General features: G+C 38.8%; 5 protein-coding genes and 1 long non-coding RNA gene across 8 annotated transcripts; 5 read left to right on the forward strand and 1 right to left on the reverse strand.

The window, feature by feature from the left end:
- The first annotated feature begins 16,997 nt into the window (after nt 1-16,997).
- Nucleotides 16,998-22,700, forward strand: LOC135758780 (glioma pathogenesis-related protein 1-like). The gene is made up of 3 exons (XM_065273432.1): nt 16,998-17,183; nt 22,216-22,464; nt 22,578-22,700. The coding sequence occupies exons 1-3, from the start codon at nt 17,004-17,006 to the stop codon at nt 22,698-22,700; spliced, it is 552 nt and encodes a 183-aa protein (XP_065129504.1). The 5' UTR covers nt 16,998-17,003.
- Nucleotides 17,913-19,908, forward strand: LOC135727068 (uncharacterized). The gene is made up of 4 exons (XR_012337756.1): nt 17,913-18,141; nt 19,495-19,544; nt 19,641-19,697; nt 19,847-19,908. It is a non-coding gene; the product is annotated as an uncharacterized lncRNA (long non-coding RNA).
- Nucleotides 22,701-26,900: 4,200 nt separating the features above from the next.
- Nucleotides 26,901-36,958, forward strand: LOC135758738 (GLIPR1-like protein 1). Of its 2 annotated transcripts, XM_065273368.2 has the most exons (7): nt 26,901-27,154; nt 32,327-32,575; nt 32,716-32,834; nt 33,382-33,467; nt 33,545-33,571; nt 36,120-36,146; nt 36,332-36,958. In XM_065273368.2, the coding sequence occupies exons 1-7, from the start codon at nt 26,978-26,980 to the stop codon at nt 36,466-36,468; spliced, it is 822 nt and encodes a 273-aa protein (XP_065129440.1). In that variant the 5' UTR covers nt 26,901-26,977; the 3' UTR covers nt 36,469-36,958. The 2 variants fall into 2 exon arrangements, with proteins under 2 accessions (XP_065129440.1, XP_065129441.1); XM_065273369.2 differs by lacking the exon at nt 36,120-36,146.
- Nucleotides 36,959-40,552: 3,594 nt separating this feature from the next.
- Nucleotides 40,553-45,199, forward strand: LOC135758739 (GLIPR1-like protein 1). Its single transcript, XM_065273370.2, has 6 exons — nt 40,553-41,521; nt 43,945-44,193; nt 44,307-44,425; nt 44,636-44,721; nt 44,797-44,823; nt 45,002-45,199. Exons 1-6 carry the CDS (start codon nt 41,342-41,344, stop codon nt 45,154-45,156), a joined length of 816 nt encoding a protein of 271 aa, XP_065129442.1. The 5' UTR covers nt 40,553-41,341; the 3' UTR covers nt 45,157-45,199.
- Nucleotides 45,200-45,345: 146 nt separating this feature from the next.
- krr1 (KRR1 small subunit processome component homolog) lies at nt 45,346-48,557 on the reverse strand. 2 transcript variants are annotated; one of them, XM_065273366.2, is made up of 10 exons: nt 48,452-48,557; nt 47,871-48,043; nt 47,627-47,761; nt 47,237-47,362; nt 46,980-47,063; nt 46,803-46,859; nt 46,493-46,663; nt 46,316-46,393; nt 46,112-46,208; nt 45,346-45,922 (listed from the first exon to the last, which is right to left on the reverse strand). In XM_065273366.2, exons 1-10 carry the CDS (start codon nt 48,519-48,521, stop codon nt 45,783-45,785), a joined length of 1,131 nt encoding a protein of 376 aa, XP_065129438.1. In that variant the 5' UTR covers nt 48,522-48,557; the 3' UTR covers nt 45,346-45,782. The 2 variants fall into 2 exon arrangements, with proteins under 2 accessions (XP_065129438.1, XP_065129437.1); XM_065273365.1 differs by having other exon boundaries at nt 47,871-48,046.
- Nucleotides 48,558-49,503: 946 nt separating this feature from the next.
- On the forward strand, nt 49,504-55,900 carry LOC135758744 (crystal protein). The gene is made up of 8 exons (XM_065273377.1): nt 49,504-49,997; nt 50,087-50,288; nt 50,367-50,500; nt 50,632-50,759; nt 50,846-50,958; nt 51,036-51,176; nt 51,267-51,439; nt 54,225-55,900. The coding sequence occupies exons 1-8, from the start codon at nt 49,587-49,589 to the stop codon at nt 54,678-54,680; spliced, it is 1,758 nt and encodes a 585-aa protein (XP_065129449.1). The 5' UTR covers nt 49,504-49,586; the 3' UTR covers nt 54,681-55,900.
- The last annotated feature ends 16,189 nt before the right edge of the window (nt 55,901-72,089 follow it).

Genomic DNA, 72,089 nt, shown 5'->3' on the forward strand with positions numbered 1-72,089 from the left:
ATGATAAAACAACAAAACTTGGGTTGGTGCCTTCATCTGCATTTGACCCTCAGGTGACATGCATTCAACCCCTTTGATCTCTTCAACTGAAATTCCCTCAACCAAATTTTTGTGCCTTTATCTACAGTTGACCCTCAGGTTGAACTGGTTACGGACATGCAATTCTTTGCATTTTCCTAATCTCTTCATCACAAAGGCTTTTGCACTGTTAGCCTTCTGGCTCACATCACTGGGTATCTGTTGAATATATATGATAATATGTATAAATGTTGTTCTGAGATTGCAATTTTACATTAATGTGTGGTTTCATTTTAAAGGTCATGGTGCGATGGGTAAAAAGGTCTCATTTCTTTTATTCTAAGATAAAGTGTATCAAAGTTAAGAACTACACTCCTGTGAGAGGTGTGTCTTCCTAAGGAAGATCTAGTTTACAGATGGCTAACAACTCCCATTTGGTGCTCCAGGTCACAAGATATGGGACTTTATGATTCTTTGTCTCAAGCTGTGTATAAAACGTGGCCTGGCAAAATATTCTGGGAGGCATTCTGTAACCAGAAGCTCCCACACTCTGTGTGTGTTAAAACATAACGGAAGAAATCTTTAACAAGAATCTTTCTAGACCACTTTGTGTGTCTTTAATTGCCAGGTATGATTTTACTTTGTGACTGTTTATTTTCTATGCTGATCTTTTTGAATAACCAAATGATTGATTTAAGTGTACGGTGACCTGCCTGGCAAAATAAATTGTTCATCTTTAATCATTTTAAATCTTGTCATGTCTTTTATTATATTATCAGTGTTTAAAATAAATATACTGAAGGGGGCATAGATTATGAGAATTGCCTATTGAAAATATTACTGAAACCTCTAACTTTAAGTTAGAAGGAGAATGCCTCTATGCCCAGCTGTAGTGACCTGCCTTAGCACCCTCAGAATTACATCTTATTCTAAATACATATAATAATGATACACATGAATTGTGATCAGCATAAGAATATTTTTGGTATTTTATAAAATTGGACTCAGATTATAATTTAACTGTAGAGGTCAAAGAAGACATTTGAAATCAGATAAATGGAATTATTCTTCAAGAAGCACTAAAGGAAAACAAGAACACAAAATCCCTTTGCCAGGCCATTGGATACCTTCGTTGGGCCGATGGGTGGTACCTTACATACTGAATAATCAATAGAAGCCCATAGTTTGTAATTTATTTTCATGAATAAATAAATTGTCCCAAATTGTTACATCACTGTAAAAACATTTTTGCTGCCTTACATTTTTCCGTTAATGCACTGAAACTATGATAGAGTAATATGAAACCATTAAACTTATTTATCTGCTTTATACTTAATCTTATGAAGCCTTATGATTAACCATGTCATTGTATACACTACTCAAAGAAAAGTGTTTCCTGTTTACTCAAATGCTGGTTGTTGTTCTTTAAAGTTTTTTCCAGATAGGGTGCTGAGGCAAATGCACTGAAAAAAAATATTTTTTTAAGGTAGGTGGTTGCAATCAATTTATTTAAGCTACAACTAAACAAAAGTTTTTTGTTTTGTTTTGCCTTTCTAATTTTGTTTAAATGTAGCTTAAATAAATTGATTGCAACCACTTACCTTAAAAAACGTAAATTGTGAATTGAATGAATCATTTTTTTCAGTGTGAATAAAAATCTATTTCAAGTAATCTTTCAATATCAAGACAGTAGGCTTACAAATTAATAGAAAAAGATTTTGTTCAGAATAGCCACCCTAAAATTTGTAAGCAAATTAAAAATATTTATAATCCTAATATTATTCTAAAAAAAATATGAAAATAATGCAGGACATTTCCATAAAAAATAACGAGTTCCTGAGTGGTTTAATTTGTTTAACATTCATGTCTTAAATAAGCTAATATTAGTTTTCTCACGTTTATCAAGATTACTTGCTCATACTTTCCAAACTGAATGCTAAATGTGTTTCAGTTTACCGCTGCCATAAATGACACATTTTGGAATACAAGGTCTATTTATTGCCTTTTTCTAGTAAACATTAATACTGGCTGTGAATAATGCTAACAATAAAATTTTTGAATGTGCCATTGGGAATTTTGCCATCCATTCATAATCCTGAGTTTATTTTCTGTAAACAACGCCATCAATAGACACACACACACACACACACACACACACACACACACACACACACACACACACACACACACACACACACACACACACACACATTCTGGTTTCCATGTTTTGGGGGGACATTCCATAGACGTTATGCATTTTATACTGTACAAACTGTATATTCTATTCCCCTTACCTGCCCCATTCCCTAACCCCAACCATCACAAAAACCTTTCTTGTACCTTAGATTTTCAATAAACATCATCTTGTTTGATTTATAAGCTTGTTTCCTCATGGGGACATCAAAATGTCCCCACAAGGTCACAAAAACACTGGTATTCCTATCTTTGTGGGGACAATTGGTCCCCACAACATGATAATTACCAGGTACACACACACATTAATTGCACGCACGCATGCACACACACACTGGTGTTGGGGACATTCCATGGATGCAAATCTTACCCTGGAGGGCCGGAGCACTACAGAGTTTAGGTCCAACCCTAATCAAACTTTCCCACCTGTGATTTTCTAGTGATCATGAATACCTTGCTTAGCTTGCTCAGGTGTTTGATCAGGGTTGGAGCTACTGTAAACTCTGCAGTGCTCCGGCCCTCCAGGGTAAGATTTGGTGAACCCTGCCATAGACGTAATGCATTTTATACTGTACAAACTGTATATTCCATTCCCTTCCCCTAATCCAAACCGCAACCATCACAGAAAACTTTATTGTACCTTAGAAAAAAACAACATTCTGTTTGAATTTTAAACTTGTTTTCTCATGGGGACCTCAAAATGTCCCCACGAGGTCACAAATTTACTATTATTCCTATCTTTGTGGGGACAATTGGTTATGGCTACAACAAATATTTTATGGCTACAACACGTAGGCTATAGTATGGAAAAATGTAATGTTGGAACTGGATTTGAGCAAACGTCAAGCCATAATCATTCATATATTTTAAGCTTTTTAACATTAAGATAATTCTAAACAGATTTCTGTAGTTCAAACAACGCAGAATTGTAGCAGAGAACGTCAGTTATAACGGCCCACGTATTAAAAACTAGTCGGGTTATAATAGTTATAATAATTATAACAGGTTATAATAATTATGCTACAGTTAATGTGTCGGGCCGGGCTCGAACATAACGTAGGCTACACAGGCTCGGGTAGGGTCAGGCTTGATTTTTTGGGGCCATTGCATTGTGACTGTGACTGATCACGCAAACTGAGCATTTGTTCGTTTTCATATTGGGGCTTCTGGAAAATGCACGGAGTTGCCTTAATTTATTTAGAAAGTGAATAAATGAGTGAAACAGAGAAGTATCGTCATGTAAACCATTGATTTCAACAATGTAACTGCATTCTAAATACCAACTATTTAAATTGTAAGTGTATTCCATTACTCCCCAACATTGCTATGGGGTGCTGTTGAGTCTTAATTTGGCCATGACTTTCTCTGTGTTTCAGCAAATCGAATGATTTTGGTGACAAATCTTATTTTTACACATTTTGGTAACACTTTATTTTACAACCCGCAAAGTACCGCGTAATTAAACCGAATTTACAGCGTACCCTTTGTAACAACAGAGTACCTCTACAGTACGTACTTGTAGTTATAAGGGAACAATATTTTAAGTTTGGGGTAATAAGGGGGTAAGAATATATGGAAAATTATTCTCTAAGTATTTCATAACTACAGGGTACCTATTGTAATATTACGTGGTATGTATGACTTACGTCTATGGGTAATATGGTCTATGTGTAATATGTTTTTTTTTCATATTTGCTACTTAACTTACCTGATAAAGTGTTTTGTATAGCCTACAGTTGATGTCTACAAGCCACGTCGGCAAATAAAATATAACACACAATAAAAATAATAGCAACTTGTACCTCTTTGATCTGTATATGTATACAGGAGTTACCAGGTAACTCTTATATTTGCGGGCTGTAAATTGAAGTGGGGCATATTCCCTGCTTGTTCTGTGTATGTACCAGGTAACTCACATATTTGCGGGCTGTAAATTAAAGTGGGGCTTATTCCCTGCTTGTTCTGTGTATGTACCAGGTAACTCACATATTTGCGGGCTGTAAATTAAAGTGGGGCTTATTCCCCGAGTGTTCTGTGTATGTACCAGGTAACTCTTATATTTGCGGGCTGTAAACTAAAGTGGTGCTTTGTTCACCTCTTGTTATAAATGTTATAGGGTAAATACCATAAACATACAGAATATTGTATTTTTATTTTAAAACAACTTATTTCAAAACATCTTTAAAACACTATAATTAAGCCAACACTTAATGTTTATTATCACATAACTTTTATTTAAAATAAAAAGTCATGACAATTTTTCATTGTTTTTGCGGCTTGGCTTCCTCTGTTGGTGTTCTTGTCCACTCGGATGATGAGTTGATGTCGTCTCACAAATGCTGTTCTGCATTACATATAAAAAACATAAATGAAAGCCTTCAGTAAATGTTTCTTCACTGTGCCTTGACAGAAACAGAGTTTTCTGAGCCAGTTACGTTAATAACTTTAGGCTAACTTATGTGCTAGCTAACCTGCTACCGTTAGCTAGCAACTTTCTTGAAAAACATTGTTTGAAATGCGTGAGTCATGTATTAACAAAACCAGTCACCTTATCCAGCATGCGGATCCTGCTAACATCACTCGCAGCCGTACTCCACAGTGTAGAACGTTTTTAAAACCTCTTAAAGAAATTTTACCTCAGGATCGCGTTCCAGCAAACCTCCTGCAGACGACCGCGCGCTCTACACCTGCGCAGTAGTCTACGCATGTAGTCGTCTTTTGCTTTAGCGGGAGCTGATATCTGCTGTTGTTTCATTCTGGTTTGCCAATGCATAAATTATATTTGGCTAAAATACTTGTGTTTACAGTAAATAAATTGCAAAGCACCACTTCAAATATGTCTGCAAATGTAGGAGTTTTCTGGTAAATAGGGAATAAGTTGCTATTTTTATTGTACTTACCTTAAAAAAAAGATAACCACATTAAATCAGCTGGACTTTTGTTATTAAAAGCAAGTAATATAGGCTACTAAAATAAAAGTGATAGCCTATGCTGTTATATTTATTTGCCGATGTGGCTCGTAGACATTGACTGTATACAACATTCAGTAGTCAATATGAAAAATTCACAATAAAAAATAAATAAAACATAATTTCCCCATAGACTTGACTAAGTAATACATACCACGTAATATTACAATAGGTACCCTGTTGTTATAAAATACTTAGAGTATAAATAATTTAAAATTCCTTATATTCTTACCCCCTTATTACCCCAAACTTAAAATATTATTCCCTTATACCTACAGGTTACCTACCCTGTTGTTACAAATAGGTACGCTGTAAATTCGGTTTAATTACGCGGTACTTTGCGGGTCGTAAAATAAAGTGTTACCCTATTTTCTCTTAAACTTGTTCATATTTTTGTACACTGCTACTGTGACAAGCATAACATGTCAACACCGTCATCTTTGTAAAAAAATATTAGATTAGATTATGAAATAAATGTTTCATTTTTAAGAAGAGGTCTGAAGTAGCTAGCAACAGAGGGGATGGCTACTGTGAACAACTCATCTATTTTTTTTTAATCTATAGCCTATTAGGTTTTTGTCACCACCAACAGATGTCACCACAATTTTCTGTCTTTTCTGTCAGGTTTTATGTATTTTAGGAAGTTATGATTTGAAATTTGTTCCCCACAGTTTCCAAATTCCCAGGAATCACTGAACTATAAAAATATATACAAATAGCCTAGGTCTTGTAAAAAAAGAAAGATAAGGAAAGCAGCATAAGGCACATGATAGATAGAGTGCAAACCAGTAAAGAAAACGAGCTTATTCGACTAATTAAAGTGTCAAAAATCTCAGAAAGCAGTTCTTTATTTTGACCGAAGTGGTGGTTGGATAAGGTCGGTTATTGTTACCCTCCTCAAGTCTGGTAAGCCTGAGGGAGTAAGTTGAATGTACCACACTGGCCAGCACTGTAAAGTAATAAACAATGTTTAATTGACTCTGACTCGCCCGGTTCATCACCTAGAAGCAATAGCGTTCAGCGCCCTCTACAGGCAGCAATTATAAACAGCAACAAAGCATTATTTTTGTACCCAATGAACAGATGAATGAAAATGATGAATTTACACCAATTTATATCAGGAAAATGAACTGAAGAATGAAAATGATGAATTTACATCAATTTATATTAATAACATGAACTGAAGAATGAAAATGAGGAATTCACATCAATTTATGTTAGTAAAATGCTTTTAACCCATAAATGCCACATGACATTTAAATTTTAAAGGGGGGTGTCTTTTTTCCTTCCTTATACACATATACACATGCATTTTATTTTAAAACACATTCATTTTTTCCAACCCACTACACTAACTGTTTAATTAGGTAGAGAACAGACCAGTGCTGTACAAAGTGTCTGGTGCATTCCTAGTGTGTTGGTGGGAGCTGAGGGGTAGGGACTGAGGTTCAGAGTTCAGTGGTGCATGGGTGCATCGAAACACTTCCAACATGACGTCTCATGCAAACTCATTTTTCCATAACACAAACAAAGATTACAAGTGAAAAAACACTCACTTTGGAGCGTTTCTCAGACCACAAATGATATTTTCAACCACCACATCATCAAGCTGTAATGATGCAGCAGAGAGGTTTGATCCAAATGCAGTACACTCTAAAAAAACAAACGGTGCTATATAGCACCAAAACAATTGCTTTGGATCGTAACGATAGAAGAACCATTTTAGTGCCATATAGCACCGGTGAAGAACCAGTGAAGCACCAGTGAAGCACCAGTGAAGCACCAGTGAAGCACCAGTGTAGAACCATATAGGGGCCATATAGCACCACATATGGTTCTACATAGCACTATATGGTTCTACATAGGTGCTTCACTGGTGCTTCACTGGTGCTTCACTGGTTCTTCACCGGTGCTATATGGCACTAAAAATGGTTCTTCTATCGTTACGATCCAAAGCAACTGTTTTGGTGCTATATAGCACCGTTTGTTTTTTAGAGTGTAGTTTGTTGAAAATAAGGGAACTAAGGAAACCAACAGAAGACCACACAACAGTAAGGTGACCAGATTAAAAAGTCTTAAATGGCCAAATTATCATTTTAGTCTCATTTGTTATTATCTATTAATTAAAAACAGGCAAAACCTTTTCTAATTCAATTAATTGGACAATGTTGTTAAATCTAATTCTTTATTTATATACAGTGCAAAGATATGACATTAAGTGTCAGCAAAGTTACTTCAGTCATTTCCCTTCATTAGAGAACATTTTATGCATTTAATGACTTATGCGATGAATAAGTTGTTATTTTGGTCTCCGGCCATGAGACTTCTGCCAGGGTTCTCGCTCCCTTGAGAATCACACCCAGGACTTTTTGGACCTATCACCACATACCCAATTCCCAGATAAGTCGCTCATTGTTTTCTATCAATGCAGTTTAAACAACCCACTTAAATCAGTTCTGTCTCAATATGATCCTCGGGGGAGTTTTGGGGACTTTGTAGAGCTAGCCCTGACTTTAAGCTTGTCTCTGGTGTCTTTACGGGCAGCTGGTGTCCCAAGTGTGGCGGTTTCTAGTCCTGTAATCCCTGTCGGAACCGAGGTATACACACACAAACATGCACATACATGTATACTATTGGATGTTTAAGCAAATACTTCTGTCTGGAAACAGTTAAAGGTTTCTAATAAAAGCTTGATTTGCAAGTGTGGTCCAGGGCCTTTATATTAAATGCTTGGGGTAAATTAGTGCTGCTGTTGAATAAAGCTTCAGGTGTTTTGTTAATTACTGCAAGTTACATCAAAAATTTGCGGCGCACCTGCTTGCTCCATGGTAGCTGCAGTCACCTAGCTCCACCCCTGCATTGACACTTTATTTTATACTGAAATGCCTTCTGTTCATACTAAAATGACTTCCTTTTAAACTGAAAGTTTATATGTATATGCGAGTATTTAATGGGTGTTTACTCACTTGCCTCAGGATCAGTGTTCATGACTCCACCATAAGAAAGAGACTGTGGGAAAAATGGCCCAGAGTTCGAAAGACAAAAACCACTACTGAGCAAAAAGTACATAAAGGCTCGTCTCAGTTTTGCCAGTTAACATCTTGATGATCCCCAAGACTTTTTGGGAAAATAATCTGCGGACTGACGAGAAAAAGTTGAACTTTTTTGAAAGGTGTCTGTCCCATTTTGTCTGAGGTAAAAGTAACACAGCATTTCAGAAAAGACCATCATACCAACAGTAAAATATGGTGGTGGTAGTGTGATGGTCTGGGGCTGTTTTGCTGCTTCAGGACCTGGAAGACTTGCTGTGATAAATGGAACCATGAATTCTGCTGTCTACCAAAAAATCCTAAAGGACAATGTCTGGCCATCTGTTCGTGAACTCAAGCCTGAGTGAACTTGGGTTCTGCAGCAGGACAATGATTCAAAACACACCAGTAAGTCCACCTCTGAATGGCTGAAGAAAAACAAAATTAAGACTTTGGAGTGACCTAATCAAAGTCCTGACTTCAGTCCTATTAAGATGCTGTGGCATTACCTTAAAAAGGGGGTTCATCAGGAGTGAGTCAGCTCATGTCATTTGAGCTCACTGATTCATGTGATTATTTACTCTTAGAAAGGATGTGTTAATTTTTTACACATCTTTGTGCGTTAAGCTTTTAACACATTATGTGTAATTTTAACACATTATGTGTCATTTTGTGTTGATTTTGTGTTGAAATATAACACTGTTAAGTTAACTAGAAGCACGAGACGGAACACATGTGTCACATATCAAAACAACAACTTTACTTCCTGTTCGTTCATCATACACAAGTGTCCGGGTAACACCCAGACCGTAAACATGTATTCCTTTTACGGAACATCTCCCCTCTTAAATAAAGAAGCCCCTTTTTTTTTCAACTCTATGCTAAAGCAATAAGTAATAACTCAAAAAATTATATACTTCTTATTTCAGAACTTTTCCTTTAACTGTTTCAACTTCTTAATCATTATTATCTTTCTTTATTTTCTACAAGTCCATCCTCTTAGGTGGCTGTGACACTCTTCCTGAGCGGGTCACATAAGAATGTCTTTCAGTTTGTTCTGCAACAGATATAGAACTCCTGTTACTCTCAGACTCCTTTTCCAATGCTGGCACTTGTTCTGACTGAGAAATCGGGCGTAGATGAGCCCTGTTTCTGCGAATCACACCATCTTCTGTGCCAATCAGATAAGATCTTGGGGCTGATGACTGAGACACCACAGATCCCTGCCTTTTCTCCAAAGGCAACCACACATTCTGTCCTGGCTGCAAAACCGGTAAGGGCCGGGCTCTGTGACGACTGTTGTAGTACTTTTGTTGTTTTCTCCTTTCTTTTGTTTCATAGCACTTGAACCCTCTTATTCCTGGCCAGCCTGGAGACAACTTTTTCGGGAGCTGAGGTAAACTGGTGCGAATTTGCCTTCCCATAAGCAATTGTGCAGGTGAATATCCGTTCCCCAAAGGCGTGGAACGATACGTCAGGAGTGCTCTTTCCTTATCTCCCCCTCATTTCCACAGACTTTTAACAGTACCCACTGCACGCTCCGCTTCTCCATTTGCTTGTGGAAACAATGGGCTACTTGTCACATGATGAAATCCATAGTCAGTTGCAAAATCCCGAAAGAGAACTGAACTGTACTGGGGTCCATTGTCCGACACTACAATCTCAGGAATGCCATGTCGACAAAACACCTCCTTCATAGCGGATATGACTGTGTTTGATGTAGATACTTTAAGTCTTGCGACCTCAATGTACCGAGAAAAATAGTCAACGGCAAGCAGATAGTTCTCTTTCTCCCAGAAGAAAAGATCAGTACCAATACGTTGCCAAGGTCGTTCTGGAATGGGCGTTGGCAGCAATGGCTCTTTCGACGCGTTCCTGTGTTGAGCACAGACACTACACCGTTCCACCAGCTGGCTAATATGTACTGAAATACCTGGCCACCACACCGATTGACATGCTCTGGCCCTGCACTTAACAATCCCTTGGTGACCCTCATGAAGAATTTTCAGCATCTCTTGCCACATGGATCTGGGTATGACAATCCTTTGTCCTTTCAAAAGGAGGTCTCCAGTTATGGAAAAATGCCCTCGTTCTTGCCAATAACCCTAACAGATAGGGAGAAAGGCGTTCGCAAGCCCAGGTCGCTGCTAATGCTTCCTTCTCGATCTGTGCGTAGTGTTTTTCTGCTTCTGACAACCCTCGAGAAATGTAGACCACCGGCTTCCATAATCCATTCTCAGGTTGTTTCTGGGTCAGCACTCCTCCTAAACCAAATGACGAAGCATCTGCTGACAGTCTTGTCTCATATTTTGGAGAATACTGGGCTAACACTGGTGTTGAGCTGAGCTCTTTCTTTAGTTTCTGAAAGGCCTCACACTGAGGTGTGTCCCAACACCATTCATTCTTTTCTGACAACAGATATTTTAATGGACATGTGAATGAAGCCAGATGGGGCACAAATTTTCCCAGATAATTTGCCATGCCCATGACCCTCCTAACATCAGCTACACAGCTGGGCTCAGGCATATCCATTATTGCTCTCACCTTGCTCGGATCAGGTGCGATGCCATCTGAAGTAACGCTGTGTCCAACAAACATTATCTTGTCCTTGGCAAAAACACATTTCTCATTCAGTGTTAGGCCTTTTTCTTCAAGTCTGCTCAGAACCTGATGCAACCTTTCGTTATGTTGCTGTACGTTTTCCCCATACACCACAATATCATCTGCGTGACAGACAACTCCTGCACACCCCTCCAACATCTGCGTCATCCGGCGCTGGAAATGTTCCGGGGCCAAGGAAATTCCAAATGGTAAGCGGTTAAACGCGTACCGACCAAATGGCGTGATGAATGTGGTCAGGAGCGAACTTTCCTTTGTCAGGGGAATTTGCCAAAATCCTGACGTGGCATCAAGCTTCGTAAACACTTTAGCCCCTGTTAACATGCCCAGTGTATGATCGACTGCTGGTAAGATATGCCTCTCACGACGCACCCACTTGTTCAGGTGAGTTAAATCCACGCACAGTCTTATTTTTCCCTGAGCTTTGGGCACAACTACCAACCCCGCACACCATGGAGTCGGCTCTGTGACCTTGGATATCACTCCTATGGATTCCATACGTTGCAGTTCAATTTTTACTTTGTCACGCAGAGGGAGAGGAACTCTACGTGGAGAAGACAGTGCATAAGGTATCGCACCCTGCTCTAATTCAATCTTGTATGGCTCTTTCAGTTTCCCCAGGCCTTTAAACACAGATGGATAGTTAGCGACAAAATCTTCTGTCTTAGTCTGCACTGTGTGTAAGCGTGTAATCAAATGCAAAGCTTCTATTGCTGGAAGTCCCAAGAGTGCTTTGGACAGTCCTTTCACAACATAAATGTCTTGTTTAGTTTGTTTATTTTTGATGTCCAGCACTCCCTGGAATAGACCCTGTACATCGAGGGCCTGGTTCCCAGGCCCATACAAGACTTTACTGGATGGAAAGAGTTTGCCATGAATATTCGTTGAAAAGCTGCTTTCTGGGATTGCAGTAACCGCTGCTCCTGTGTCCAGCTCAGTGTTTTGACCATTTAATCTGACTAGTTCAATCCACTCACTTGTCTCGATTGCCCATACGGAAATGTAATATATGACATATATGTCCCTATATCAAAACCGATCTTGGCATATATGTTACATATATATGCAATATATTAATATCACATATATAGATCCTCTGGATATAAGAATATATAGGTTTAAAACATATATGAAATACTCATATTAAAATGTATATAAATACATATATTAATATCACATATATAGATACTCTTGATATATGAAGATATATGTTTTAAACCTATATGAAATACTCATATTAAAATGTATATAAATACATATATGAATATCACATATATAAATAATCTTGATATATGAGATATATGTTTTAAACCTATATGAAATACTCATATTAAAATGTATATAAATACATATATTAATATCACATATATAGATACTCTTGATATATGAAGATATATGTTTTAAACCTATATGGAATACTCATATTAAAATGTATTTAAATACATATATTTAAAATATGTATATGTATGAATTCTTATATGGGTTTGTATTTTACAACCATATAAGATGGATTTTTACATGATACTGTATGCTCCAACCATATGATATCAATATGTTTTATGTCTAGATTTCTAAAACAACATAGCCTATATAGGTCTGTAAATATATTGTTTAAAAATTATTAGGGTCATAACATTATAACCCTGCCTAGTTTCAAACTGCATGCATTTGGCACAATACTATACTTTTATTATGGAGTTATACTCCATGGGGGCTGTTTCCCGGACAGATAGACTAGTCCTAGACTAAAACATTTTTAAGAGCTGTCCAAACTGAAAACAACTTGCACTGACATCTTAAAATACATCAGGGCCCTTTGTTTTGCCTCAAAATGCATACAGGTAATGTTTTTAGTAAGGCATGTTTGTTAAAACTAGTTATATTTCCTAATTAATTCCTGGATTAAGATAATCCCTGTCCGGGAAACCGCCCCCATATTACTCAATGTACAAGCTAGAAATTAAGCTCTGCACAGCACAGGTCTACTAAAGGGTTAATGGTGCCACATGGTGATCAACAGTAAAAATGACAAATTTGACCTCTTTGCAAAAGGAAAAACCACCAACATTCAAAAATGCATGATAACAAGGTGTCATTGCTCTGCAATCAAAAAATGTGGTTATAATGGAAGTCAATGGGGCAAAAACAGCCACTAACAATAAATGAGGAAGAAAACAATAATCAAAAGCCAATGTTTTTACTTTATATTTGACATGCCCAAGACTGCGAAAAAGGTTAAAAAAATCCAGTCTACAATCACTTTTTGTATTGAAAATTTGTCATTTAGATTTTCCCCAAATCCACTTATGAACTTGGCAATTAAAGAGTTAAAATCATGGAATTTTTGTAAAAATTTGGTAGTTTTGATCAGAACTGACTAACAAATTTATGCAAAAAAAGTGAAAAAATAATCTGATACATTTTTACAGATGTTTAATTTAGTGGATGTATTAAATTTGAACAATGCACAAGGGTTAAATTTGCACTGTGTACCCCTGCATAAAATAAAAACAGGAGGAATAATAAAACGAACACTGTAAAATACAAGCTAAACAGCGCCTACTTCAGTAACACACAAATAGCTTAAGTTGTCAGCCCCTCCCATCCAACTGCTGGGTGGATCAGTGGATAGCGCGGAAGACTTTCAACGTGAGGACCCGGGTTCGAGGCCCGACTGGACTTATCAGGTACATTACAAATAATAAATTGTGTTTGTGTGTTAAGTTGTGTGAATGGGTTGTATGTCCTACCTGTGGTCAGAAACATGCGAAAAATAGATAAAAACCACGGTTCAAATTTAATAATTTTATGATATATGATAAGTATATGTATGCAACATATATTAGACATATATGTGAAGTCATGTATGTCGCATATATAAATAATTATATAGATGACATATATGTCTATGTATGTTTTTTGCACACATAGACATATATTTGTATGGGATAGACATATATGTCAATATATGAAATTGTTCCATTTTCGAATAGGTGTCATATATGGTTGTACATATATGTACATATATGTTTCTACTTTATATTACCATATATTTCATATAGGGATATTTCATATATTCACATATATTACATTTCCGTATGGGTGAACTCACCTCTCCCAAGAAAGCAAAGTCTCTCATATCCTGCTCTTCTCTCTCCTGTGTGATATCATTAACCGTTCCAGCTGACCAACACTGCTTTGCAAAATGTCCCTTTTTGTGACATTTACGGCATTCCGCTTCACGTGCAGGGCATTCTCTCCAATTGTGTCTCTTTATATTTCCACATTTTCCACATCCAGTTGATTTTTTTTCCATTTTACTGGGTCCACTTTGTTTTTGCCATCTTACTTTCTTTTGTGACTGTTTTGGTTTTGAACTTAAAGCATGAACATCCCCTGCTACTTGTATTTCACGTGAACTTCCCCGCAGGATGGGCTGCTGTCTCTTCACAGCTTCACTTTGCCTCACTTTAGTCATAGCTTTTTCCAGGGTGAGCTCAGGATCAAGTTGCAAACTTTCAGACAATCTGGCATCCTGTATTCCAACAACAATTCTGTCTCTTATCAATTCGTCTCTTAATGCTCCAAATTCACAATGTTCAGCCAGTGCATGTACAGCAGTAATAAAAGCTTCTATACTCTCTCCTGCTTCTTGATTACGTCTGTTAAAACGTGCACGTTCAAAAATCACATTACGTTTGCTTACGCAATGTTGTGTGAATGCCGTTTTCACTGTCTCATATGACTTTTTCTCCGCCTCAGACAGGGGAAGAACATTCAGGATATCTTCAGCTTCGTCACCGATAGTATACATAAATGTATTCACTTGAAATTCTTGTGACTGCTTGTCCAGACCTGACGCAATTCTATAACGCTCAAAGCGTCGCATCCATTTGGCCCATTCACTCATTTCACTGAAATCAAACTTGCCTGGTGGTATCAGTAACGGCAACATTTGTGGCACACTGGCTGCTTCATCATCCATTGTTGCCTCTTTTTATTTTTATTTTATTATTATTATTTATTTATTTTTCTTGCTGTTTCTCACCAGCTCAATCGCCCTCTTTTCTCCGTCTCTCGCGGTTCCTCTGATCTCCGCTTTTTCTTGCGTCTTTTACAATCGCTTTAATCTCCGTATCCTCCACTTAACTGCGACATGCTCACACTCTCTCCCGAGAAGTTATAGTGGCATCGTAACTTACTGGTTGTATCCCACTTCTGACACCATGTTAAGTTAACTAGAAGCACGAGACAGAACACATGTGTCACATATCAAAACAACAACTTTACTTCCTGTTCGTTCATCATACACAAGTGTCCGGGTAACACCCAGACCGTAAACATGTATTCCTTTTACGGAACAAACACAAGTTGTGTTAAAAGTAACACAAAATGTGTTGTTTCAATAATAACACAGTGATGGGTGAATTCTGGGACAACCCATATTTAGGATTAAAGATGATCGATGAAAATGAACGAATGCTGTCAAAGTGCTAGCTGAAGAGTTGAACCTATACTGGCACTAGCAAAAAAGGCTGCTTTTCAGGACTTTGTGGAATGGAAGGACAGTACCATGGACAAAGATGTGTCAATCGTTTCTGAAATAGCAGGATATTTAAAGCTCAAGTTGTACGGATCAAAAACACATGGTCCCAAGCAAGTCCTCCAGTGGTAAAAAAGTCAGTGTCAGGAATTTCCTATGTTCCTACAACATATTTTGCATTCCAGCTTCCAGCGCACCGCCGGAGAGAGATTTAATCTGCATAAATCTGAAGCCCTCATCATTGAATGGCATGTTATTTCTGCAGGGACACATTAACCTTTATTTAGTTAATTTAATTTCTTTTCATTTATTACATTTAATTGAGGAATAAAGATAACGCACATTCTTTAGCAGTATAGGGCCTATAAATGCTTTTCTGTTTATGTGTAACCTGTGGAATTTTGCGGTTGGGAGCAGGAGAATTAATACATATTTTAGTGGGAACTGGACAGAATCTTGCGAGAGTGGGCAGGAGCGGGACTGAAAAATATGCCCTGCGCAGGTCTCTACTGTGATAAAGAGCAGCAATGACAAGTGACTCATCTGTAAGTAACTTTTAGCATAAAGTGCATTTATCTTCTTCTAGCATCTGTGCTAGAAGAAGATAAATCTCCTAGTGGTCATTTTGCAGAGTCTGCAAAGTCTGGCTGCGTCCAAATACCCTCATTTGTGGTTTTTGCACTTGACTACTTACATGACGTATTTCCTGTATCTGGCCCAAGTGTTCTAGTGGGCGTGAAGATCCCAAGTGTGCATCTAGAATTATTTACCGATGGAACACACTTAGCAAGTGTAAAAATGTAAATTCAAGCAGTGGCAGCAATTTTCACCAAAATGTATTCGTTTTTATTTAGGCTACTTTAAAATATATATTTATACGTTTTCCTTAAATGAAATACAATTTCATAAACACTATGAACTTTTTCAAATTGTTGATTATTATCTTCATTGAAACTTTCAGAAGCAGAATTTTTTGCACCCGTAAAAAACTCTTTATTTTGTATATGCAGCTTCATTAAAGTTTAATGTTTATTCAGTAGTCCCTGAATAAGCAAACCAATTTATGTTTTTTCTAATAATGTGATGAAAGCAGTTTTACAAATTCACCAATAAAAAAAAATATGCAAAACTTTCCGTTTTACTACCAAAATATGTAATATCCAATCCAAATTTTGGCCGTAACAATTTTTTTTAAATGCCGTTTATCGTACTTTGGAACCAAACTCTTCACATATTCTCATGAGATCACATTGGCCTGTAAAGAGTGGCCGAGAGGTGGCCAATCTTCTAAAGGATCTATGATTTTCAAATACCACCTCCTTAATCTGCTTCTAGTCAGATAAAGTTACTTCATCCATCAATTGAGCACTGAACGCAACTAAGACTATGAAGACTATAATAAGACTATAATAAACAATCTTTATTATTATTACATCATTTTGTCTCCTGTCTGCGGTTTTTCTCATTCATCTTTGTATCTGCATCATAGGATCTGTGGTATCTATATTTTGGTTACTAAAAGTGCATGAAATTGCATAAGTGAGCAGGAAATCAGAGGATGATAATGATAGTTTATGTGAGACATCCGCTTGTGTTTGTTTTCCTCTCTGTGCTTTGCAGTCCAACTCAAAAATGAGCGACTTTCTGCATATTCTGCTTTGTGTGATCGGTCTGCTTTATTTTACCCCTCGTGAAAAGACCACTGAACCTTTTTATGACATCACAGACCCAGCGTTTATTGATGAGTGCGTCAAAGAACACAACAGACACAGAGCCAATATGAAGCCTCCTGCCAGCAACTCAAGATACATGGTAAATATGATGAGTTTGTAACTATCACTAAACTATCACAGAAGATGTTTGAAGTTCTTGAATGCAGATCAGATGTTCTGTAAGATTTGCAACCGCAACCATATCTGAGATCATATGAAAATAAGTTTGGGTCTTCTAATGCTGATGTTTGGCACGCTGTAACACAATGTAAAGCAAAACATCTGCAGTCTTTTACAAACATGCTTTAAGTATTCACATTTGTAAAAAGTTCCTGAAAACAGTGGTCATTGTATTCTATGTGTGTTTGTTAAAATGTCATTTTTTATTTCATCAACACTTTACATGTGCCATGAGAGAATAGTATGTTTTGGATCATGCTTATAGACCAGTTCAAATGATGTAAACAACACTGGTTCAGAACCACTTCCTGTTACAGTTTGTGACAGTTATTTTTTTATTTTACATATATTATTATCTTTAAGATGTTTGTTTAACTTCAGTTAATTCAGGTTTATATGTTCTGTTGGTTTATTTTATCCCAACGTTGATCTAGTGTTAAAAAACGGAAACAGGAAGTGCTTCTGGACCAGTGTTGTTTACATCTTTTGAACTGGTCTATAGCAAACCCTCCTTTTCAAACCTGTACAAACCTCTAATTGGGAAAACAAGTTATCTGTTAACAAGGATTTGTGCACTGTTAGATGTCGCTGTAGATTTAGCAGCACTGTACTGTAAAAATCCACAGTACTATACTGTATGTGTACATTACAGTAAAGTACTGCAGTTCATAGTGCATTCTGGGTAAATTAGTTTGAGCGGGAAAATTTTACAGTATATTTTGGTCTTGATGTAACCTTGCTGTAGCCATTGCTGTAATGTGCCAGGTGTACTTGCAATAATCAGAGAAAGTGCGCACGAGTCAAATCACACAGAGGGAGAGAGAGCACAACTCCTGGCTGCAGCTGAAGAAGGAGGACGATTGATTTCTGTCAGTTCGGTGAGTTTGGTATATTTTCTGTTTCATGAAAACTAAATTTTTAGTAGAAGAATTTTGTCAATAGTTTGTCATATTGTTTTAAACGTGCAATGAGAGAGAAAATGGTCGCCAACAAAGTTTTAATCTCCCTCAGAAAGTAAGCTAACATTACACAGATGCCTACCGCTGCTTTAACTCGCTTTACACCTTTATTAATGAATATAGGGTTGTTTTAACTAAATTATGACGGTTTTGGTGAGTTTATATTTGTTGAAAGTGTGGTAACAATGAAACTATTTTTAACAAAATGGACAAAGACCACCCGCCAGCGCGGTCTTGCGGTCCCAGCATATGGTCGTTTATCTCGGTGTTTTATCTGTTCAGTTAGCGGTAGAGAGAAGTATTAAGTTCGACTGTTTGGCAAGGCTGACTCGTAGATTAACGTTAGCTGTGCACGTGAAAAAGCACAGTTTCATATTCATATTCACATTAATCTGTATTTGCGTCTTTTTCAAATATGAAAAGTTGGATATAAGAATATCAACATAAACAGACAGGACTCGACACGCCGTAAACTTAATATTCAACACAGACCGTAGTAATCAACTCCTCAACAGAAGTGAAACCAAGAAACCTCATATTTAACTGGATATATGCATTGCAGTTGTAACTGCGGCCAAATATCGTTCAGACCTGGGCTCATCTTGTTATCAGATGATTGCTGCGCGCTTATTGTTATCATTACGGTATATTAGCAAAACCAAAGCATATTTTCTTTAAAGCGTTTTACACGCCCAATAAGTTGTCCGATACATTTTGTATGGCATATTATTTCCACCACTTCAGATGTATTACATGCAATATAAGTTTCCAAAACACCTCAAACCAATGCACAAAAGGAGGATGGGCTCCGCATTTACGTAATAGCATGACAGGTACCTTCTTCTCGTCTGTCATCTGATCCTTCATCTCTGGATGTAAAATAGTCCATTATAACATCGTGTAGGACACTGGCATCAACAGGATTGCTCAAATTGCGGCGATCATGTTAATCCTTAAAGTGAGCAACTTTGTAAAAAAAAACTTTGCGTGAAATAGTGTGTTACACTGCCGCCTGTCCGGGTGAAACATTAAAGAGGCAGGCTTGTTACCTTGTCACTATAAATCGCTATTTCCTCACTAAATATATTTTCAGAGATTTTCTGTAGACAAGATGTTAGAATAATAATTTAATAAAAACCCAATTCTGACAAAAGTTACATTTGACTTATTTAGTTACTTTTCTGAAAATCTTATTCCACTGGTATGCATCATATTAAACAGAATGCTTTCAAAATGTCAGCCAGTAACACATCATATCTTTTTTTTTTACAGCTCTAACGTTACAGTTTGCTCCACTTTGCTCTGTGGTTTATATGTTTTCTGTAAGTATTGACCACATTTATATATAACCATAGACTGTAAAAAAGTCTACTTATTTCTATGGCTAACAGATTTTGTAACATTTGTATTTTTTACAGTCTTACCATTGCTTGTAAGCTGGATTGAGTAAGATGGATCATCTTTAAAGGAACCAGGCAAGTACAGGATGTACAGTTACACGTTACTAGTCATGTATTTTTTCGACTGCAATATTAAATGCTTTTACGTCACATGTAAAAGTACACAGGAATGTGGCTGATCACTTTTTATTTGTAGTTTACATGAGTGTCCTTGCACTTTTCAGGAGTTAAGGCAGATGTGGAGGCACACGGGTGACACCAGACACACACCAAGCACATTGTTCGGTAAGTTTACACTATACCACTACAGTTTCTTTAAATACCCATGTATACACTCATACATAATTCCCACACGCAACACTGTCACACGACCACACACACCCACACAGAATAAAATATTGTATCCAAATCAGTAACAATTGTACTTTCTGTTCAGGCGTTCAATCATGACATGATCCATGTGGATGCTGTCCATTGAGGAAAGAGTTTGTTCAGCGGTAAGTGAATCTTCTGTATTTTAATGTAATTAGGTGTGGAACATTAGAATAAAAGCAAAAGGTTTCAGAATAGGGGTAAATTCAGGGCTGAGTTTAGGTGTTTTTTAAGAATCTTTTTCTATCTTATATTTGTTGACTTAAAGTTTATGATATTTCTAACAGATTTCTGGACAGAATTAATTCCAAAGATGGGAAAAAGTGCACATCCACACAAGGAGCAAGCAAAAAGACAAGGAACTTGGTGCAGAGAAAAGCTGTGGCCATTAACCCCCATGTGAACAGCTTCATGCAGTCCCTGATAGAGTTTGAATGGGCGACTTCAAACTAAAGGCCAGTGTCAGTCTGCCACAGTTTAATGCATTTATTTTTAGTGTTCAATAAAATTCAAATAGAATATTTAAAACTATGGGCCAGTGTTCTTTTTACCACAGTTAAATGTTACCTTTTAGTTGATGATGGACTTAAAACTTCAAACTATGGAACAGTGTTCTTTTTACCACAGTGAAATGTTACCTTTTAGTCGATGATGGACTTTAAACTGAAAACTTCAAACTATGGAACAGTGTTTTCTACCACAGTGAAATGTTACCTTTTAGTCGATGATGGACTTTAAACTGAAAACTTCAAACTATGGAACAGTGTTCTTTTTACCACAGTGAAATGTTACCTTTTAGTCGATGATGGACTTTAAACTGAAAACTTCAAACTATGGACCAGTATTCTATTTGCCAGAGTTAAATATATTACAGCAGGGGCCTCCAAACTTGTTTATACTTTATAATATTTTATTTTATTTTACTTGTTTATTATTGTTTTTTCTTGTTTTAAATGATTGTTTCAATTACATGTTTTTTTAATAAAATTTTGATATAAACATTGCTTGGATTGCCTTTTAATTCATAATGTCATGTCAAGGATAGCATTTTTTTACTATATTAATAACTATAGATTTAAACCTAAATATCTAGCTATAATACATTATTGTATTAACTGTAATAAGTAATAAATAGTATTTATGGGTCAATATAGACATTACAGTAAATTACTGTAAAAATAGGCTATTATTGTAAAATTACAGTACAGTACTGCTTTGTAACTATACGGTACTAGTTTGTGTACTGTAAAACTGGATTACAGTACAGTACTGTAGAACCAAAATACAGTAACTTACTGGCAACCGTGCTGCCAGTACCGTACTGTAAAAATACAGGGAAATCGTTAACAGTGTGGGGTTCTCCAGTGGGACTTATTTGCATGGCAAAACATAGATGACTACTACACATTTACTGTCCTATCACAGAAACAATTCAAATGCTATCAAAAAAACAAAACCATGGATGATGCAAGATGTTAAACTGAGAGATTGTGACTTAGCCTTCAGGTCTGTAATGTTGAAATTTGGATATCACGTGGATCCATAGTTACTTAAAATGTTATGCTAGATTTACTTAATTTTGATGCAATTGTTATAGTAGTTGCCATTACTTATGTTTTTTTTTGTTGTTGGTTTTTTCATTTTATTTTTGCATACATTTAAGTTCACCTGATCACTAAAATGTTTGTGTTACACATACTAAATATGTTAAGTACAGGTTGAAAACTTATGAATACTAAGTTTTTCATGTTTAATCTAATTACTTTAATAAGTAATGGTTGTTCAGCCAACGAATCGTTTTTTTAGTGTACAAGATGTGCATTAACTCTCTTACAACTATTTATGTATATACAAATGCTGTGAAGTATTTTGTATCTATATTGCACTCCGTATTCAGTAAATGTTTAACCACGCTTGGTCGTATCTGTACTCATCTTTAACATTTTTGATATTATATTTTGTATGTGCACGTGTATGTGTGTACTTCTGAGATCTTAAATTCTTAATCTACACTTCTATATCAACATTTACATTCAGGCATTCAGCAGATGCTTTTATCCAAAGCGACTTACAAAGATCTGGCCTGTAAAGCATTTTAAGTTGCAGTTATATTTTAAAATATTTTAAATATTTAATGAAATTTAATATTATTTTTGATGCATGAAATTTACACTTGAATTTAATTTTGACAGTCTCCATTGCCTGCCTTGTGTTTATACAGACGTGGGATGAGGGTTTGGCAAGAATTGTACAGGCATGGGCAAGTAACTGCGTCAATAACCATAACCCTCATCTTCAGCAGCCGGGCAGAATGCATCCCATCTTTACACTTCTGGGTGAAAACATCTCGGTCAGAACCCCATATAGAAAATTAAAAGTGCAGTCTGCTATACAGTTATGGGTGGATGAAGACCAATATTATAACTACAATAGCAATGCGTGCTCCAAAGTATGTGGCCACTTTACACAGGTACAAAGTTGCTAGTCAATGTTTTGAGGTTAAACGTTATATAGTGAACTTAAAAAAGTACAAATACTTTCATCTTACCCAGTTAACCAATGGTCTCTCTCACATCTTGTTAGGTTTTCTGGGCAGGCACTTACAAAGTTGGTTGTGCTGAACCAGCATGTCAGAATGGTGTTGTTGAAACACAGTTTTCAACTGTTTCTGGAATAATTTTTGTGTGCTACTACGCAACAGTGTAAGTGTGTAAAAGTATGCAGTGTGCTCATTCTTTTTTTACACATATTTGTGTGTTAAGCTTTTAACAAATTATGTGTAATTTTAACACATTATGTGTTAATTTTGTGTTAAAATAAAACACAAGTTGTGTTAAAAGTAACACAAAATGTGTTGTTTCATTGACAGGTAAACATTTGTTCAATTCGTAATAGGTCCTTGTGACATGGAGGGCCCTATTTTAACGATTGGAGAAACCCGCCCAAATTAGCGTCGGTTAAACAGGCGTGATAGAAAATAGCCCCAATTTGAAAATATTTTAATCATTATTTGCATGATAATTTTTTAACGCAGCCACACAAAATAAATAAATACTATCACCACAATGCTCACCACAATGATTTCCCTTATCTCATGTGTTAATATTTTTTATTGTAACAATTTATTTTTTGCAAAAATAACTGTTGCATCTGTGTAGATTAGATAAGCAAAGTGTGTGCGCATTGTGCACGCTATACATTATGGTCAAGCATGCGCCCTTAAAATAGCATAATGATAACGCGCAACGCGCCACTGAGTTTAGACAATTTTTTTCTGGTCAGTGGCACAATTGTTTTTTGAAACTGCAAAATAGCATCAGGGATGGTTTGCGCTGGAACACGCCTCCTTTTTTGCGCTGAACCACCCAGAGAGCGCAAGTTCATTCCCTAGTTTGCCGACGTGCGTCTGTGGAGGGAAAAACCCGCTGTGCGCCGGTGCAAAATACGAACGATACATGCTTCACTGACAAAGTCAATTACGCTGGCTGCAAGATAGGGTCCGGAGTGTTAAGTGTCTAGGGCATACAGAAGGGAGAGAGTTACTGCAGGTGGTTTGTTCAGCCCACTCACCTGTGTGTAACACACTCAGTTTTTAGTTATTTAACAGTTTATTTTGTGGTTTAAGTTTATATTGTAGATAAGAGAGGGGTGAGGTGGCTGGAATTGAGAGCTCCCACAGCCTGTAGAAAAAAGCTGTTGAGTAGTCTAGCAGAGTGGGCACGGATGCTCCTGTACCGTCTTCCTGATAGCAAGAGCTGGAAGTGGGTATGAGTGGGATGGATGGGTGGGGTCCTTCACAATACTTGTGGCTTTACAGGAGCATCGTTTAAAGAAAATGTCCAGAATGGAGGAGATGGGGCACAGATGATCTTTGCAGCTGTGTTCACTGTCCGCTGGAGGGTCAGCATGCTCTCAATGGTTCCCATGTCGAACGTGGTGAGGATGGGTGGAGGGAGACTTGCTCTTTGAAGTCGGCGCAGGAAGTGGAGTCGCTGTTGCGCTTTCTTGGAGAGTGATGTAGTGTTGGTGGTCCAGGTGAGGTTTTCTGTTATGTGCACCCCCAGAAATGTAGTGCTGCTCACTCTTTCTACAGTCGAGCTGATGATGGTTAGTTAACATAGTTCAGAGTTCCTCCTAAAGTCCATCACAACCTTTTTTGTCTTACTCACATTGGGGGACAGGTTGTTTGCACTGCACCATTCAACCCGTTCTGCCACTTCTTTTCTGTAGGGTGTTTCATCATTGTTGCTGATGAGACCTATCACAGTTGTGTCCTCAGCAAATTTAATGATGTGGTTGGAGCTGAACCTGGCTGTGGGTCAGCAGCGTGAAGAGCAATGGGCTAAGCACACAGTCTTGTGGGGTACCTGTGCTCAGTGTGGTAATGCTGGAGGTGTTGCGGCCGACACAGACTGACTTGTAGGATTATTGTGTTGAATGCTCAGCTGAAGTCGATGAACAGCATTGGAACGTGTTAGTCTTTGTTTTCTAGGTGAGTAAGAGCCAAGTGTAAGTGGGAGGAAATCACATTGTCTGTGGAGCGGATTGCATGGTATGAAAATTGGAATGGGTCAAGTGTGTTGGGAAAATTAGATTTGATGTGGTGCATGACCAACCTCTCAAATCACTTCATCATGATTGGGGTCAGTTCTATGGGATGGTAGTCATTCAGACAGGACACAGGTGACTTTTTTGGAGGTGTATTTGAACATGTGGGGATGACTGCCTGGTTCAGCGAGGTGTTAAAGATGTCTGTTAGAACATCTGTCAGCTGAAGGCTGCTGTGTCTCCTGATCTGAATGCATCATCTCTGGTCTTCAACAGACCACAGACCACTGCTGTCATCCACGGCTTCTTGTTTGCACATGTGGTGATGGTCTTGGTGGCTGTCACATCATCAATGCACTTTTTGATGTTAGTGTCACAGGGTGACTATTTGGGGGCGGAACTGGGTGTATGGAGGATGTTTCCACCCGGGAGATTTTTGGTGTAACACTCATGAGAGGTTTTAATGAAAAGATGAGCATCAGCTGTGAGAGTGGAGAACATTGATCAGTGATTGGGGCACACAGGTGGAGGATGGATTATAAAAGCAATCATCTGAGAAGAACAGGGGGAAGAGAGCAGGACACAGACAGAGCAGCGGGGCGACCTCGAGTGGAATCGGCCGGCATGGGGGGAAGAGAGAAGAGAAGTTACTTCGGCACCAGAGGATTTATGAGAGACGAAGAACGGACATGTGCTGTGTTTACGTCCATATTGTCTTTCGTGAAGTTTGTTCTGGGTGTTCACTGGGAGTGAGAGGAAACAACTGGTGTGGTAGAGGAGATGTTTTGTTTGGACTCACAGGCTGTGGTGCAAGGAAGATGGAGATTTGGGCTGGGAACACAGAGAGATAAGTGCTGAGCCATCTGTTCTTGTGATGCTTTTCATGATTATGTTATGTGTCTTGAAGGAACATTAGATGTTTGGAGGACATAGAAAATGGATCGAACTGAAGGAATCATCGAAGGAGAGAGAAGTTAAATTCGGTTGGTCAATACTTTGGACTATTTTGGCATCTGTTATGAGAGGTGAAGTATGCAAAGTTAAAGGGACAGTGCTACGCTTTTGGAACCCCCTCTGCTTGTGTATTGTCACCAGTTTTTGTGTTATCGTTACCAAAGCCCATACCCGTGCATCCAACCCAGGTATTTCTTTGTATCCTATGAGCAGAGTGAAGGACGTCTAGTGTTTGGTGTGTGGATGCTTTTCCCTCTGATGCTTATGCAAATAACAGTGTTTATCCATCACCCAGTCTGTCTGTCTGCCCATGTAGTCTCGTACCTACCTGTACGCCCCCCAGGTGAACGTGATTTTACCAAGTAAGATGTGATCCTGGATCAACATTTTCATTAACCAATCAGATTGCAGGATTAAGATTAGTGTGCATGTTAGATTTAGGTTTAGGATTGAGTTAGGGGCTTTTAAGACATACTCCTCAAACTATTATTTCACACTAATTTGAGGGTTTAAAAATGGTTAGGGTTTGAGTTAAGGGTAGGTTGGGGTATCTTTGATTTAAATGTTGATCCAGGATAAACAAAAAAAGTTGATCCAGGATCACATTGTACTTGGTAAAATCACGGCGACCACGCCCCCAAGAGCTGAAGGTCCAGTGTACTCACCTGTATATCTACCTGTACGCCCCTTGTGTGAGTCTAGGAGAAGGAGGCCAGAGTACTTACCTGCCAGTCCACGTGTGAGCCACAGAGACCACATAAAGTGCACTTACCTGCATTTCCCTCTTGTGAGTCCAGGAGACGGAGTCCCGGGTACCTACCCATACGCCCACGTGTGAGGCGAGGAGACGCCTGCTAGAAGCTCCCTTTTAATATTTAAATTCCCCTTCCATTTTCCCTTGTTTTAAAGTTAATAAAGCTTGTAAAATTTTTCTTTCCTTGTCTGTCTGGTCATGGGGGTGTTTTGGAACCTCCTCGGGGTGGAAGTAGAGGGAGGAGCGCGACCCAGGGTATCGGTGGTCCGCTCCGACCTGTGACATTAGCAGTCACTGTTTCGGTACTCTTTCAGGTCTGTGTGGTTGTTGTTATTTTTTTATGTTTATTTAGATTTGTTGGACATTGTTTTTAATTGTTTATTCTGTAGACAATATATATTGTTTATCTATGTCTCAAATATTTACCAATATCAAGATTTTGTATGAAGTTATCAGTATTGAGCATTTGTTTATGTTAGAGGTAATATATTAAGCATTTTACATATGTGTGTAATATTTGATGAAAGTGAAGTTTTGTGGTGAATGGGTTTAACCCACATTGGCATGCAGTATAAAAACATGATGAGGGCGTGCAGACTCAAACAGTTTGGTTACTAAGCATCCATGACAAGCAGAAGTGAGCAGGAAATCAGTCAGTAACATTAGTTCATGAGTCACACTCGCTTGTCTTCTGTTTCCTCTCTGTGCTTTGCAGCCCAACTCAAAAATGAGCAACTCTGTGCATATTCTTCGTGTGATTGTTCTTCTTCATTTTGCCCCTCATACACAGAGCACTGAACCTTTTTACGACATCACAGACCCAGCGTTTATCAAAGAGTGCATCGAAGAACACAACAGACACAGAGCCAATGTGAAACCTTCTGCCAGCAACATGAGATACATGGTAAATATGATGAGTTTGTAACATTCACTAAACTCAGAGGATGTTTGAAGTTATTGAATGCAGATCAGATGTAAGATGTGCAACCATATCTGAAATCAAAAATAAGTTTGGGTCTTTTGTAATGCTGATATTGGCACACTGTAATGTAGTTAAACTAAAATCTGCAATTTTTGAACACACTTCAGGTATTCACTTTTGTACAAAGTTCCTTAAATTATGTGGTCATTGCATTCTATTTGTGTTTGTTTAAATGTCATTTTTATTTTATCAACACATTACATGTGCCACCAGAGGATAGTATGTTTTGGATCATGTTTATAGCAAACCCTCTTTCTCAAACCTGCATACAAATCTCTCATCTCAGCCAAGCCATTTTAACAATAAGGACTTGGCCTAAGGGATTCTCTCCACCCAACTTCAGCTTTTTTTAGAACTTATTTTTTGCATGGCAAAACATGGATGACTAAACATTTACTGTCCTATATATGGTTTGGCATTAATAATGTCACAGTTGAAAAAAAAATCAAATAATAAACCATGTGTGACACAATTCTGAACGAGAGACTGTGACTCAGTCTCGAGGTCTGGTAATGTTGAACTGTACAGTTCGATCCATCTTAAGGAGAACCGGCAAAATAGGGGCAAACGCAACCTACAGACAAAATTGATGGCCACTTCAGCCGTGTGCATCCCAGGTGTTTATGGCAGGGCCTCCAACACCTCACAAATGAGAAAGGCAGCACAGGTTCAGACATCAACAGCAACTCACTGAGGAAGTAATCACTACTTTACCCACTTTGAGGTCAATATGAAAGGGTTCCACAGCTGGGGAGGCCACTCAGGAACTGCGACGTCTTTAACCTTTCCCTGTCTACATACCCCGTCCTCAATTGCCTCAAATCTGCTACAAATGAGCTCATCCAAAGAAAACAACTATCAGCAGCCTCAATGACTCCACTGTGATGAAGTGTTTTGAGTGTTTTGGTTCGACATTAGTTTGCATGATGATGCACTGTTGCATCACAGCAAGAAGGTGCCCGGTTCAAACCCCGGCCCCGGGGGTCAGTGACTACATATTTGAAAACACATTTTGCACAGACTGTCAGGCTGGGGAATCATCACTCATCTACTCTGACTCATCTACTCTGAGTGGAGTTCCACAAGGTTGTGTGCTGAGTCCTCTGCTGTTTTCACTCTACACTCATGACTGCACACCAACTCACATCACAAACACAATAATTAAAATTGCAGATGGCACTACAGTGATGTGCTAAAATCAATGGTGATCAGTCTGCCTTCAGAAACTCTTAAAATAGTGCATTAATAACAACCTGGCAATGCATATGGCGGACCTTCAAATCACAGAAATCACCTCTTCACTGCCCTCTGAAAGACGAGACACACATCTCCAGACTGCTGAATATTTATGTGCGATCGTTAGGGCCGGCGCTACCTATAGGCAGAGTAGGCAAATGCCTAGAGCCTCAAGCTTGGATGGGGGACTCCATAAATCCACGTGCACAGGTCCGACAATCACTACTGACAGCAATAAGTAAAGTTTTAAGGTGAGTTCGACTTTATGCGGTCCCCCAGCTGCAAGAACCGCAGGCGGATGACATCAAAGTAACGTGAGAACGATGGATAAGCAGACCCCTCTGCATTCAAATCTCTGCAGCTGAACGATTTTGAGTGACGCTGAAAGCGGCAATCACTTCCTTTAATTCCTTCTAAGCAAAAGTGGCATGCAAAGACAGTTCAGCACATGATGCAGGTATTTTGAAATAATGGGTTTTAAAAATAAACTTAGCTTTTTTCGGTGTATCGACGTAATTTCAGGACAGATCAAACTTGAGCGCTGCTGACTCTGTATTGACACTTTGAATGCATGTGCACGATAGCATCGCGTGGGGAGCTAACTATCAAGTTAAAAAAGTTTGTATTTAAAGTCAAACAGCAAACAAAACTGGATTTACCTAAAGTAAACTGTCTGGATATCTTGTTAGTCCTCTACACTTTATTTTAGTTTTCAAATCATGAAAACATGATGCATATTTATTGAAAAAAATAATTATTCTGCTTAGTAGTTTGTCTGTTTAACTTCCAGTGGCAGCTGATTTGTATGGATATTTAAGGTATTAATTGAAATACATATGAATATAGTCTAATAGATATTTATACTGTATATTGTTTCAATAAGAGGGGAATTTCTCTTCATACCCAGCTAAAATAAAAACAAAAAAGTTTTCTAGGAGGTGTTCATCTGTAGTTTTTACAGTTAGGGTTTTTGCAATGTATTGTTGTCTTTTTAATTTTACTCTTTGGAGAAAGCAAAACTCCTGGGTTATCCCAAAAAGGTAGTTTTTAAATAAATTACTGCATCCATAATGTCACGGCCGGGGGCTGGCTATATCCAGCTAGAGCCACACCCCTTCTCAACTTCCACCTCGAGGAGGTCCCCAAAGCCAACCCAACGACCAGACAACACGAGAGCAGGTGAGTAATAAAACAATCTTTATTTATTTAAATAGCTAAAAGAATGGGGAAATGCAATTAAAAACTAAGGGATCTCTGGCTCCTCCCTCCAGGGAGACTGCTGCCACGGGCAGGCAGGGACGAAGGGGGCAACGGGGAACAGACCAGTTCGTTTCCTCCTCTGGACGTTGCTTTAAGCACAGACAGGTTAACACATCACACAGGTAAGTTACTCACGGGGCTTGGACTGTCTCGTTCACTTGAGGCGGTACACTAGGACAAAGGTAGGTATGTCACTCTCTCTTCGCAGTTCGTTTCTCCCTCTGAACGTTGCTTTAAGCACAGACAGGTTAACACATCACACAGGTAAGTTACTCACGAGGCTTAGGCTGTCTCGTTCACAGTGCACTAGGACAAAGGTAGGTATTTCACTCTCTCTTCACAGTTCGTTTCTTCCTCAGGACGCTGCTGTAAGTACAGGTAGGTTTATCACATCACACAATTTAGTTATCCACGAGGTATGGACTTCTCGTGTACGTTGAACAGTGGGCTTTCGCACAACGTACGTGCACCGTATACCTTCACCCGTCTGCTTACGCCTCAGGGGTGTCGTGGGGACGGCTGGGTCGAGTGCTACGGAGCCGAACGCTTCCCTGGCTCTCCCTCCTTGCTTGGACAACTGGGGGCCATGAGCTGGGGCGAACTCTCGATGAGGCTCCGCACACACCAAGGGCTTCTGTGGAATAAATCCAAATACTACCACGACCCAAAATCCTTACAGTGCACTTAGTTTGCTACTCACTTGGACGTAGCGCTGGGCTTCACCACTGTCTGCTTTCGAAAGTGAGGTGGTTAATGCTGACACACAGGGGGCCGAAAGGTCTGAGCTCTTCTTCACACAGAGCGCGAGCCACGACGTGTTATCCCTTCCTCACGAGCCATCCGAGGCGGGGGCGGTTCTGGTCGCTACAGACACAGCACACACGGCAAGCTTGTGTAAACACCAAATGATAAGTTCACTCACCCCACAGCACTCGACACACTCTCACGTGAATTTCTGGACTGGACCACCTGGCCTCGACCGGTCAGTGAGGCTGGCTGGGCATCGCCCTCACCGCAGGAGAGACAGTATAGTATATAACAGAACACAGTCAGCACAACCCCTGTATGTTGTTTGCTACCAGTTTGGCTCACCCACGCTTCTTGTATCCGCAGGGCCAGACGACCTACAGCATCAGCTCCCAAGTCGTTCCCGTTCGCACTTCCGGTTGTCCTACGGCTCACCCACGCTTCCCTTCACAGTGGGGCCAGGTACCTTTAACACACTCACAATACACACTAGCAGCCTTTTGTCAATACAGCATACACATGCAACAGCGGTTACTCACTCGTTGTTCGATCTCACAACCTGTTCGTACTTCCGGTTATTTCACGGCTCACCCACGCTTCCCTTCACAGTGGGGCCAAGTACCTTTAACACACTCAGAATACACAATGGCAGCCTTCGGTCAATACTGCATACACATACACCAGCGGTTACTCACTCGTTGTTTGTACTCACAACCTGGGGTTTAACTGCACTCGTTGGTTCTGAGCAATCACATTCACAAGTAAATCCGTGCCCAAATCTCTTCACCTAGTCACCTTTTGCCTCTTTTCTTCCCCAAGGGATCGACGTAGATCAATACGGCGGCTTACACAGCAGCAAACACAGCGTGCACAAAGTACACCAACAGCACTCGTGGTACAGTGCTCCTTTAACTCACAGCCCCGTCCTCTTCGCCTCTCCTGGCTGCCGCACTCTTTCCTCTCGCTGTAAGCGCTCCACGGATCAACGGCGCCCTCCGGCTCTCCCAAGGACAGGGCGTGTGCTTTAGTCTGCCCTAGGCAATAAAAAAAGCGCTCGTGACCACCACCACCACCTTTGTGCTTCTTTTGGTCTTTTTATGTGCCTGCTCTTTGCTCCCTCCTCCAATCGTGGTTTGCCAGCTTCATTCGCCACACCTGTTGCTCGTCTTCTCCTAATCTGCGTTGCTAGGGAGACCAGGAAGTGAAATGGTGTAATTAAAAATCGGGCCCGGGCGGAACCTTTCTCCGCCACTTTTGGTTCCGCCCCATCATAGTCACCCGGTGACAATAACAACAATTTGACCTGCCTTAAAATGTTTAACATGTGGTTTTGCATAATTTCTAATAAAATTTTAACATAAAATTAATCCATAGGTTAACTTGATAAAACAGAAAAGTAATGGGTAAGACATGTTTAATCACTGTAGTGCTTAAATGATTTCTTAAAGGGTGGAAAAAAACACTTTTTCAGATTAATCTGAAAATTAGAGGGGTGTGAGGGGCCTCCAAATATCTAGAACCGACCCTGGCAATGGTAGAAATAAATTTCAACTGATTGGGAGAATAAATATAACCATTATGATATGTTGTTTACCACTGTACCTGCTTATATATGCATTCTTCGTTAACATCATATTAGATTTTGTGTGTTCTATTCTATTCTATTCTATTCTTGTTTATGCTTTGTAGTCAATTGTGTTTTTAATATTTCTTTGTACTTCGTTTTTATATCTGACCTGTAAAGCATTTTAAGTTGCAGTTATGTTTTAAATGTGTTATAAATCAATTGTATTTTTATTATTGCTGTATGAAATGTACAATTTAATATTGATGTGTCCTGTGTTTATGTAGACATGGGATGAGGGTTTGGCAATAAGTGCACGGGCATGGGCGAGGAAATGCGTCTTTAAGCATAACCCTAATCTTCAGCAGCCGGGCAAAATGCATCCCATCTTTACACCTGTGGGTGAAAACATCTGGGCCGGTACCCCATACACAAAATTCAAAGTGCAGTCTGCTATACAGTTATGGGTGGATGAAGACAAATATTATAACTACGATAGCAATAACTGCTCCTATGTATGCGGCCACTACACACAGGTACACAGTGTATACAAATACTTACATCTTACCCAGTAAACCATAACCCAACCCAGTACTCTCACAGTCTCTCTCTCTCTCTCTCTCTCTCTCTCTCTCTCTCTCTCTCTCTCTCTCTCTCTCTCTCTCTCTCTCTCTAGGTTGTCTGGGCAGACACTTACAAAGTTGGTTGTGCTGCACAAGCATGTCAGAATGGTGTTGCTGAAACAAAGTTTTCAACAGTTCCTGGAATCATATTTGTGTGCAACTACGCAACAGCGTAAGTGTAAAAGTGTGAACATGTGACTCTTCTAGTGTAAACACATGCACTACAAATCTTTGTAAATGTAATGTTTAAAAAAAAATTAAATAAAAAACCTGTGTGCCAAAGACTTAACTTTGGGTGCTGCATATGGTTACCCTTTTTTTGATAGTCCACTTTAGACATTCAACTAACTTTCATAATTTGCAACTATATGTCAACTAACTGTCATTAGAGTATTAGTAGACTGTAAGGGTTGGGGTTAGGGAAGAGGTTTGGGTTAGTGGAATAAGTTGACATGCACCTGCACTTATAGACAGTTGAATGTCTGTTGAGATATCATCACCATAAAGTGTAAGTAGATATTAAGCAGACCGTCTACTAAAGATCTCTAAAGATTGGTAGTTGATAAGTAGTTGCAAAGTTACTTATAGTTAGTAAAATGTCTAAAGTGGACTATCGAAATAAAGTGTTACCCTGCATATTAACAGCAAAAGAGGATTGAAAATTATTCAGATCTGGAAAAAAAACTGCAGTAAATATTTATGCTCATTTGTTCTCACAGAGGAAACTATGCTGGTGTGTCTCCTTACAAAAGGGGCAAATCGTGCAGCAGTTGCAGCACAGAGATGTGTGAAAATAACCTCTGTCGTAAGTGTGAAAAACAAAGTTTAAAAACGTTAACCAACCTGAAGCTCATTTTAGAGATTTCTCATTTCCTTTCACAGGAAACTCAACACGGGATATCCTAAAGAGTAAGAAACTTTTTATTATTTTTATTTTGAGCTGGCCCCAAAACATATCTGAACACCTAAATGTGTTGAATAGTAAACTGATATGAGTCCAGGTTGCAGGTGTTCAAATGTGTTTATTGGGTTACTAATGTCCTTACAAATAATACACTTTTACAAAATTGTAGCTCATTTTAGAGATTTCTCATTTCCTTACACAGGAAACTCGACACGAGATATCCTGAAGAGTAAAAAACTTTTGATCATTGTTATTTTGATTGACTTACCTCTTCTGATTTTCTGAAGCTTTTTTTATAGAACAATGCCAGTGTACTGGCCAATGCCTGCCATGATGACGTATAGAGGTGTAGCTTTCGCCGTTATATAACGACCGTCTTTAAGGCATATCCTCAGATTCTTTCCACTTAACCACAGAAGATCAGTGCCATGGCAGCTTACACAATGTCTCATTCCCGTTTCTAAGTTACCGAGGTTGCTGTCGTTACCGAGACGTCCCCTTTCGAGAAGGATATCTCATCTTTGCGTCAGTAGTATTGAATGCCAGAGCCTCTAAGGACCCATTCAGAAACTCGTCCCGACCCAGGACAGAGTACATACAGACACAGCCAGCATATTATCGCTGCACTACACAGGGCACAATGCAACAAATGACCAAATGGCCAGCGTTTTGCATCTGCTGGCATAGCATAAAGGGCGATTTATAGTCGTGCGTAGGTCCTACGGCGTAGCCGCGACGGCGTAGGTTCCGCGTCGGTTTTCATTTATACTTTTGCGTCGCCGTCCGCGTTGACGTGCAAACAAACGCGCAACCGCTGGTTGGCAGTAATCACGCGTGTAACCACAGTAGCAGCAGAAGTCGTCACAGAAGAAGAAGCTAAGCAAGTTAACCCACAAACGAAAAAGAAATAGCAACTTGTTGTGTATAATTTGAGAAGACCAGCAATGATGGAAGTAAATAAACAGCGACTTATGTTTGAGTTAAATCACTCCTCAACTTGGGTCATCTTTGTTTTCACCGTCTCAAACGGAAATACCTATGACGCAGTTTTTTTACCTGACGGGGAGGGGTTCTGGTGGACCAATCACAGCGCTTGCGGTCCGCGTAGAGCCGACGCGCTGTTAGAAATTTTGTGAGGTAGGACCTATACGCACGACTATAAATCGCCCTTAAGATGCACATCAGGATAGCTAGTGTGAAAGAAACGAGGATGAAGCTCCATACCTCTGTTCACACTGTGAATACGTGTTAACCACGCAACTGCCACTGTGGCACAAAAAGCTGCTCAGACTGCTGTGTCTTGGTTCGAGCACTCAGATAAACATATACATGTAAAGCCCAGACCAGGCATAGCTCACCTAGAGCCAGAATAGAAGGCAGATTGTAACCACCTACGCTCTAACGGCTTTGGTTTCAGGCATGTTATCTCTAATGGGACACTATAAGAGAGTGAGGTGTCCCGCTTCACTCCCTTAATTCTGATAAGCAGAAGGTGCTCAGCCACTGTGCGCCCAGAAGCATTGTGCAAAACGGCACAGGAGCTGCGTCGAAACCCTTGAGGTAGCCAGCCTGCATCACCGCCAACTACCCACTACTGTAAAGGTAGAACACTCGTCATAGGACAGCACACCGGGTCATAGATGTTCATTTCACAGCTTTATGCACACAGCATAAGAGGGGCATTGAGTAGAAAGTGCTCATGACTCTCATGTCTCAAAGCGCAACACTACAGAGAGTCTAAGTCATGGCATAACACCCCCACAAACAGATTGTACAACTGGCTGGAGTGCACTTACAGAAGCTGATTTGGCCAGTTCGGGGACACGAAAAACTGATCCCCTCCCCAATTCTGCGCTTATCAGCAGCAGAATTCAACTGGGGCACACAAACTGCTGGCGCTTGGCCAAGCAGTGTGTCCCCTATGTGAGTGCAACAGGTAGAAGCACAAAGCGTGTACTCTCTCCTACTTGCGCACAGATCCAGTAAGCAAAATCCAAACTCAGATTGGCTAATGCCATCAGCCACATGTCCGTGCTGCATCTGTGGTGGCGGGACATGAGTCGCCAAATAGGGAGCAGATATGCAAGCAGCTGTCCACACCTGAGCACTTAACAGTGCTGAAGGGGGTCAGGGCAACATGTGGCATACTAGAGGCATCTGTCGCCAGCACAACAGTGCCTTGGGGTGAACAGCTCGGAGCAGACATGCAACTAGTGCGCACTCCTTAAAGAGGCGGGCCCGTGTCCGATCCACAACCAAGCACATGACTTATAGCTGGCTTGCAGAACATGCTCGTATGCCCACACACACAGGTAAAACACTCTAAGGAAAAGAGTTTGCCTGCGGACGGGCAGGACCCTCTCCAAACAGTTCTATAAAAAAGGCTTCAGAAAATTGAAAGAGGTAGGACCTACCGTAGCATCAGCTACTGACGCAATGTCGAGAGACCGTTCTCGAAAGGGAACTGATGGACCCTTTCCAATAACACCCTTACCAATAACACACTTTTACAAAATGTAGCTCATTTTAGAGATTTGTAATTTCCTTTCACAGAAAACTCAACACAAGATATCCTGAGGAGTAAGAAACTTTTTATCATCTTTATTTTGATTGTACGCTGGCCCCAAAACGTATCTGAACACCTTAACGTGTTGAATAGTAAACTGATGGAGAGTCCAGGTTGCAGGTGTTTAAATGTGTTTATGGGGTCACTAATATCCTTTACAATAAGACACTTTTACAAAGCTGTACTTAACTGTTTGCAGGTAACTTGGACCCTAAACTCTCATGCGGTTCATTCTGTACATCTCTTCTGGTTATCAGACCTGTGTCCATTGTGTTCATATTCATCAGTGTTTTCTGCCTGCAGCAGTATTATCCAAATCTATTTATATATGAGTAAAAGCAGCAGCTTCACCAAATCAACCTTCCAGTTCTCCTTTTGTTTGCTTGTACATTATTACAAAAAAACATTATAAATTTAGTTAGGGATAAATTATTTGTGCTTCAAATTTGGTAGAAAACCTCAAAACTTTTAACCTTTCCTTTGAAATAGTACAAAATATAATGTGAAACCATACATTTTTTTTTTTTCAGATTGAGTGAAAAAATATTAATTTATCCCTCTGGAAATGCAGGGTAGCATTGTGGTATCTGTTGTTATATTCTGCACATGCTGACAATAATGGGGACATACTGTAATGATATCAATTTAAGACTTTGTACAGCACACAACAATATTTTTTTTTTTTATGGCTGGTTTCTTTTTCGAGGGAATAAAAGCTTTTTGGCGCTCCTCTTGCCTCTTTGATAAAGCTTCAGCCTGTTTCACCTTTAGACAAAATATGAAAACATAAATAAATGAATAATAATAACAATGAGTGAATCAGTTATGAGTGGATCAACTGAGTGAATCTGTTAAGTGAGAATCATTTATGACTGAATCAGGGCCTTTTTACACGAGAATGCTTGAGTATGAAAACGTAAAAAATATTTTTTTCAACACACACACACACACACACACACACACAAGCATATACTGATTCACACAGGGCCGGCTCTACCTATAGGCAGAGTAGGCTAATGCCTAAGGCCTCAAGCTTGAAGAGGAGGGCTCCACACATGTGGTTTTGCATAATTTCTAATTACATTTTAACATAAATTTAATCAATTTGATAAAACAGAAAGTAATGGGAAAACATGTTTTATCACTGTAGTGTTTCAATGATTTCTTACAGGGTAGGAAAAAACACTTTCTCAGATTATTCTGAAAATTAGAGGGGTGTGAGGGGCCTCCAACATACATTTTCCCTAGGGCCTCCAAATATCTAGAACCGGCCCTGGATTCACAGCTCATGAACTGAGATATTTCCTGCATGAGGTGTGCGCTTGTACTTTACTCTCAGATTGAGGTGGGAATGGCGTGTACTCCTTCTTGGTCGTATTCTTCTTGGGAGAGACTCTTATTTCTAGCTTGACTACATCAGACTTTGTACTTTCCCTAAATTTCATTACGCTTCTGTACTAAGTCTGAGATATCTAACAATTCTAACCATTTTAAGAGCCATGACGTAGACGCTAAGCGCCGAATGTAAGGTTGTATTTTACAGTGGACATGGAGACATAGAAAGCTATTCGCTCTGTTGTGGAGAACCGGCATTTGCCAACTGAAGCCCAGACAAGAAGAGTGTTTGTTAAACATTTTTAATGGAGATGATGTTGTTGCCCTACTCCCGACAGGTTTTGGGAAAAGTTTAATTTATCAACTATTACCGATCGTCAGCGAGAAACTGTGCACAACGATTGAGAAATCATGAAGGGGAATTTCATTGTTCACAATTAAAGGGTGGAGGACGCGTGGGCAAACATTCTTTGGTGACGTTTCTGATTAACCAGAAAATGAGGTAGGAAGATTTAATTTACATTATGGTTAGGGCTGTCTGGTGGAAGAGTTCTTAGACGTGAGTGGAAAGAAACCGAAGGATAGTCCCTGCTGAAAAAACCAGCATCAAACCAGCATGGACCAGCATGGGAATTATGCTGGTTTAGCTGGTGGTCACAGCATACCAGCACCAAAACACAACATATGCTGGTATGACCAGCATGGGATGCTGGTGCTAATGCTGGTTTAGCTGGTGCTAATGCTGGTTTGTTGCTGGTTTAGCTGGTGCTGATGCTGGTTTAGCTGGTGTTCACTAGCAAACCAGCACCAAAACACAACATATGCTGGTCTTGCTGGTATGCTGTTTTTTTCAACAGGGGTGTTCAACTAGCTCTGACCTGATTTACTTCACATAATCTGCAAAGGTCGTTCACAGCCATGTTCACGCCACTGGATGGATTTGTTTTTGCATCATATATGTGTTTACAGCGGAAATGTTAAGCATGGCATAACGCACGTCATAACCAAACATTACGTTATTGGCTTACGTTTAGACCAATGATTTTAAACTTTAGACAAGCCCCCCTCCCACGAGAAGGTAAACGCTTATCAATTATGCCCAACCAGACTCTGTCTATAAAGCATAGCAAATTAGCATAGGATGGCATTACCATGGCAGGAATCTCTCCCAGCTCTGAGTGAGCAGCTCTGTATCACTCGCCAGAGTCTGAGTTAATCAAATCACGTGCACAGTTCTGAATCATTATAGGAGTCACTCAATAACACATTATATAACACTTTCAATCCTCCGGGAGTTCAGATAAGATTTTATCGAGAGGGAGCTCAAGGGGGTAGAAATCATGTTTAAGTGTCATCAACTTTAATTGTGCCATTTCTGCACCAGAAAAATTCAAGACACTGCAAAAAATTTGTTTCTGTGTACCTTTATGTTGTTGGGTAAATGTTCTTCATGGTGTCCAACACAACTTGCGCACCTGTCAAAGACAAAAAGAGAATCACACAAAGAATGACAATCAAAATATCACAAGTCTACATTCAAATGTGTCTTCAAAAAAGTGAAAGGAAACTTGCAAAAAATCTAAATCAAGGCCCTGAAATTCTCACCTCCTTCAAACCACTGTATGGGCCGAGTGATTTGTCCATATTTATAAAAACTGTCTTTGAGGTGGAAAGTGCTTAGCTCCACGTCAGGTCTGAGCAGACATACGCACTTTTTCTTAAGTTTTGCTTAAGTAATAATAAGCCATACTTGCTGCTCGAAATGGATTTAAACATTGACAAGTGCTCTTTTATATGTCATAAATTAGGCAGTGTTTAAATGCAGAGATTCTAGCTGTGCACAATTTTAAGATCTTTTGTCATTTGTAGATTTTACATCCACGTTTTCTGTGCGCATGTTCACTTTATGAATCACACGTACGCACTATTTAATCATAAGATCAAATTTAGGACGTTTTCTATGCAGCATTTTATAAATGAGGTCCCAGGTGTCATACCAACATGTCAAGATGGGATTGGAACCCATGCATCACTTGCAACCTCAGTTTCAGAAACACTGCATGTAACCACAGCACCACTGTGTCTTTAGCTGGAAGTGTTGGCATTTTATACAGTGACAACCATTTAATATAATCAATAGTAGGATTTGAACCAAGACGAGGAATAAAAAGCAAATGTTCAGTTCAGCCACTGAGCTACTGAATTGGAACAGTTTAACTTTGAATTGCTTCATGTTATTTGAAACATAAACATTTTAAATATTGAGACACAAAAGAGTTTAACACATGAGCTGGTGAATCGGTAGCAACTTAGTGTGGATTTTCTCATTGGGATTTGAACCAAGACTTTAAGATATGGAAAAAAAACATTTAACCGCTGAGCTATTGAATTTGCATAGGATAGTTTAATAAGATGAATTTCTGGTTTCTTTGCTTTGTGATTTTAGAAATATCAAATTATGGGTTTTGAAAGACAGGAGTATAACCTCTGAATTGGTAGCGACTCGCTATTGATCTTTCTTCAGTTCTTTGTTTTATAAGAAATACATGTAAACAGTTAGATTCTAAGACTTTGAGATATAAAAGACAACAATTCAACCACTAAATTATTAAACTGTGAGGGATTGATTTGAATTTTGGGGCAAAACAAAAAAAAGTGAAATTCTTGCATTGTTAAACTACTTGATACTTGCTTCTTTACATAAATCAACTGGATTTCAATCAAGACTGTATAATGAAAGACAACAGTTTAACCCCAGAACCAACAAACTCTGAACATCTCATCACAGGCTTATTATTGGGTTCCTCATTGTAATGCACAATATTCACCACAAGAGGGCCCAATAATATTAAAGAATGGGATTTGAGCCAAGATGAGCAAGTGCCAGAAACACTTGGGCTATTAAATTTGCAGTGGTGTACAGCTGTAAGTATTTATTTTTATATCATTAAAGATACTTTCAACCTCTCAGATCTGAATCAAGACTTTCAAGTTCAGAAGGTTAACACAATAAGGCATGTAGAACCGGCCTTCTGAACAGTTTAGCCTCAACCTGCCCCAGCACATCTGCCTAGAAGTGTATAGTATTCTTAGCAAGACCATAATTAGCTGCATTACATGAATGTGTGTTTAATTAGGGACACTGGCTCTCCAGGACCGAGCTTGGGCACTGACTTCAGGCAATGCATTTGCAGTGTTGACAAATATAATAAAAAACAAATCACCAATGAAGGGCCCAGCAATGAAGAAATACATGAGAACTATGCAATGTGATTCAAGACACTACAAGATTTTAATGTTTTTATCAGGGGCTTGAACCCAGGTTTTGATAATTTTTTGTCAAACACCCACCGCACTGAGCTACCAGCAACACAAGTTGAGCTTTATTCTCATTTTGCTACCTTTGTGAACATACAGTGGAACGAAATGTCATGTCTCGCAGGACCACTGCGCTACATAAATAAACATAAATGTTGTTTTTTCTGATTTATTTAATGTCTATTTAGATTTGTTGGCTATTGTTTTGCATTGTGTATTCATATTGTTTAACTATTTACTTAGTTTTACCAATAGGCTATCAAGATTTTGTATGATGTTATCAGTAGTGAGCATTGCTGTATGTTAGAGGTAATCTATTAAGCATTTTACATGTGTGTTATATTTGATGAAAGAGTTTTGTGGTGAATAGGTTTAACCCACATTGGCATGCGGTATGAAAACATGATGAGGGAGTGTAGACTCAAAGAGTTTGATTACGAAACGTCCATGAAAAAGCAGAAGTGAGCAGGAAATCAGATGTCAGTGATGACATACTTTATGAGTTACACTCGCCTGTCTTCTGTTTCCTCTCTGTGCTTTGCAGCCCAACTCAAAAATGAGCGACTATGTGCATATTCTGCTTCGTGTGATCGGTCTGCTTCATTTTGCCCCTTGTACACAGACCACTGAACCTTTTTATGACATCACAGACCCAGCGTTTATCGAGGAGTGCGTCAAAGAACACAACAGACACAGAGCCAATGTGAAACCTTCTTCCAGCAACATGAGATACATGGTAAATATGATGAGTATGTTACATTCACTAAACTCAAACGACGTTTGAAGTTCTTGAATGCAGATCAGATGTAAGATGTGCAACCATATCTGAAATCATTTGAAAAAAAATTAGGTCTACTAATGCTGATTTTTGCATGCTGTTATGTAGTGTAAAATGAAAATAAACACGATTCAAGTATTCACTTTTGTAAAAAGTTTTTTTTTTTTCAAATTATGTGGTCATTGTATTTTACTTGTGTTTGTTTAAATGTCATTTTTAAATCATCACATTACATGTGCCACGAGAGAATGGTATGTTTTGAAGTCGTTGTCTGGTGGCAGAGAACAGGGACCTAGAGGGTACATAAGTCTGCATAAGCAAGTGAAGGTAAGGGGGTGCTGACCCAGTGGTAGATTAAAAGGCCAGGAGCAGAGCTTTGAATTTGATGTGAGCTGCTATAGGAAGCCAGTATAACCTGACAAAGACAGGAGTGACGTGCACCCTCTTTGGCTCATTGAAGACCACTCTTTCCGTTGCATTCTGAATCATCTGTAGGGGTTTGGTTGCGTAGGCTGGGAGTCCGGCCAGTAGCGCATTGCAATAGTCCAGTCTGAACAGGACAAGAGCCTGGACTAGGACTTGTGTAGCATGCTCGGATAGGAAAGGTCTAATCTTCCTAATGTTGTAGAGGATGAATCTACAAGAGGGTTGGTGCTGGCAACATGATACGTAGAGCTAAGCTGATCATCAATTAACACTCCCAGTTTTCTGAATGTCCTGGAAGGCGTATTGGTTGAAGAACCTAGTTGAATGGAAAGATTGTGAGGAATCATAGGGTCAGTCGATATACAAACAGCTCCGTCTTTTCAAGGTTCAGCTGGAGATGATGATCCTTCATCCAGTGTGGGATGTCACTCAGGCATGCTGAGATGCAGTTAGAAACCGTGGGATCATCAGGCTGGAAGGACAAGCGGAGTTGTGTGTCATCCGCATACCAGTTGTAAGAAAAGCCATGTTTTCGAATTACAGTACCCAGGGATGTCATGCATATAAAAAAGAGCAGTGGTCCAAGCACTGAGCAAATTAGGAAATGCTCCACAGCTTTAATCCCAGGAATGGGGCTGGCCAAAAACAGCATTCCGGGGAGGCCCTCAGGAACTGTGCGGATCAGCTGGCAGAGATATTTTCAACATCTTTAACCTTTCCCTGTCAACATACCTTGTCCCCTATCACCTCAAATCTGCTACAACTGTGCTCATCCCCAAGAAAACAGCTATCAGCAGCCCTAATGACTTCACCGTGATGAAGTGTTTTGAGAGGTTGGTACTCTGACACATCAAATCAACACCTCATGATGACGTAATCCCCACTGCTCTCCTCGCTAATTCATTTGGAGCACCTGCAAACACATGTTAGGATTGTGTTTGTGGACTTCAGTTCTGCATTTAACACAATCATAAAAATAGCTGCAAGAAGCGATCCCAGGATCAAGACGAACATGGCACAAAATGAATCATCCATGATAACTGTCATGATTTAAGATCTAAGTTTGCATTAGTTTAGGCAAAAATAGCCATTTTATATACTTGAGACCACTAGGTGGCGCTGTGCCGAAACAATGGATTTTGACTAAGCAATGCGGAGATATAGCCTCAAATCTCTTGACCTAAGTCAGTGCCTAGATATTTGTGATAGATATTTTGCACAGACTGTCAGGCTGGGAAATCATTACTCCTTCACTTTGACTTTTGGCAGAGGAGTTCCACAAGGTTGTGTGCGGAGTCCTCTGCTCTTTTCACTCTACACTCATGACTGCACACCAACTCACAGCACAAACACAATAATTAAAATTGGCAAATGACACTACAGTAAGGATGCTAAAATTAATGGTCATCCATCTGCCTACACTGTACAGGAAGGAGGTGACTAAACTCTAAGAATAATGCATTAATAAAAACTTGGCACTTGGCACCAAATTCATACGGCGGGCCAGAAATATAATAAATGCACTTCTTCCAATCACAGCAATCACCTCTTCACACTGCTGCCCTCGAAGACGATATCAGTCCAAGACACACACCTCCAGACTGCTGAATAGTCTCTATTTATGTGCAATCATAGAAATACATTTTAACTAATGGGAGAATAAATACAACCATTATGATATTTTGTTTACCACTGTACCTGCTCATATCTGTACATTTGTTAACATTATTGATATTAGATTTTGTGTGTTTTATTCTGCTCTTGTTTATGCTTTGTAGTTATTAATGTTTTTTTAATGTTTCTTTGTACTTATTTTTTTATGTTTCTATATCTGACCTGTAAAGCATTTTAAGCTGCAGTTATGTTTTAAATTTGCTAAACAAATCAAATCTATTATTATTGCTGTATAAAATGTACAATTGAATTTAATATTGATGTGTCCTGTGTTTTTGCAGACATGGGATGAGGGTTTGGCGATAAGCGCACGGGCATGGGCGAGCAATTGCATCTTTGAGCATAACCCTCATCTTCAGCAGCCGGGCAGAATGCATCCCATCTTTACACCTGTGGGTGAAAATATCTGGGCCGGTGCCCCGTATGGAAGTTTCAAAGTGCAGTCTGCTATAAAGTTATGGGTGGATGAAGACCAATATTATAACTATGATAGCAATGCGTGCTCAAACGTATGCGGCCACTATACACAGGTACACAGTTGCTAGTCAACGTTTTGTGATTTAACGTTTTATAGTAAACCTAAAAAAGTACAAATACTTTGATCTTAGCCAGCTAACCAATGGTCTCTCTCACATCTTGTTAGGTTGTCTGGGCGGACACTTACAAAGTTGGTTGTGCTGCACAAGCATGTCAGAAGGGTGTTGCTAAAACAACTTTTTCAACAGTTTCTGGAATTATATTTGTGTGCAACTACGCATCAGCGTAAGTATGTAAAAGTGTGCTGGATAGTGTGTGCCTGTAACTCTTCATATATGCCCTAGACATGTTTGTAAATGTGTCTTTTTTGTTAGTTTTTTTTACTTGTGTCCTAAAAGTTAACTGCTACCTAAGGCTGCTGCATATGAACAGCATTGAAAAACTTCAAATCTGAAAGAAACTGCAGTAAATATTTGTGCTCATTTGTTTTTACAGAGGAAATTATGCCGGTGCGTCTCCATACAAAAAGGGCACATCATGCAGCCATTGCGGCACAGAGACGTGTGAAAATAACCTCTGTCGTAAGTGTGAAAAAAAGTATAAAAACACTTATCAACCTGAAGCTCATTTTAGAGATTTCTCATTTCCTTTCACAGGCAACTCAACACGGGATATCCTGAAGAGTAAGAATATTTTTATCATCTTCATTTTGATTGCCCCTAAATGTATCTGAACACCTAAACATGTTGAATAGTAAACTGATGGAGAGTCCAGGTTGCAGGTGTTCAAATGTGTTTATGGGGGTCACTTATATCCTTTACAATAAGACACTTTTACAAACCTGTACTTAACTGTTTGTAGGGTATAATTGGAGGCCGGACTGGGACCCTGCACTCTCCACATGTGGTTCATTCTGTGCATCTCTTCTTGTTATCAGACCTGTGTCCATTGTGTTAATATTTATCAGTGTTTTCTGCCTGCAGCGTTTTTATCCAAATCTATTTATATATGAGTAAAAGCAGCAGCTTCCCCAAATTAACCTTTCAGTTCTCCTTTTGTTTGCTTGTACATTATTGCAATCCATTACATTCAAAAACCGATAAAGAAAAACATTATAAATGTAGTTAGGGAGAAATCGTTTGTGCAACATATTGGGTAAGACGACCTCAAAACTTTTAACATTTCCTTTGAAATACTACAAAATATAGTGTGAAACAATCCAAATTTATTTACAAATATCAAAGTCAATATTACAGTCGGATTGAGTGAAAAAAAGATTCATTTATCACTCTGGAAATGCAGGGTAGCATTGTGGTAAAAAGCATTTCAAGTATCTGTTGTTATATTCTGCACATGCTGACAAGTGTAATGGGGACATAATGATATAAATGTCAGACTGTAAACAGCACACAACAATAACAATCGTATGAGTGGCTTTCATAGAGAAAATGATAACAGTTTTGTGATGTTAATACACGGTACAAAGTCTTCTCTCAACTGTAAAACCCAAGATAAATCTAAGCATTCATCTGAGTTTCACATTAAACGTTGACTGCAAATGATGCTTTAAATAAACACATTAAGACAATGTTGTAATAACTCATGATGACATCATTAAATCTCAATGACAGAAGTGGACATGTTAACTCTTTAGTTTCTTCTTCTTTGTCTCTTTAACAGCAGAGCTCACAGGATTTGCTGGAGGAGCTCCAAGCTTTTTAGTTTTTGCCTTCTTGACTTTATCTTTGATGGCTTGAATATCAATTTTATTCTCTGCAGGTACTGTAGGTGAAGAGAATCACATATACACTCATTTATTTAACTGATGTCAGTCAGTAAATTACAAGTCATTATATTAGTCAAATACTTCCGAACAAACCAATTAGTATAAAAATTTAATACAAAATATATTTAATATATGATCAGTACCAAAAACAGATTTTCTTTTTATGCATGATGTGTCTGTAATACCTGTTTTCGTCTTTTTTATGGCTGGTTTCTCTTTCGGTGGAATAAAAGCTTTTTGGCGCTCCTCTTGCCTCTTTGATAAAGCTTCAGCCTGTTTCACCTTCAGACAAAAAATGAATAAAAATAATAATAATAACAAAGAGTGAATCAGCTGAATGAATCAGTTATGAGTGAATCAGTCGCAACATCTATAAGTGACTCTCGTACCTTCAATTCATTCATCTTCTTGCGTCTCTTCTCGCTCTCGCGTAGGAAGAACTCTCCACTCGCCAACTCCTTGTCAATCTGTTCAGCAGAAACAAACACACACACACACAAGCATAAATATATCTGATTCACAGCTCATGAACTGAGATGTTTCCTGCAGGAGGCGCGCGCTCATACCTTGCTCTCAGGTTGAGGAGGTGGGAATGGCGTATACTCCTTCTTTGTCGTCTTCTTCTTGGGCTGTTTGCGTTTGGAGAGACTCTTATGTCGGAAGTTGGGCAGGAATCTCTCCCAGCTCTGAGTGCGCAGCTCCGGGTCACTCGCCAGCTCTCGCTTGATCATCAGAGTCTAAGTGAATCAAATCACGAGCACAGTTCTGAATCATTATGGGAGTCACTCAATAACACATCATAGTACAACTTAGTGCAACTTTAAGTGTGCCATTTCTGCACCACAAGACACTGCAAAAAAATATGTTTCTGTCTACCTTTATGTTGTAAATGGGGTGAATGTTCTTCATGGTGTCCAGCACAACTTTGCGCACCTGCCAAAGACAATCACACAAAATAAATCACTATCAAAATATCACAGGTCAACATAAACATGGGTCACCAAATTGAAAGGAAACCTGCAAAGAACTCAACCAAGGCCCTAAAATTCTCACCTCCTTCAGACCACTGTATGGGCCGAGAGCAGAAACTGTGTTACCCTGCACCATCACATAACAGCTGGTCAGAAGCTCCAATGCCTAAACCAAACACAACTAATGAGATTTTATCATGCCAGATTTTACTTTACTATTGCTGAGAATCGAAATACACAGGAAAGATTAATATACCCTAAAATATGCTTTAAAAACAATATCAGATGCCAGAGAAAATAAACCATAAAACTCCATATAAGACAGAACTGTTAACTCACCTTCAGTGTGGAGCCCTTTGGGCCAATCAGCCTCTGTCTCCTCTTAACAAAACGGTCTCTGTTTCGCACCAGAGTCCCAATTTTAATTATATCACACGCTACATCATCTTCTAATATCCTTACTGCCTGAAAAGAGAAGGAAGGTTTAACAAGAGATGTTAAATACAGTGAAACAAAAATACAATAAACTGGTGCATGACTAACAGAAGTATTTCTGTCCAAGATATACTTTTGCATGAATTATATAACATTTGTATTCATTTTTGCAAAGCTGTGTCACTGAAAAACACAAACCTCTTGAAGGAGTAAATTCACACACAACAGAATAATAGACTAGACCAATAGGATTACATTACATTAACATATATAAAACTGTGCCGGATCATTTACCTGTTCAAATGGCACACTTCTAGCCAATAGCTTGATGAGATCTCTTGCTCTAAGGATAGAATACGGATCAAATGTTTTCTTAGTGGTGTTGACAGTCATACTGCCTTCAATCAGGTCCAATGTGGCATTGACGAACTACAGAACAACAGCAGAGATGGGTGGAAATTAGACTGGTCACTCTGGATAAGATGTATTCAATGAACTTACAAAGAATTAAGCAGTGCTTGTGTCTGAAGATACGTACCACATCCCCAAGTGCTTTTTGCACCAGCGGCCAGCATTCTTTTAGATACGCTTCTCTGTATTTGGGGAAGAGGGTGGCGAAACTGCTCACCTCCAGCAAACCTTTTGGGTTGTCCCCTTTGCTGAACTTAGGCTCTTTCCAGCCTTCTGGTACGGTGAGCAGTTCAATCTCATCTACTGCAAGAGAGAGCACATCCATAAACTACCCTTTACTTTAACCACTGAACTTATTTATTCACTCACTCGGATAAGTAAGGTGAATTCAGGTAGATCGGGACAGTTTGACAATTATTTCAAGTTAGCAGATTTATCCTACATTTCTAAAACCACTATATGGCGTCATGTTTAATTTCTCAACAAATTAACAAAACACGTCAATAAGTCTGACTGCATAACAATAAGGGCAATAAAATACATAAAGAGATACTTTTTTTCAATAACCTTATTTGCCGTTGTAGCTACACACGAGCGGCATCACATATAAACATCTAATGTATCTTTATTTACACAGATATTTATGACACGTGCAAAATCAATAACAATAATATAGCCAAATGTATTACATTTCATAGGGAAACTGACCTTGATTTTTATTCTTTTTATCTTTTTTACTGGTTGGTGTTTCACTCACGCTTTCCGTGGGCGCCGCCATTGTTAATGTCAGTCACTGACGTCATACGGAGTGTCATGCGTCACGGTCAATTGCGATTACTGCCACCTGCTGGCGTGGAAGTAATCTGATTGAATTTACAAAGCTGTCAACTACTGATAAAAATACAAAATGAATGTATCATTATACTTTAGAATACTGAAACAAAAAAAAAAAATGTCCGGATATCAAACTTTAATAAAATAAATAGTCACACTCCTATTATTAAAATTTATTATAAACACAAATTCACATCTGTAATACAAGTTTTTAGCTTTAGTAATTAGCGTTATTATTTTAATAACACTTTAACATTTCCAGTTCTCATAAAAGCCTATTTTTGTTTATTATAAGAGCAGAAAAATAATAATGGTGAATAAAATCTAAACCAATCCAACACAAATTAAATAATATAAATATAAACATAAACAATTGAACAATAATCTAAGAAAGGATGTGTTAATTTATAACACTTTGTTTTGTGTTGTGCTATTTAACACATTATGTGATATTTTAACACATTATGTGTTGATTAAGTGTTCAAATAAATAAAAGGAACAACACAAGACACTAAATGTGTTGTCCTTAACTAGACACAAAATGTGATTTTTTTTAACACAAACGTTTTAAGAGTGAAGAGTTTCTTTATTTAAAAATAATTATTTAAAATTATTAAAATTATTAAATAGGTCTAGGAGACAATTAGAAATAAAGTCAGAATACACATTCAATGTTGTTCTTAAGGGAACAAAACATTAGCTACCTTAAGACATAAGGTAAGTGAATTAATGTCATCTAATTTTCAAAAGTGGAAACAGACTGCATTTAATCACATTCATGTATATCCACTGTGTGTTTCTTCATTGAGAGACTCAGAGTGGACAACAGAAACTCTGTCCCAGTGATGTGTAATATAATGAGAGTCACAAGAGCAGACTGATGAATTCTGGGATACTTCAGTCCTTCTTCATTCATCCGGTTTCAGAGCAGCATGCACGAATCCATCCTTAAAAGCCAGAAGTAACCAGAAGATCCATCATCTCAGATAAATACACACTGAAGGAGAATATGTTGATTTACGGTGGGTGTTTACTGGGAATGTGTGCGATGGTGTTTGTGTTCATCAGAACCGGATCCAGTACAGAGCAGATGAACCTGGCAGCTTTACTTCGTAGTCTCTCTTCAGGATATATGAAAGACCTTCAAGCTCGAGAAGAAAGCAACAAATTGCATGAACATGTCAAAGTTGGTGCTTTAGGGCCCAAGGTGCTCACTAAAGATGGAAGCATCCAGGGTATGATGGTGGACGAGTGTTATATTTTTTACGGGATACCATTTGCTGATCCACCTGTGGCTACGTCCCGCTGGAAACCTCCTCGCAGGGTCACTCCGTGGCAAGGGGTGTATGACGCCACCTATCCCAGAGCAGCTTGCATGCAGGCCTGCGTTGGACCTCTTTCTGATGAATGTCCGGAGAAGGTGAAAAGATACAGGTTTCTTATGATAGATATTAAACCATAAAAAAAATCCCATGATGAAGAGTACAGAATTGTAATTTCTTTCCCCAGGTAAGTGAAGATTGTTTGTACCTGAACGTTTTCGTTCCACTGAGCGTAAACTTCACAGCTCCACTTCATAAACTTTTACCCGTCATGGTTTGGATCCACGGTGGCGACTTCATCGCAGGCTCTGCCTCCAAACCACTTTATGACTCACGATACATCAGTAACGTCACACAAACCGTGGTTGTGAGCGTGGCCTACCGTCTGGGTGAGACAGAGGATCAAAAACACATCTGTCATCGATGCACTAAACTCTAAAAAACAACATGTTCTGGTTTCTCTTTAGGGGCTTTTGGATTTCTGGTATCAGGTAAAGACCCAAAGACATCAGCAGTTGGGAATTATGGGATTTTGGATCAGCAGGCAGCTTTGCTCTGGGTCCAGCAGAACATTGCTGCGTTTGGGGGCGACCCAAACAGGGTAAGAACGTACCTCTAAGAGATTTACTGTAGACCTCCAGCCAAGTTTCCCAAAATGTATTTGTATGACTTTTCCGGAATAAAATGTCCTGTAAATTTCCAAGGATTTTGGTTGTTTGTGTATGAGCTCAGGTGACGATTTTTGGAGAAAGCGCCGGAGCTCAGTCAGTCAGTCTCCATCTTATGATTCAAAGCAGTAAACCGCTCTTCAAACAGGCTGTTCTCCAGAGCTTACCGTTCTCTATTCCTCTTAAAACACGGTAAACACAAACACACACAGACATACACAAAATGTATCTGTACACAGCCCATGTCATGATTGTAAACTCTCTGATGTGATCCTCAGGCACGAGTCTCTGAGGTTAGGAAGGAACTTTGCTAAGATGTCCAACTGTTCATTGACGGACATCACATGTCTGCTGTCTCTGAGCCCTGAGGCGGTTCTAACTGCACAGATCAGTAATAACCTCCACAGTGCCTGTTAACATCTCTTGTATGTGAGGAATAACATAAATGGATATAATCTCTCTCTCCAGGCTCAAAGGTGGTGAACCCGTTTCGCTTTCTGGAGTCGTTTGAAATCTGGGGGCCATTTATTGATGGAGAACTGATCCAGGAGCAGTCAGTGGCAGCCTTTCAGAAGGGACACTGGCAGAAGGAGAAACCAGTGCTGCTTGGTATGACTCTTATTCACTGTTTGTCCTATTCTCCACTGTTTGCATTATTATTATTGTTGTTGTTGTTAGATATTGTTTTGTGTTGTGTAGGGACCACTTCAGAGGAAGGTGTCATCTTTGTGTATGGGGTCTTTACTAAGCCTGTGTCGCCGGTTGAGTGCACTATCTACACAACAGCCATATTTAAACAGCATGCCATCAAAATCCTGCGCAAATATTTTCCTCTCTACAAAGACACAGACCGCAGGGACATGTTAGCACAGGTGAGATACTGATGGAGTGAAGATAAATGTGGACACACACACCTGTCATCTCTGCTTCATCAACATGCAAATCCAACTAGAGGTTTAATAAGTGACAACATGAAACATTACAAATGAAAAATGTTATACATCTACATTTATTTGAGATATTTGGATATTTATGAAAATATTTATGCATATATTTAGAGGTTATATATCATTTAAATAATAAAATGTCATGTTTAATCATCTGAAATTATTAAATTGATGTTTTAAACATTATGATAATAATCTGACTGTCATAAAAATAATATCAAACAAAAATTCCAATGAAATGAACCTTTTTAAAAACAGAATTTTGATAAACTTATTTGGTGGTAAAATATATGACCTGAACTTAATATCATAGATTTTAAAATATGTTGTTAAAATAACACCTTAATGTTGTTATTTGGTTTTCACGTAGTTATTTTTCTGCTGAAAACACATTAGGATCCTTGTGGTGTAATATTAACATGTCCATAAGAGAGCGCTGTAACTCCATTGTGTTTTGTGTTAGTGTGGTTTGATAAATCTTTGTAAGTTATTATTATTCTGGTCTCAGTTAGGGTCACTATAGCAAAATTAATCAAAGGTCACCAGAACCTGTCAATCAAATCACTTGAGCCTTCTGGGTAAAATACTGCAGTTTCAGTCAATAGACTGAAAGACACTAAATTTCTGTGTGGGGGGGTGTGGGGGGGTGCGTCTGATGAGTGTTTAGTTACCAGGAAACAGATGGAGATACTTAACCTACACTGACATGATGACAAGATCAAAACACACAGTGATCATTTTAGTGAAACAAAATCCACTCATTTATGTTTCAGTTGTATAATGTGCTCAGTTTTTTTGAATTCATAATTTAACTTTTACGAAAATGAACCACTTTATTGTAGTAAAACCATGGTTTTGACAACCGTGGTTTTCAAAATTTTAGTCCTAAACGTAAGTTTGAGAGGATCATAAACATTCAGGCGTGTCAATAATCATTATTTAGGGGTGTATATAAGGCAGCCTTCAGGCCTCCGGGTCAAGCTGCAATTTTTACGGCATCCCTCCTTCTCCCCATCACCTCCCTCACTGCTCTCTTTCTTCCTCTGTGCAGTTATGTTACAGGAGGTGGGTGGGACTCGAGCACCGGTCTCATGTTGGCTCTCTCTGAAGGTTTAGAGCTCAGGTGCAGAGCTCCCACCATTAATCATTAAGATCTGAATGTGCTGGCGAACTATTGAAACCATAGTTAAACCATGGTTAGTGTAGTAAAATCCTGGTTTTGCTGATAGTAATCAATACACCAAAATAACATAGTTACTACACTTTTACCACAAAAACATGGTTAAATATTGTAAGGGAATATACTTCCATGCTATTGCAAGTGTTGTATGTTTATATAGGGCTCATTAGATTAGATTACATCTGTCAGTGTTTTAAATTCAATGAAAAAGTGGCTCTCACAAGAATTAGCAAGAATGAAGAAACCAAGAATCCTACAGTAAGTCTTAAAGGAAAACACTTTCATGTTTTCCCTATTTATAGACTGTTACACGAGTAGTTACACGAGTAAGTATGGTGGCACAAAACAAAACGTGTGGATTTTTTAAGTGGATAAAAATGAGAACTATAGTGTATGGTGGAAGAGCACTTAGTTTGCAGCACTTTGACCTCGGCGCGCAGTAACATCATCACTGCTGACTTTAGAAGTTTGAGCGAGAGGTCCATACTTACTTGTGTACTCATGTAGTCTTTAAATAGGAAAAACATGGAAGTGTTTGGTGGCTTCTAAATTCATCCCTGTTTGGATCCTAAGGAATGAATGGGGCTAGGCTAAATGCTAACACATTCACAATGCGCTGTACAAAGATTAAGTGCACGCATTGAAAAAAGATAGGTATGTATTAATTCTTCCAAGTTTAGGTACAGAACATAGTACAATATTGAAAAACGGTGGTGTTTTCCTTTAAGTTTTATCAAAAGATTAGACTCATGGGAGCAGTTTCCCGAACAGGGTTTAGAGTAAGCCAGGACTAAGCCTTAGTTATTTAAGGACATTTAAGTTGTTTTTACAAACATACCTTACAAAAAAGCATTACCGGTGTGCATCTTGAGACAAAACAGTTGCACATGACTTTTTTAAGATGTAAAATAAATCTTTGGTGTCTCCAGAGTACGTAAGTAAAGTTTTAGCTCAAAATATCAGAATTATAGAACATTTATTATAACATCTTAAAATTGACACTTTGTAGATGTGAGCAAAAATGTGCCGTTTTTTGGGTGTGTCCTTTAAAATGCAAATGAGCTCATCTCTGCACTAAAAGGCAGTGCAGTGGTTGGATAGTGCAAATTAAGGGTGGTATTATCCCCCTCTGACATCACAAGGGGGCCAAATTTCAAGGACCTATTTTTTCACATGCTTGCAGAGAATAGTTTACAAAAACTAATTTACTGGGTTGATCTTTATTACATTTTCTAGGTTTATAGAAGCACTGGGGACCCAATTATAGCACTTAAACATGGAAAAATGTCCCCTTTAAGCTATGTCAGTGCAAGGTTTTTTTTTCAATTAGGACAACTTAAATATGCATTTTAGTCTACACGGGAAACTGACCCATGTAGTTTTATCCTGTCAAGGTCTTGCTTGCCAGAAATAATATGGTTTCTTAAAGCTACATCTTTAAAAAGACCTAAAATTACAGGGTTTTACTTTGATGTTCTGACCAATCTACAGTAACTAAAGCAACCCTGACCATCTGTCTTTAACTTTCAGATCGTTACTGATTACATCTTCCTGTGCCCGTCCCGAAGATCCGCCCGTGCTGGAGTTCTGTCCGGAAGTTCAGTGTGGATGTATGTTTTCGATCACATCGCCAGTGATCCTCGAGTGTGGTCGGGTCTGACGTTTTGTTATCAACACGTGTGTCACGGTGCTGAACTGCCCTTTCTGTTTGACTCCGCCCCCGTGGCAAATTTCACTCTTACTCAACCTGAACATCTGTTGTCCAATCGCATGCTGTGCTACTGGGGTGCTTTTGCCCATGCGGGTGACCCCGGGTCACATACTGACATGAGCCCGTTCTGTCAGCAGCAACGCCTGCCATCATGGCCGCGCTATGAGACCAACAGCGGTTGGCTAGTAATGAATCTCACGGTGCATTCACACGCACAAACCGGATCACGCAATGACATCTGCGATTTCTGGGACAAACTTGGGATCTATCCATAGGAACACAAAATCACTAATGAAATCTCTAACATTTCTCAGAGACAGCAGTGAAATACAATTCAGCCTGTGAAAACCTAATTTTCATGATTTATTGTTTTCTACATAAATTCATCCTATATAATGTAAAGAAAGTAGAACCTTGATAACTTTAATATTGACTGAAATCAAAGAATGAAATCAAACTCTGACGCTCCTAAGCTACAAGGGGTTAATTTCATTCGTCACGCAGAATAATGCGGTTCTCCATCACCGCAAGAGCTGCAGAAGATCAGCTGCACCTGTCTAGCATTTAAATGAAGATGTTTGCACACCACAGTGATCTTTGCAGGCCACACGCAGGATTTAAATCATGATGCGTCAGTCCTCAGACACGCCTCCTTCATCTCCTGTGTGATTCCACATGAATGAATTAAGAAGGGCTGAATGAAATCGATTGCTATACGTGTCATCAAGCTTCAACTATATCTGCAGCAGTGGACAAACAAGTACTGTATGTGTGTGCACTCGCAAGATCATTTGTGTGTAGATGGCCAATTAAAAACAGATGACACCAGCAGACACATCAAACCGCAGTACCATGCAAACGAGATCCTGCTCACCCGTGTATGTTGCCATGCAGATATGCTTGTGTCCAGGGAGAGTTCAAGTATCTGTCATCAATACACATTATCACAAAGGCAGAAACCAATACAACACGTTAGATGAAATGAAATGAGGACAGCGTCAGGAAAAAACAACCATGCACTGTGTATCTGCAGTATGTAGACAGTCTGGTTAATTTCAGCTGGTCTCTGTGTATAAATGATGATGACCCTGGAGCGAAGATATCAAGCAGTAAATGCAACATCTCCATCAGGAACCTCTGGGCAGTAACTGCATCTGATCTCTGACACTTTGATTTGTCTGTGATTTCATCATTGCCTACAGTCACAATGTCCTCTTCAATTTCAATAAAATGCAAACGGAGCAAGACAGAAGAGAACAGCAGAAGTGAAGACAGCAAATGTCTGCCCCAGATGATCACAAGCAAATATAAATACATGCAGTATACTGTAATAGATTAAACCGAGCAAATTCTCAAACGTCTCAGATTTTACTCCTTATATTATCTGTTAGAAAAATCTCAAATAATGTGTTCAGATTTTCCAAAACAATAAAGTCTGTAATAACTCAAAAAGTCTTCAGAAAACGAATAGTCAGAGCTCTCCACACTAGTTTAAAGCTAGACCTATATTTATTTATCTTATAGAAATTTACATAATACCTAAAGCATATACAAATGAATGAGTTGAGATGTGTCAGCTTATTTAATGCATCAGGGAAACCACAGGCCATCCTGCTCATCTTACATTAAAGTACTGTATGTGTACTATATGCAAAGAAGTAATTGTGAAAAATCTCACAGCCCTGTGTCATCATTTCCCATCATGCATCAGTTCTGTTTCAGTGCATTATCCTCTCTCACACTGCAGGGGCCTCATTTATAAAGCGTGCATACGCACAGATTTGATCGTAAAGTTTGCATACGCAAAAATCCACGACAAAGTGCATATTTATAAAAGTTGTCTTTGACGTGGAAAAGTGCTTAGCGCCACGTCAGGGTCTGAGCAGACGTACGCACTTTTGCTTGTCTGATTGCTGCAGGTTTTTGGAAATATAAGCCAATCTTGCTGCTCGAAATTTGGTTTAAACATTGAGAAGTGCTCTTTTATATGTCTGTGACATTAATTAGGCATCGTTTAAAGGCGGAGATCTGAAACTGCTCGGCTGCGCACAAGTTCAAGTTCATTTGCGATTTATAGATTTGAAAGGGGTACGCGCGTTTTTTGCGCGTACGTTCGGTTTATGAATCACACGTACACATTTTTGATAAATGATCGTAAGATCAAATGTAGGATGGTTTTTACGCAGCATTTTATAAATGAGGCCCCAGGGCTTCTCTGCCCTTCATGCATGTTCACATTCATCTGAGAGGGTTGAACAAGCGGTGGATTTTAACATCAGTCACTAATATGCTAGTCTCAGCCTCAGACATAATGACCACAGAATGTTGGCTTAACGTCTGATGTTTATCGTACACTGTCCTGGAAACCCTTTGGGTATTTTGAAGTCGTCTTTTGAAATAAACTGGGATGGGAACATAACAATTGGGGGCTCGTCCGGGATTTGAACCCGGGACCTCTCGCCAATAAACCGGATTTCCAGGAGACGGGAGTGTCACGATTAGTTTCGGTCCCTGGGAAACAAAGCTCTGACGTTCCACGTAGTTAATAATGACCAGTTATCATGATCAGCTAAACATTGGATTCTCAAATATGCAAAGTTTGCACCATAGACTCTCTAAAAGATGTACAAGAGTTTTGCTTGAGGCAGTTAGTGGAGTCAAAAAGTTTGGTTCTCCTGAATTGCTTGGCTGGTTATTTCAAAAACTGACTTGTTGCCAGCCGGCTCGTTATTGTGGATAGTCCGAAACGAGACGCTAGACGAAACAAACTGTGATTGGTTGTTGACATGTTGGTCAAACAGCCTCGTGGGCGGGCTTTGTCCATAAAAAGCAGCGAAAAACACCAGACCTTCAGTATTGAAGGTCTGGCTACGCGAGGCTACTAATATGCAAGAAAAACAGCTAAATAATCATCACAGATTGCAAAGAAATCTGTTGCACGGAAACATAAAATTTTCTCAGCCTTTATCAAATAGCAAAAAGTAAATTTTGGCTCTCTGTGGTCATTGTTATACGTGACCCTGCACAAAACAAGTCATAAGGGTAAGTTTTTTTGCTGAATATGTTAGGACAATATTTGGCCGAGAAACAACTGTTTGAAAATCTAGAATTTGAGGATGAAAAAAGAGAAAATTAACTTTAAATAAAAGTCCTTCTCACAAAAATAAAGTTTTGATAAGTTTACAGTAAATAATTTACAAAATATCTTCATGGAGCATGATCTTTTACATAATATCCTGATGATTTTTGGCATAAAAGATAAATCTGTAATTTTGACACATACAATTATTGTTGGCTATTGCTACAAATATACCCATGCGACTTAAAGGCGGGGTGCGTAATTTTTAAAAAACACTTTGGAACAGGAAGTCTGGGAGTCGGGCAGAGTACCGAAACACACTTGTAGCCAATCAGCAGTAAGGGTCGTGTCTACTAACCGACATCGTTGCCTGGTTTCCTTGTGTGGGGCTGGTCTATCATAAGAAGGTCCAGATTCTTTTGGGGTAGGCGTGTGTTTGTTTAGGTGATTTCAAATATCAACATTGGCTTTGAGAGATCATGCACCCCGCCTTTAAGACTGGATTGTGGTCCAGAGGGTTACATGTCATAGCTTTAAAGACACGTCTTCAAGAAACTGTTGGTACCAAAACATGCATTAAAAAGCAACAAATTGTCAAAACACCGCAGACATAAGCAATGATTCATGATGTAAAGTCTGGTGAATATTTATTAACCTACCAAAGCTTGTGTTTTAGTTAATAACATTAACCGTAAAGGTGACTGACTGTTATGCCAACTGCTTTCACTGACCTGTGTGAATATATGTATATATACACACACACACACACACACACCCGGTCACTGTACAGTATATGTCAGTTTATATCCTCGAGTAATGTCTAACCTCATCCTCTATCTGTGTATGGGGTTTCTCCAGTGTTTATTGCTCAAACAAATGAAAATTCCTATGAATGTTTACTGACAAACAAACATTAAAGGATTCTGTTGGGAAACACCAATAGATATGAGGGAAATAACTCATTAGACTGCTATGAGAAAGGAAACGTATATAACATAGGCCTACTGTACAGTATGGGTCAAATTGTACTGTGGATGATCAGAATTTAACCCTGAGTAAAAATAACACACTTCCTTTGATCTGGTAAGATCTGGTCCTTAAAAACAATTCAAACACTGACCTTAAACACTCAAAAATGTATTGCTTATTTTCAATCCAGTGTTGGATCAAAAAGGGACAAATCCAGCCTGGTGGGTTGTATTTTAACCGGACTGATCTAGTGTTATGAAATTTTTTTATTTATTTGTGTCCGTGGCACGAAATTCAGCTTTTTTCGTGCCTTCAGCATTAATATCTTTTTTGTGTCACTTGGCTTTCTTACCATTTTTGCTTGGGGTCAGAATAAAAGCAGAAGAAAAACATGTAGAAACATAAAAGTAAAATTAAAAATGGGGGGGAAAATGAGAAAACAAACCATAAAATGACACAAAAAAGAAAGTTGTGCAACTGACACGAAAAACTATTTATAGAAATTTGTGAACGAAAAAGACATTCGTGCTCAATGCACGGAAAAGCAGAATTTCGTGCCATGGACAAAAATAAATGAATTAAATTTTGTGTAACTATAACGCGATTTTCCGTAAGATCTTGTTGCCTTTAACTTGTGCTGGGTTGTTTTAACCCCTTGTTGGATCAAACATAAACATTTTCTGGGGTAATTTAACCCAACAGCTAGGTTTGTCTCTTTTTGAGTGCAAGAAAAGTTTGCTTCTGACACTGTATCATGATGTTTCAATATAAACCATAGTACTGTTTGATTACAATATTCATATACTATAACTGTATAATATTATCATCATGGTATTATAGTTTCAACAAAATTAAAATGTCCTTGGGATGCACTGTCCAAATGCCAAAAGTCGCTACCAAATGCATACATTAAAAAAAAGAAATGATCAATAGTGCATTTTTACATACATGTATGCGGTTTAATGACAAATTCTGAGTGTCAAAATAACATAAAACTAACAGTGAGATTTTTTTAGACAAAGATGACAATACGGCTGATTCAGTGCACATGAATATGTTTGTATGTGTGTGTGTGTGTGTGTTGTGTGTCATTGTTAAATATGGTCAGGATCATTTAAACTGAGCCCAACACTGCTGGCAGAATACAAATCATCAAATCAATTCACAGCAGCTCCCACACAACACTGATCCAGGGCCAGTTTCTGCAAGCTAAGACCTAATATGAGTTATTATTAGAGGACCAGAGAAACTGACTTCTATGTTATAGTATACTGTATGTGAGGACAGACTCACTGGAGAAAATTTTCTTCATGGTTTAGTATGAAACGTCTTTATGGACAAGAATTATATTCAGAATTTTTTTTCCATGAAACACAAAATCATCTCTATCTTTTCCTCTCCCCTTTACTAAATATTAATTAATGTGATGTTTATCAGCGTGACATTGTACATACATTACACATCAATGCTCCATAGGCTTGCATTTTATAATGAACTCGCTGATCAGAGTTAAGGGAGGATAGAGATAAACTGAGAGATTTCTAAAGCTCACACAGGAACAATAGCAGGATTGCAGAGGCATTTAGTAATGAAACCCACTGCAGATAAACACATGTATTAAACTCTTCGCTCTGCAATTAAATAACCACTTAACCAGGAGTTCAAACCCAATTAAATTATTAAACCACTCGCTGTTGTCAGGAAGGACGTTAATGACTGTGAACTTCATCCTGTGTCACACTGGTCCATTTACACACACACACACACACACACACAGCAGTATACTGTAGACTTTTCAAGGAACGCAAACATGATGTCTTTGTGGTGTAGTGTGTGCTGTGTATTTCATGGGGTGTATTTTGTGTTGTGTGTGTGTGCATGTGTTGTGTAGTGAGGTTTATGTCCTTCAGTGTTGAGTCAGATTCGGTTGTATTACGGTGATAAATCAACAGCGAGCAGCAGAAAGCAGAGAAACTGGAATCTTTCTAATCTTTCTCAAGCTCGTGATTGCACATCGGCTCATTTCTGCTCATTTTTGAGTCACAGTAATTTCACTCAGTGTCACACCATCACTCATCTATAGTGGAAGATAAAAGGTAAAAACACAAACCTAACAAGAACTTGAATCAAATAACCACAACCACAATACCTCACAGACATTAATGCTGATTGAACACACACATAAGTGCACAAACGCACACACACAGTTATTTTTTATAAGAGTGTTTGGACAGTTATGGGATGTTATATATAAACACACAATTTTATGAGACAAGATTAGCTTTGGTTTGTTTACATACATGTTTGTGTACTGTGGTCCTGATTCTCACAGTCCAGTAAACAGAAAGAGTTAAATATGAGGCAAATTTAAATTAAAAACATAAACCCAATGTGTTATTAATAAAGAGACATTTTAATGTATTTACTCAGAATAAACAACAAAATGATGTCTTCACATGCAAACAACAAAGTTCATTTTAACCCTTTACTAAATCATTGACATTATTTGCCGTCTGTCTGTCTGTTTGTGTTTGAAACTCAGCATGACTGTATAGTTTATTAAGTCCTGTTGCTCAGCTTACATTAACACTGAAACATCGCTGCACAACACATTTCTAGCGGTTGAGCTTTAATGACAAATTTCCTTCTTTGCAACCTTTGATTTAACATCCTCATGACACAAAAACATGACACGCAACATCCTTAAAAACTACAATAAAGACCTCATTTTAATCAAGCATACGTTTGATCAACATAGGGGGCGAATAAATGATCACACACTTTTGATTTTGTGGTTCACCACACCTTTAAACAGACACTTTTGAAACACACTGTTACAAAAACACTTGAGAAAAATAAATACTACCCATCTGAAGAAGATAATGCATATCATTATGAATCATAAAACAACTCCACAGGCCAAAACACTGTTAAAATGCTTCATGGTGATTTGTGACACTATAAGGTGATTGTTTAGCCATTGAAAAGTCTTGAATTGTTAAGATTGAAGTATAGATTACCTCCATCCCTCTTTAAAAGATCTTGTTTTAGAGATTGGCCTGTATCGCTTTCACTCCATCTATACAGAGTCTGTGCTCACATAAAGAGACTCAAGTAACATCAGAACACAGTTAGTTAATTTTCTCCCCATATAGAAGACGATCCATTTGTTCTGTTAACCTGACTTTATCGGGTTTATATTACACACCCTAACTGACTGCTGAGACTTTATACTTGTGGGAAACACTATGTGACTGTATAACACACAAACACACACACAAATGTAGTACCACACAAAGTGTCATTCAAATAGTGTTGCTGCAATGAGTTTTAAACAGGGTTCATCATTGACATTGCAATGTGTGCATCTGCAATACTCACACTAGATCAGTTTACACTACATTAAATATCTAAAATAATAATTTTTTCCTTCAAAACGATCTGTTTAAGTCATCCTGTATTTTTCTTTCCACAATATATATCGCTAAACTAAAATTTCACAATGCCATTTTTTCTAACATCATGCAGTCCTGGTGTAAATGATGCTGGGAGGTTGTTGGTGGTGCGTTGCTATGTGGTTGCTAATGTGTTTGTTCACAGATTGCTTTGTCGCTGATGGAGAGTTCCCTGTGATATGGTTAAAGTCGGTCTATCATTGTAAAGCTATGTAATATTTTTACTGATTTAATTATTAAGTGTGAGCAATAACAGCCGTAGCAAACAGAACTAATAGATGAAAAGCTGAAAGAAACTGTGGGGAAAAAACAAGAGAGAGATTCAAGGCAGTGATCATTGGTGACAGTGTTGGCACAGCGGGCAGAGCATCTTTACTACCACAGCAGCAGCAGGACATGAGCTAGCAGATCCTCGCTTCCTGGGTTTCCGTGGCAACAAGCATCACACGCATGGATATAAGGAAAGAGTAATCTATAGGAGATGACACGGAAGCAAACTGTTTTCCCTGTCTAAACCATAAATAATGTAATACTTTTATGAAACGTAAAGGCTATGACAATCCCTAAGGAACCGCTTTCCATATTCTCTGTCCTCTCTCTCTCTTTTCTGTCTTACATTTATTTTTGAAGTCCATCCCTGTCTTTAGATGAAATAAGATACAGTGATGATTTATCATAAATACACTGATATGAACCGAAGCGGCGTCACATGGATTAACATTGTCAATACCTGCAGAAACTGTGAACAACACAGCTTAAAATCATTATGAGATCATAATATGAGATAAACCCTATACAAACAGCTCCATAAGTCATCCCTGTCACATACGGATGTGTTGAGTTCAGATCTTCTCTGTGAGGGATTGAGAGTCTGTATGTTTAAAACACTCATCATTAATATGAATGAGATGAGATTGGGTTTTACGAGCAATGAATTCATTTAGTGGCAGTTTGTAAGGCGGCCTATATCGAGCCACATATATCAGCGGTGAGGGTGAGAGAGGATGTGAGGCGTTCAGGGTTCAAATGCAAACTGTGCGTGCACTGACTGTAGTGATGTGAACATGCTGAGACTGCTCATGAACCCTGCTTATGCCTTACAGACAAAAACCGATACAAGGAGATTTTAATTTCTCAAAATGCTTTAAAATTTTATAAAAACATTTTCAGCTTTAAATATTGCTTTCTGTTAAACACCAGTGTCCCAGTTACATCTTGAGCGATTTGAACTCCTGCCACGGGTCTCCTATCGCCTAGAATGTCTTGCATGTTTAATTCATGGTATTTTAAATTTAGCAGTGGGCAAAATGTATTTGCACACTTTCTTTGCAGCGCTTCGAGACAGATACTGTAAACAGACTTTGAATATCAAATGTTTTTCTCAGGCTTCCAATGAGTTCATTACATTAAAGACACGATCTGATGACACATCCAGTATTGATGATATGTTTGCATATTTAAATATTTGCATAACTAAAAGGATGCAGACTCATGAATACAGTAGTGTTTCAGTTAAGTTCGGGAGTTTTGCTGAAAGATGCAAATGAGGAGAAAATGTTTTGAAGTTTACTGGGCAAAGCGATTAAGAAGTTTATAAAGCAAAGTGAAAATGTATATGTAAACTACATTTTACATTGCCTGAGACGGGATGTTTTGAATAATACTTAAAGTGATGCATGCAACGTTGAAAGCTATCTAATTTAGGTTTAAAACACATGATAGCAGACTTTTGATCCAATCATAAAGAATCAAATCTGACCAACAGAACAATTTTATCATCCACCATCACATGCATTAAGGTTTGAGGTCTGTTTATACATGCAAATTTGTCTTTTTTTTAACTCCTTATACTGGACTGTCTTCTCAAGCATTTATTGAAACAAAGGTATCCATCTAAACCCCAGAGTGTGCAGATTACCATGGCAACCGCATGGATTGCGACCGCGCCTGCTGAATCCCATTTTCCTGCGTCAGGCTGCTCAGTGGGCCAAAACAAAGACCGAAACAGCGTCCGCCCAGTAAAGGCTCGTACCAGCGCACCCTATCTTTCCAGAACATACCTAATGTGAATTACTGCTATTGAACAACGACAAAGCCTCTAATTTCTCAGAGCGTTATTGAAATGAAAACTAACCACATATGGGGTTTGAGTTAATTGAATTGCTCTAAAAATGTATGGCACTGCAGGTATGTGTTGTAACATCTCATCCAGCAGTTAGTGGAGGGTGTCGAGCGAGTGAGCTGTATTTATATGCAGGCACATCTGTGTGGAGGTTGAATGAATGAATGGCCCTGTAGGGAGAGACACTGAATACTAATCATCATGGCTTTTGTAGGATGCTTCTCTTTTAAAAGCTTAAGGAAAACCTTTAGTGTCCTGATCTCATGAGACAAAACTATTCTAACGGGCTGCGTTCATGCAAATGCTTGAATGAGACACCTGAGATTAAATCAGCACATTTAGCTTAATGCAGTGGCGCCTGTTTATTCCAAATGGGAAAACACTCCTGAATAAAAAATCAAGCATCACTTTACATAGTAAAATCACCAGTGTTAAATGTACACTGCTGAAGTATATATTGGTATCAACAGATCTGGTGGTACTCATATAAACACCAGGAATGTACTTTCAACACCTGTGATTTTGCTGTGTATCTATAGGTCATACTGAGGGCTTATACTCCTAAATGGGTTAAAAAAATGTCCGTACTTGAGCCAAGTCTTCAAACCAAAATATCATAGAGACAAGCAAACACCAAAAAAACTCACCTAAATCACCCAAAACATAACATCACCCTAGCAATCATCCACAGCATCTACAACACCTTAGCGACAACCTAACAATCATCCACAGTATCTACAACACCTTAGCGACAACCTAACAATTATCCACAGTTTCGACAACACATTTGCAACAACCTAGCAACCATACACAACATCGACAACACATTTGCAACAACCTAGCAACCACCCATAGCATCCACAACACTATAGCGACAAACTAGCAGCATCCACAGCATCAACCACACCTTAGCAACAACCTGACAACCATTCACAGCATCAATAACACCTTAGCAACAACCTAACAACCATCCACAACAACCTTAGCAACAATCTAGGAACCATCCACAGCATCCACAACACCATTGCAACAAGCTAGAAACCATCCACAGCATCGACAACACCATGACAATAACTTAGCAACCATCCACATCATCCACAACACCATAGCGACAACCTAGCAACCATCCACAGCATCGACAACACCTTGGCAACAACCTAGCAACCATCCACAGCATCGACAACACCTTGGCAACAACCTAGCAACCATCCACAGCATCGACAACACCTTGGCAACAACCTAGCAACCTCACACACCATCCACAACACCTTGGCAACAACCTAGCAACCATCCACATCATTCACAACACCTCGGCAACAATCTAGGTTTTGCTAAGACATGCACTTCTCACATCATGTATCTTTAGAAGAATGAGAAATCTTGTTTCTTTGTTGTTTTTTCGTACAAAATACATTATATGTATACAAAGACTAACATTTCTGTTGCTCCTGGTGCGTCGTCTTTGTCCACAGATATTCATTTTAATGCAGATATGATCTGTAATGCTGGAAATGTTTTCCATTACAGTTAAATCAGTTTAGGCTACATTTCAGTTTGCTTGTCAAATTCTATTTTCCATGAGAAAAAAACATGAGGATCAATGGAGTGATTTAGCCAGGCCTTATTGTGTTAGTATCTAAAACATGTCAGACTGAAGGGATGGTAATTTTGTGATTGGCTAAAAGGATTAAATTCTGCACTGCTCAAGAACACAGTGACCAGACACTTGCTCTGGAAATATTTCCCCATTCCCAAAGATTTATAAGCAACAGCTTCCATTATTTGATGACAATATAATGATTTAAAGTTATCCCAGTGCATTATGGGAGTAAACGGCAATCATTCCCATGATTCCAATTTTCATGGTAACAGGACTGGTGATGTTTTCTGATGACAGCTACATTAACAGCACACCATCTAAAAAAAGACGTATTAAATAGATCTGTTGTTGAAAGGAAAACCGAATCTGATCTTCAGTTATGAATCAGCAGTGAGGTTCAGATGACAGCTGATCAAGGTTTCGTATGCATAATTTATTCTGTGAACTGCTTCAGAAATAACTTCTGCAAACTACTCAGATTTTTCTTAAAAGCATAACTTTCAGCTTTTATCACTGAATGTTCTTTCCTCCGTGGGGCAAGATAAAAGATGCGTTGCATCTTATGAAATAATAACATCAAGCGCAGATGTTTTATCATTCATGACCCAAAGGAGTAAAAGCTCATAGCCACAATTAAAAAAGCGGCCAGGATTTGATCAAACTATATTTAAAAGCGAAATGCCAGCATAACATAAACAGCTCGTGTTTATAAGCAGAGAAATGTTGGCGTTTACTTTTTATGGCATGTTGTGTATTTTTAAGCATTGTGAGTTAAGGTTTACCATTAGCTCATTATTAACTTCCTGAGGGCAAACCAGCTTAAATTAGTAGCGATACTCACTTGTTAAATCCCGGGGTGAAGGGATAATACAGCACAACTATACAAACCAATTCATATCATCTGCCTGCCATGAGCGTTTTAAATCAGTGTCCATCAGGAGAGCCATTAGCAGAGGAAAACATTCAGACGCGATTATTTTACAAACACTTATATAACACATTAATTCTCAAGGAGGTGAAACACAATTTTAAATTCCCAGGGTACGTAAGCAGTTGAACAGGACTTATTTTGTCCTGTTGAATACATTTAAATGTCATTCATTAAACTATTCAAGGCAATACAGTGACTGTATATGTTTAATGAGATGAGTACAGTGTTAAGTATAGCTGTATAAAGAGGGTACGAGATAATGAAGATGAAAATGATACCTGACACTTTTGCCACAGTGGCAGTCTCTCCTTATATCGTTTTAACATTAAATACAATACCAGCATCTAGATCTTATTCAACCCAGAGAGTTTAGGGTTCATATTAAAATGTCCTCCAAAAATATTGGGTTGGTTTTAATTGTTTAACTGATTAAGCTGATCTAACTGTAAATCTAGAACAAAAAAGATTTGGGAGCTACAGCGAATGTTCACTTAATAAAGTGCACTGTTGCTTTAAGTGAAGTCAGTCAGGGTGGTGTGTGACTATATTCAGGTTTGTCTTTGAGATCAGGTAGCATTATATCACATTCAGGTTTGAGATCTGTCTGCTCATCGTTTCTTTTATGTGTGTTGGCAGCGTGTCCGTGTCCTATGCTTATTTTAGCTGCTTAACTCATCGGTTCGAGGAAACCAGGGCAACGTTGCTGTCACCCAACTTAGACTTATGCTTAGACACACCTAGAGACAGTAATACTATCTGAAACTTACACACACACACACACACACACACACACACACACACACACACACACACACACAATCCAGAGGCCTCGTGTAGCATATCTGATACAGTTTCTTTCGTCATATTAGCCAAATAAGTTACGAGTCATGAACCTGCCAAGATCTCAGTGTGTATTTGTGTTTGCCGACACTGGTCTAAAGTATTAACCAGCTATCTCTGGAGCATCTTCCCATTCTGCATCATATTTACTGTTGTCATGGCGATTGCTACATCTTTACACCCAGCATTTAGACATTTAGAGTGACAGTGTCACATTCATTCCTGAAGTGCAGAGAAAATCTTCATGTTGTCTTTGTTGAGGCGGTGTGTCCTAAACAATAAAAAGCACACGGGGTACTTGTCGTTCCTCGGACGGTTACTATGACAACAGATCGTGTGTCATCTTTGCTATGGCAGTGAAGAAGGAAAATGCCAGCGCTTACGTCCACACCCACTAATTTACCAGACTGAAAGCTCCCACAGAGGACAATTTTAAAAGCATACAACTACTTGTATATAGAAACTTTCTAAGACTTTATCTGTCGACAAAGCCTTTTTCATTTGTACACACTGATAAGTGATAAAGAACAATACAGCGTGATCTTGAGTCACAGTCAGGTTATATAAACATGTGCTCGATCTTAACTTCCTGGATTGGAGTCCTGAAAATGACCACTACACAGTCAGCAAAGATGGTCAAGAAATGCTGTCACTGGGGTGATACCCTTTTATAACAGTAAACATGTACATCTAAAAATTGATGTTAGTACCTCAGATGTACATATTGGTGTCAAATGTATTTATATCTATACCTAATTGGTAAATATTAGGACTTTTATAAAGGGTACTGTATTGTCCCAATTACCATTTTTTCTGATACGTTTCCTTATGTTAAATCTGTTTATTACAATTTACAGCAAAAAAAAGAATGTTTACACTATGTAAAAAAACTCTTAAATCTTTTATTCAAACATAACGATTTGCTCCACTTCTGAAATGATGATGAACATGATGTTATAATTTACACTCACCTAAAGGATTATTAGGAACACCGTACTAATACTGTGTTTGACCCCCTTTCGCCTTCATAACTGCCTTAATTCTGCGTGGCATTGATTCAACAAGGTGCTGAAAGCATTCTTTAGAAATGTTAGCCCATATTCTTAGAATAGCATCTTGCAGTTGATTGAGATTTGTGGGATGCACATTCAGGGCACGAAGCTCCTGTTCCACCACATCCCAAAGATGCTCTATTGGGTTGAGATCTGGTGTCTATGGGGCCATTTTAGTACAGTGAACACATTGTCATGTTCAAGAAACCAATTTAAAATGATTCAAGCTTTGTGACATGGTGCATTATCCTGCTAGAAGTAGCCATCAGAGGATGGGTACATGGTGGTCAAAAAGGGATGGACATGGTCAGAAACAATGCTCAGGTAGACTGTGGCATTTAAATGATGCCCAATTGGCACTAAGGGGCCTAAAGTGTGCCAAGAAAACATCCCCCACACCATTACACCACCAGCCTGCACAGTGGTAACAAGGCATGATGGATCCATGTTCTCATTCTGTTAACGCCAAATTTTGACTCTACCATCTGAATGTCTCAACAGAAATCGAGACTCATCAGACCAGGCAACATTTTTCCAGTCTTCAACTGTCCAATTTTGGTGAGCTCGTGCAAATTGTAGCCTCTTTTCCTATTTGTAGTGGAGATGAGTGGTACCAGGTGGGGTCTTCTGCTGTTGTAGCCCATCCGCCTCAAGGTTGTGCGTGTTGTGGGTTCACAAATGCTTTGCTACATACCTCGGTTGTAACGAGTGGTTATTTCAGTCAAAATTGCTCTTCTGTCAGCTTAAATCAGTCGGCCCATTCTCCTCTGACCTCTGGCATCAACAAGGCATTTTTGCCCACAGGACTGCCACATGCTGGATGTTTTTCCCTTTTCACACCATTCTTTGTAAACCCTAGAAATGGTTGTGCATGAAAATCCCAGTAACTGAGCAGATTGTGAAAAACTCAGACCGGCCCGTCTGGCACCAACAACCATGCCATGCTCAAAATTGCTTAAATCACCTTTTTTCCCATTCTGACACTCAGTTTAGAGTTCAGGAGATTGTATTGACCACACCACTAAATGCATTGAAGCAACTGCCATGTGATTGGTTGATTAGATAAATGCATTAATGAGAAATTGAACAGGTGTTCCTAATAATCCTTTAGGTGAGTGTATGATGATGTCACTTAGTCTTCTTTTCTGCATCTACTCCTTCAATAACAGATGGATGAAGTTCTCCTCTACCTATTAAATGATAAATATTTGGTTTCATTCTGACATATGGCTGATTACAAATTAAAATCTTGTGAGATTTATAAACTGAACTAATGTCTTACGCACACATGCACTTCACACCTCATCCATACACAAACGCAAACTGTCACTGAAGTTCAGTAAGTTTTACATTGCCATTTATTTCCATGTGGGAGCATCTTTACTGCCTTGCCAGGTTCATAAAAAATAAGAAGTACAAATATGAATTGTAGGGCAATTTCCCTATAAAGCCCCTGGGAGAAACATTTAGGAAATGAATATTAGGTTAATATGACAGCTCATCTCTCCGGAAGACACTTTTATTGAAACTATTAAACTTAGTTTAACGACAACATCTTTTATTCATGGGAGTGTTAACGTGGAGAATGAGAGAGAGGAAAAGATTTCTGGTTTGGGAATGAAGGTGATACAAAATATACATATACAGTATAGGCCTAAAATAAAGTTCCCTTAAAAAACATTATCAAGTTCATTTTAAAAACAGCAGATGTCAAACAACAGGGGTCCGAACACAACAGATATAACAGATCAGTTGAAAAGTAACGCTGTACAGATGTTTTTTCCACTGTGTTTGGTGTAACACTGTTTGTCATGTGCTGTGCTTTAATGGAGAGATCTGCCTCAGGCCAACGCGCTTGCGACTCGCTCCATACAAAAGACTCTTTATATCCACACCCCCCAACAAAAAAAATAGTGTTAGTAAGTTAGTATAAATATATTCATTTATTTGTCTAAAAACAAGTACAAATATATTTGAATGTCCATTTCTATTTGAGTTCAGCTGGCAGGAAAAGAATGAATCTGATATGAAAAGTAGTTTTATTGCGTTGACATAAGTGGTTTGTGTTTGATATTATCATGAGATGTTATTTCATGGCTCACTGCAGGTGGCATGTGTTCAAAGATTGAAAATGCCAACCGATCTCTAAATGCGAAACATTAGATATGCGCAATTGAATAGCAACTGGGAAAAATAGACTTTAAGTAAAGAAAATGTGCGTGAAAATGGGTGATGAGTTTAGGGTACCGCCCTAAATACAGCTTTTTACCCTTTTTTTGACAGTGCAGATTTACATTTTGAATATTGTTTCTCACAAGGCAACCCACTTAACTTTCCAATTAACATTAATTTCAAATGTAACAGATAAACTAGCAGACTAGGATAGGAATAAATGTAAAATAACCACATTCACCTAACATGCATGCAATAGATAATATGACACACAGCATGTATTGCATATTAGATACATAAAGCATATTTAGTTTCATCTTCATATGATTTATTTCTCTTTCCTTCAGCTGTATTTTGTATGGTGTATTATGTTACACATGATGGCCGTGGGCTTGTTCCAGCTCGACCCGTGATGTCCCGCTGATAATGGGCTTCATTTAACTCTGTGTGTTTAGCGCTGCTCTCATGTGACACAGGCCACGTTTCAGATTCAACAGCCTGTGCCCCGAGGCCACGGATGTCAACCATCTGACACGATTTTATCCCAAAAATGCTCTGAGCCGAGCCCAGGTGCAGTCAGCCTGTCCTGTACCACCCTGCACTTCTTCAAACATTAAACAGATTTACTGTACATTGGTTCAGAAACTTAGTAGTAGCCGTGTGTCATTAGGCTACAGACAAAGGGTTGTAATTGACTAATGGGATAAAATCTTCTGCCCTGAGGCCCGGAGAACAAGACTCTTTTGTGTTCATATGCCGTCGTAAGCGTGGACGACACGTATTAGACAACACAAGCCGGTCTTTTGACGTCAGAGGAAGTTAATGGACACACAATCTCAGGCTGTTTCATTTTAGAACCATGAAGAACTTATGTCTTAATCTTCTGGCTGGTTGCTTATGGGTCAAGACAGACCACGAATTTGTGTATCTCTTTTACAAAGTAAGATACTGACATTAAGGAGGCATTTACACAGCACTGTTTTCGACTAAAAACGAAACACTTTGTACAACAAAGTGTTTAAGCGCAGCTAAAAAAAAAATGCCAGGTGGATGCCAACTGTGGGCGCTTGCCAGTGTTTCTTCAGCTAGGCTTTTGTCTACAGTTGCTTCTGTTCTGTTTATCAGACGTGGAGATGGGTGGTTGTTGTGATATTTGTGCCACCCCTCCTCCACTGTGATTGGATTGCTGAGTGAAAAATTACATTGAGAGCTCAGCTTTTCACCCAAAGTTGAATTTTTTTCTCTCTCAGCGTTGAATGAAAAAAAAACGCTGCCAGCTGGCGTTTTTGAAAAGCACAGCGCTTAGATTGGAAACTTTTGACGCTGCCCACAGGAAATATACCTTGGTGACATTTTGGGGGCCCGAAAATGTAAAAATATATAAATATATATATCGAAAAAACAATACTTACAAAACATTTACATTTGTGAAAGTATCAACGTAATGCATGTGCATCTTCAGAC

Source organism: Paramisgurnus dabryanus, chromosome 1, assembly GCF_030506205.2.
Source record: "Paramisgurnus dabryanus chromosome 1, PD_genome_1.1, whole genome shotgun sequence".
Classification (NCBI taxonomy): Eukaryota; Metazoa; Chordata; class Actinopteri; order Cypriniformes; family Cobitidae; genus Paramisgurnus; species Paramisgurnus dabryanus.

Coding starts and splice junctions, on each gene's coding strand:
- LOC135758739 (XM_065273370.2), top strand. CDS start 41,342: ATGAGCGACTATGTGCATATTCTGCTTCGTGTGATCGGTCTGCTTCAT. Junction 44,194..44,306: donor TATGCGGCCACTATACACAG/GTACACAGTTGC, acceptor ACATCTTGTTAG/GTTGTCTGGGCGGACACTTA. Junction 44,722..44,796: donor GTGTGAAAATAACCTCTGTC/GTAAGTGTGAAA, acceptor TTCCTTTCACAG/GCAACTCAACACGGGATATC.
- LOC135758744 (XM_065273377.1), top strand. CDS start 49,587: ATGTTGATTTACGGTGGGTGTTTACTGGGAATGTGTGCGATGGTGTTT. Junction 49,998..50,086: donor CTGATGAATGTCCGGAGAAG/GTGAAAAGATAC, acceptor TTCTTTCCCCAG/GTAAGTGAAGATTGTTTGTA. Junction 50,501..50,631: donor TTGGGGGCGACCCAAACAGG/GTAAGAACGTAC, acceptor GTATGAGCTCAG/GTGACGATTTTTGGAGAAAG.
- krr1 (XM_065273365.1), bottom strand. CDS start 48,521: ATGGCGGCGCCCACGGAAAGCGTGAGTGAAACACCAACCAGTAAAAAA. Junction 47,064..47,236: donor CAAAGGGCTCCACACTGAAG/GTGAGTTAACAG, acceptor TGTTTGGTTTAG/GCATTGGAGCTTCTGACCAG. Junction 46,209..46,315: donor AGAAGATGAATGAATTGAAG/GTACGAGAGTCA, acceptor TTTTGTCTGAAG/GTGAAACAGGCTGAAGCTTT.
- LOC135758780 (XM_065273432.1), top strand. CDS start 17,004: ATGAGCGACTTTCTGCATATTCTGCTTTGTGTGATCGGTCTGCTTTAT. Junction 17,184..22,215: donor CCAGCAACTCAAGATACATG/GTAAATATGATG, acceptor GTGTTTATACAG/ACGTGGGATGAGGGTTTGGC. Junction 22,465..22,577: donor TATGTGGCCACTTTACACAG/GTACAAAGTTGC, acceptor ACATCTTGTTAG/GTTTTCTGGGCAGGCACTTA.
- LOC135758738 (XM_065273368.2), top strand. CDS start 26,978: ATGAGCAACTCTGTGCATATTCTTCGTGTGATTGTTCTTCTTCATTTT. Junction 32,835..33,381: donor GTGTGCAACTACGCAACAGC/GTAAGTGTAAAA, acceptor TTGTTCTCACAG/AGGAAACTATGCTGGTGTGT. Junction 33,572..36,119: donor AACACGGGATATCCTAAAGA/GTAAGAAACTTT, acceptor TTCCTTTCACAG/AAAACTCAACACAAGATATC.